Genomic DNA, 60,948 nt, shown 5'->3' with positions numbered 1-60,948 from the left:
GAATCCTGTAGATGGGAATGATGATGATAAATTATACAGTCAATTCCAACCGAAAATGAGTGTTGCGGTTGATAATCAAGGAAAAATGGGAGATTTGTTCAGATCAAAGGAGCAAAAGGATCTCGTACTCGAAATTCTTCAAGCGTGGGGTAATAAACCCTAGGAGTGTAGATTTTGATTTTCTGGATCGTGAATATGAACTTGAGGGAAAAGTTCAGTTATATTCAACTTGAAAAGTTCCGTCCGACTCTACGAGAGGCCTATCTGAATTAACCGTGCATATTTCTATTCAAATCTAAGCTTTTTGGATGCGAATAGATTCTCGTTCAGCATTAAAGACCAAGATTATGTTGTGGATATGAATATGTTGGAGATGTGTTAGAAGTCGAAAGAGGAAGATATCGCCCAATCAAAGTTTCCATTGCTCGGGCCACTCTTGAACCGGTGAAGGACAGGAGAAGATGAAAAGATCACCTACTTAAGGATGGGTGCATTCAACATCTTGCTTCACAAGATTGTGATTAATTGCCTCCGACCAAAATCAACTTCCAAGACTCGATGTTTCAAGTTCGAGAGGCCAAGCCGATGTATGTCATTCTCTTTGGAAAAAGGTTTTCTCCCTCATACCGTGATGTTTCACATGTATAGAGCAATGATGAAGGACAGAGGTCAACTCCCTTACCCAAGCCTTGTTACGAAGTTATTCGGACATCGAATATTCAGCCTCCACAAATCTTTTGTGTTCGACCATGCGATCATATGGTGGTAGGTCTGAAAATGGTGACCAAAATGCGTCCAAGGAACTGAGCAAGGAGTTGGAGAAATTCAAGGAGAAGACTCCCGCAAAATCTCATCAAATATCTTAACGGCTAAAAAGAAAAGGGAAGGAGCCCATGGTTGCTCCATCCAAGAGAAGAAGAGCTCTCCTTGTTGAGGATGAAGATGATGAGGAAGACATCACCATCTCGCATTGGCTTTGAAGAATTTAAGTCGTCCCGTTCCACGTAAAGAATCGAAGCAAATGACGAAAGAAGCGAGAGGAGAAGGAAGAAGAAGAAATAGAAGCTGAAAAAGAAACAGAGGAGGAAAGACTGAAGAAGAAAGAAGAGAAGAAGGAGAACCCAAGAACACTCTTCTTCACCGTAGGCATGGAAACGGGGGAGATCGGGGAGAAAAGAGTGAAGTCTTCATGTCCCGATGCAAGTGAAGGATGAGGATGTTTATGCATCTCAATTTCCAGAAGAAGAATCATGGATATTCTTTTGGAGATGCGAGGTCAGATTTATGCCTTGGGATGCGAAGTTCAAAGCTTGAAGAATGAAGGTCAAGCTTCTTCCCGTTCATTGAATGATAAAATGAAAGCTCTCTCTGTTCGTAATCAGGCCAATGCCAAGAGTGAGGAGATTGCACGGCTAAAGGAAGACTTTAAAAGACCGGGAAGGCATCGTTCGGTTTATGGAAGATTTCCAGCTTGTCCGCGTTCCCAAGCAATCTTAACTTCATCTCATCCTTTTTAATTATGACAAAAGGGGGAGAGATGCAAGATTTGATCAAAAACCTTTCATTCAACTTTTAATTGTTTGTTGGATTGTTTTGTGGTTTGAATCGCTTGACTTTGGTTTGTGTCTGGATGAGAACCGAACTAGACTTGGACTTGATTGCTTCTATTAACTAATATTGATATCTTATGGATGGCTTCATCATATACCGGACTAACCTATTTTCGTGGTTGAGATTCTAGTGTTATTCTCGTTAAGCCATTTACCTCTATAAGATATGCATATGTGTTTGAGAAATGTTTTGCGGGTCAAAGATATCCAAATCTGCAGGAAAGTTTTGTCACCATCAAAAAGGGGAGATTGTTGGAGAAATCTTCTTGAAGTGTTTTGAAGTTGACAAATCGTTTCTATCGATCTAGTCGAAGGCTTGCACTCGCTATTTAAAGTCTAAAGACCTTGGGACAGCGACTCAAGACTCAAAGTCTATCCTCATTGACAGTCACTAATCCGTTGAAGAAAGGTTATCCGTAACCTGGATGTTTCGTTGAGGATTTAACCTTGTCAACTCGGAGAAGATCTCATGGCTGGAGAAGACATAAATGGAGTCCTTTGATTGATCGAAGATTGATTCGATATTTGAAGATCCAGTGATTGCCTAAATATTATTGGAAGGTTCTGCTTATGGAAACCGAGATCCTGATTGTATGGGCGAACATGATTGATGGGCTATCAACACGTTCCTTTAATAGCTTGAACAATCTTCCTAATTGATTCCGTCCAACGGGTAGATTGGAGGAATTCATTTGGTAAGTGCCAACGGGTATGATGGCATAAAGGAGTATATAAGGAAGACTGTCTTAGTTGTTCAAGGTGTGCGCGATAGAAGAATTCCAAAGTCTGAAGCTCTTATTTGTTTAGACAAATCCTTTGAGCGAATACTTGTATACGAAAGAGAGAGTCTATATTTGTGAGAAATCTTGAGGAGGTGTGGTAGAACATCTACACCTTTGTGGAATCAAGGCAAAGCTGTGCTGTAACCTCTCTCTTGTTCATAGTGGAATCCAGCCAATAGGTCATGTCAAGTGAAGAAGAGTGGACGTGGAGGCTTGATATAAGCCGAACCACTATAAACCGCGTGTTAAATTTTCTCTTCTCTCAGTCTTACTTTGATTATTGTTTCCTCCAACTTGTCTAGTATTGTGCAATTAATTGAGAAAATTCTTTATATACCTATTCACCCCCCTCTAGGTACTCATACTAGCAAGGGAGAGGGCCTCACGCCACACGTAGGTGGAGAACCTCAGGCCAGCTAGGAGGCCACCAAGTACGATGTGAGCTTTAAGGAAGTCACATGTATGTGAGCCTCACGAAAGCCTCCAATAGTGAGAGCTTCGGAACAGGAAGTCACCAGGTGCAACAGTAACTTCTAACCGAGAGGCACCGCAGCCTCGGCAGCTGCAGTGTGAGCAAATTATCCCTCCATGATTGGAAATGAAAAATAGAATAGTTGTGTATGTGCATGTATCAGCTAGTTTGAATTGAAAGTTCGTACCTAAGGGAGATGGAGGACGGAATGGGATGACAGCTCGCTGGAGATCGCAACTAGAGCAGCACGAGAGAACTAAAGTCACAAAAAGCTGGTGGCAAATAACTGAGAGGAGAGAGAGTGAGGTGAATGAGGAGGGAATGAGGTGAAAGCCGATGCTTCAGATTAGCACAAAAAGGTCGTTCTCCAAGCCATATATATATATATATATATAACACCTTTGGCAGACGCAAAAGCATATTAGAATCGGAGATTTCATATCTTTCGTTATAAGGAAAAAGTAAGCCCTCGTGATTGAAGGTCAGTGTATCCTAGAGACTAAAGCTCAAAGCGGAGCAGGCACTTCCAAGTGTGTGTTTACAAACTGAGGAAAGATGGCAATTCTTTCCTAGTTCCTTTTGTAATAGACTCTTCTCATGAAGGCAATCACTTTTGACCTTTGGCAGATGTAAGAGCATATCAGAATCGGAGATTTCATATCTTCCGTTATAAGGAAAAAGTAAGCCCTCGTGGTTGAAGGTCAATGTATCTAAAGACTAAAGCTCAAAGCAAAGCAGGTGCACTTCCAAGTGTGTGTTTACAAACTGAGGAAAGATGGCAATTCTTTCCTAGTTCCTTTTGTAATAGACTCTTCTCATGAAGGCGATCACTTTTGACCTTTGGCAAACGCAAGAGCATATCAGAATCGTAGATTTCATATTTCCGTTATAAGGAAAAAGCTGCCCTGCCCTCGTGGTTGAAGGTTAATGTATCCTAGAGACTAAAGCTCAAAGCGGAGCAGGTGCACTTCAAAGTGTGTGTTTATAGACTGAGGAAAGATGGCAATTCTTTTCTAGTTCCTTTTGTAAAGACTCTTCTCATGAAGGCAATCACTTTTGACCTTTGGCAAACGTAAGAGCATATTAGAATCGGAGATTTCATATCTTTCGTTATAAGGAAAAAGTAAGCCCTCGTGGTTGAAGGTCAGTGTATCCTAGAGACTAAAGCTCAAAGCGGAACAGGTTCACTTCCAAGTGTGCGTTTACAGACTGAGCAAATATGGCAATTCTTTCCTAGTTCCTTTTGTAATAGTCTCTTCTCATGAAGGCGATCACTTTTGACCTTTGGCAGATGCGAGAGCAAATCAGAATCGGAAATTTCATATCTTCCGTTATAAGGAAAAAGCTACCCTGCCCTCGTGGTTGAAGGTCAGTGTATCCTAGAGACTAAAGCTCAAAGCGGAGCAGGTGCAATTCCAAGTGTGTGTTTACAAACTGAGCAAAGATGGCAATTCTTTCCTAGTTCCTAGCAATTCTTTCCTAGTTTCTTTTGTAATAGTATCTTCTCACGAAGGCAATCATTTTTTACCTTTGGCAGATGAAAGAGCATATCAGAATCGGAGATTTCATATCTTCCGTTATAAGGAAAAAGTAACATGCCCTGCCCTCGTGGTTGAAGGTCAGTGTATCCTCCCAAGAGGGTTACAAGGAACATTGATTACGAATCCTTCCAACAAGGTTACAAGGAACCTTTATTTGATTAGGTATCCTCCCAACCGGATAAAAGTAACGTGCCATCGTGATTGAAGGTCAATACATGCTCGCAAAGCTAGATTTGTTGGAGCTCGATACCACTGTTATTGTTGATATAATAAATAAACTAAAATTACATAACATCAGCAGTAGCACTAGCTATGTCTCAATGCTAGTGCTGATGTTCAATCGTTTTAGTATTTTTTTATTATTATTATTATATAGCAATAACAAGATTATGTATCCTCCCGACAAGCTAAAAGTAACATGCCCTGGCTCGCAAAGCTTGATGATGTATCCTCCACAGAATAAAAGTAACGTGCCCTCTCATGGTTGAAGGTCAACTACAATCCTTATCACATCTTTTCTTTTTGTTGGCATGTGAGGACACTATTTAAAAGAGTTATGATGAAACTACGACCCATAACGATCCAGGGATTAATCCCCTTATTGGACCATAGAGGGCCCCAATATCGACTAAACTATTGTCAAGAACTTCTCATTTTTTAATGTGAAAAAAGCATTTTATTTGGAGAAATTTGATTCTTCTGTTAGATTGTACTTTTATAAGCAAGTCTTTTTTTAAGTAGAAAAGTAGATTGAACATTTACCAAAAGAAAAATGTTTAATTTCTAATTGTAGGAGTGAAATAGGACCAACAAAATTTTTTAGATAATTAATTAATTCTCACAAGAGCCAAATATTCATACAGCAGCTCATTTATGCAGAATTATCCCGAATGCCATGTAGGCTTTGTACAAGAGGCATTCTTGAACAAATTCTGAAATCTGATCTCAATAAATCTTAATCCCTCGATTGTGCATCAGCAGATTTCAATCAGAAATCGACGTCCATGATGTCTCGACATTCTCATGAACATTTCCTTTCATGTAATCAAGAACCCCTCGGCTGTTGTTGATCTCCCCTCCAACAAAAATTTTGTTCCTGCTCTACCTTCAAATTGTCATTCTATACGCATCAATAAGGGTACGGGGGAATACCCGAGATGGCTTGGATCGATGCAGGCGTGGACGCAAGAAGAGTCGAGCTTGAGCATATATATGGTTCGGAAAAGAAGGCTCAATCGGACATGGGAAGATCAAGATGAAGGAAGGTCAGTAGGCCGAAGAAAGCTGTCAGATCGGGAAAACCATTTCTCATTCCAAGCTGCTTTTTCTCCAAAATAGACTAACTTCCAGATAATATTATGGTCCTCAACAGAGCCGTGCCTCGCGTCAATACACCCATATACATATACATTCCACAAAAATTTAACTATACATAAAAAGAGAGATTTTCGTTTCTTGCAGATTTAGGAACAACTCAAATCACACTAGCCACTACATCCTCGAAGCCTGGTCATCCCAAGCTCAGTTGGGTTAAACAAGGAGAACATACTCCTGTTACAGGGAGACGCCGGATGTCTTCTAATGTAAGATCAGCGCTTCTTGCTTTTGCTCTTCGTGATCCTTGATTTGGTTGATTCACCAGGAGGCTTCCAGATGATGTCGTCAAGATTGCCACAGAAACTCTGGTAGAACTGCAATGCAAATGAGTGACAAAAGTTATGAACCGAAGATCCGCAAAATAATCGACTCTTAATTCTTGTCCCCTCATGACCCACCCCCTTCTTATGCGCACAGAGCTGCTATCAAGAGCTAGTAGCTCTGGCTTGTGGCACTTCATTTTCCACGACTACATGGGCTCACTGTACCCCAATCAACCGACAGTTCTATGTCTAGCCTGCCCATACGATTGGTCAGCACGTCGGTATGGGCAAGCCCCTGATGAGGTCTATTTATGAAGAAGCTTCTCGAGCAGTGGAACAAAAGATTAGAATGAGGAATGGTACAGAAATGAACACTTGAAAATAACATGAACAGTACCTTAAGGTACTCATTGGCATCTCCAGCTGCTCTCTGAATATCAACCATGAAGAATGTTGGAGCAACCTCAAAAATCTGGAGACCGAAGGAGAGAGCAAAAACAATTAGTTGACAGATTTGTCATTGAAGAAAACAAAGTACCCAATGAGGCCTGAATGCTTACCTCCAAAATAACAGAGAAATGTGAGGTCTTGCTTGCTGATAGACCTTCCACTCTCATCTGGCCATCACCACAAAACGTAAGTTTTTTCCTTTTTTCAGGTCAGATCCATAAAACTAAGTTCTCTAACAACATACTTTAGGATGAAAATTACATTATGGAAAAAAAATTCAGAATTAAACCATTAAAAGCATGAATAAATGCTTTTTTTCCCTTTCACATAGTCAAATGATGAACAATCGGAATAAAACCAGAAACCAAAAACACAGGTATAGGAAATCTAAGGAAGATATGCATGCAATTGTGTGGATCCTTGCATAGCGTGCGTATGAGAGAGGACAAAGAACTGATGCTAACATAAAGGCAACATCATGCTATAGTCTATACCTTATAATTGCGAATATGTGTCTTGAAACCCATAGATTGTGCAACAACTTCCATACTCGATAAAACCACCTTTGCAGGCTTCTGCGACACAAAGCGAGTTTGATGCTTCACAGAGTCCTGTCGAAGATGGGATGAATCAAAGTTCTGCACATTTTACAAGAAGAGGGTGGTCTATGAAAGAGCATCGACAAGATTAAACTACAAGCAGTAACACATTATGCCAATAGAAAATTTTATTCAGCTAAATCTCGTACCTGACCCCTGTCAAAGAGGGCTGAAAGGTTTAACCCTTGAGATAAGATTATTAAGTCAAATGCATTAAGAATCAACGGACGCATGTCTTCATTCCCGCCTTCCTCATTAGGCTGCTGTTCCTACAGAACGGATAGAATTTTTTTTTTCATTCATTGTAAAAAGAGAAATGGAATGCCAACAGCAGAAATTATGGGAGCACAATAATGCAACACAAAGAATTAAGCACCACTGAGAGCTGACACGAGATGGCGATGTTCTACTAAGGTGGGAATGAAAAGTATGTAACTAGAGTCTCTCTGATTATGAGACCATAGGCTTCATTTCAGATAACATTGTGGAGTAATATCAGAAGTATGCAAAGCAGCAATAATAATTACTTCACAGATATCTATATATATCACTCCATATAATAATGTGAACATGAAGTCAAAGCTAAGTCAAGAGAACACAAAAGCATATCAAAGAATAGTTTTTTTTTTGGTGGAGCATATCAAAGAATAGTTGGTCACCAAGATTACATATAATATAAGTTCACGAACATATGGTCAATTGAAACATAATTTTAGATGCAACTGCATATCTTATATGAGCTGAAATAAACACAGTTAATGCTAAAAAAGATGTAATCCTTTGCCAAGCAAAAAGGGCTCGCTTCTTTTCCTCTGAGTCTAAGAGAAAAGAGAGAGAATGCATGGCTTATAACTTTCTGATCAATGTCACTTAGCACAAGCTAATTATTTCACTGAAATCATTGTTGTTAGAATTTTTAAAAAATAAATGACGCTATCATTTAACAACTTAAGTTTTTAAAATAGTTGGCAATGATCCCACAGAAACTCGCATGGTATCAAAGCCGGAGGTCCCAATTTCTAATCTTGCCAGGCTCCATTTGCCTCCCAATTAAATTTCAATGCTTAGCACCAAGCAAAAGACCAGACTAAATGTGAGGGGAAAATGTTATAATAGTTAAATAATAAATCACGCTTTCATCTAGCTTAAGCTTTTAGAATAGTTGGCAATAGTTCCACAAAATCTCACAACTATATAAGAAGCACTGAGAGCAAAGTTAATTCAAAAGTTCTCTTGACCGAAATTTGTCCTTAAAATACACAAAGAAATAAAACACTGCGAATTTGAAAGACTTACAGACCTCATCATCATCAAAGGCAGCATTTATATCTTCCAAGTTCACATCTTCGGATTCAATGACTTTGACAGGATTATAACCTTTCTTAAACCATTCATCATCTCTGATCTGCTCTATTGTAATTCGCTGAAAACAAAGAAAGAGACTTCTCAGAGACAAATGGATTAGCCAAACTCTTGTATGGTAATAATTAAATTTTTCATCAACATAATGAATAGCTGCCAAGAAGTAGGAAATAAGCCCTTATTAGCATCCTCCACAGGACAAGTTAGTAAGTGATTGCCAAAGTCAGGACACGGAAAATGTTTTCGATATTATGGAGAAAATAGGAAAAGGTATGATAGAATGTTTTCGCAAATCATGTAAATCTATATACAATCTTATTCATCACCCCATTGCCTTTTGGATGATTTAGACAACTGTGCATGCATTTCAAGTTTCCACTATCTTAACAGGATGTATATTACATCCCTTCTCAATTGAATACAGAGTTCCGACCACAAAGAACAAGAGCATCACCTTGCCAAGATGCTTAAACTATATTCACTCAAGTTGACTGCAAAATTCCTCCTCTGGTAGCATTATATAGTGACAAAAATGCCAAGTTATTCATGTAAATGTCCATTCTTTGCATGTAAACCATTTTAAGATTTTAATTACAATAACATAAATAAATGCATATTAACATGTGATATCAAAACCAAGTAAATAGTTTTGCTGCGACAGGACATAAGATGCTCGATTCAAGCAGACAAGAAGTCTGCATCCAAGAGTATTCTCAATACTTACAGTTTCAGGATTTGGATCTAAAATCCTCTTGATCAAGGACTTCGCTCCCACGGGAAACCATGATGGGCATGAAAAGTCAGCATTATCAATCTGCACAAGAAAACAAAAGTTCAGATTTACTTGACCAAAGGAGAAATATCATAAACAGAGTAAATGCACATCTGTATCTTTGATTAATAAGCTGAAGGACAAGGTACAAAAAATATGATACTTGATTCCTGATGTTACACCTAAAGTGACAATATAATCTAAATTAACAGTGCTGACCATAACCGAAAGAATGCATAGTTAGCGGAGAGAGACACAATATCAATAAGAATGACAATTTGAAAAGCCCAAGGTTCAAAAGTACCTAGTTATTGAATAGCGCTTTTGTTTCTTTATATTACTTGAGCTCCATTAATACAATAAATGTGGGTGATAGAATTGTGCCAACTGCTAAGAGTCCATTATTAGCCTACAACCCATATGTGGCCGAGCAAGTTTCATACAACCTTAAGTGAAAACAAATCAATACATGGATGCAGGGAAAAAGGTAAATAAAGCAGAAGAAAATCATGCCTTACTGTAAAGTGTGGTGAGGTCTAGTTCATCAAACGGGAGATATCCTGCTATCAAAACATAAAGGATCACCCCGCAGGACCAAACATCTGCCGGGGCACCATTGTAACCCTTGTGACTAAGTACCTTAAAAGCAGAAAAGAAGAATGTTATGGAAAATTGGAGCACAATGAAGTACATGAAATACAACCCCCTAACTCAAGAAGAATTAAGTTAAAATGGGATTAAGTCAATAATTACCTCTGGTGCTACATAATTAGGAGTCCCACATGTTGTCCGAAGTAAGCTAACCCCCTATAAATAGATGATTAAGAGGAAAGAGAATCATCATAATCCTTCTTCCTCATATATGATTTCATCAAACAAACATAACATTGATGATCAAAATAAATTTTACCTGTTCAGGCAATGCGCTAAGACCAAAATCAGAGATTTTCAAATTTCCTTGGGAGTCGAGTAATAGATTTTCAGGCTGTACAATGGTGGGAATAGAATCAGAGTTCCTTCAACTATCTAACAAATAGAGGCTTTTAACACAATAGGGAAGCATCACCTTTAAGTCTCTGTGATAGACTCCTTTGCTGTGGCAAAAATCTACCCCATCAATAAGTTGTTGAAAGTATCTTCTAGCCTCAGCTTCACTGAGACGTCCATGATGGACCTGCGCAGTTTTGACTCACACTTAACATAACTAATTGCAAAGAATTCCACACAAGCAAGGTTATACACTCCAAGCAACTGGACCATTGATCTTATAGGCTAGACTACTTACTATTTTGTCGAACAATTCTCCACCTGTAATGAACTCCAGGATTATGTAAATCTTAGTTCGGCTGGCAAGTACCTAGAAAGCAAGTTCACAAACCAGGAACGGAAAAAAAAAAAAAAAGCATCAGATGAGCTGTGTAGAGAAGCATCATGTAACTAAGATTCTCAGTTAGTTGAATATCATACCTCATGAAGACGAACTACGTAGGGATGCCGCACAAGTTTCATTATCGATATCTCCCTTTTAATCTGCACAGTAATGCAAAGAAAGAAAATTTCCTAAATACAGAGAACTACTCTAGGTAACCAAATATTCAAGCAATGCTCTAGGTAACCAAATATTCAAGCAATATAACTGCTTACACAAAATTATGTCTCTGTGGCCTTACACACCACACATCCAGAAAAGACTTTTGGTATGATACTGCTGAGAATCATGCGGGAATCAAACCACAGAATATTCACAAGGATGATAAGCAAAAATAATTGCATTATCTATCAAACAGGGGAAGGCACACTGGCTTTGCCACACTCCTTAAATCATTGAATTCTGCAGCATAAATGAATAAATGTAGGATTCATGTACTTTCAGAGAGAATATTGAAAAAGTAATCAGTGCCAGTTTTCACATCCTCAAGCTCCAATCGGTTAGGAAATTTCGAAGGACGCCGTAGTGATTACGCTAATGAAGATCTCTCTAGTGTTAGTTTTCCTCTTCTCTCCAAGTTGAGGAATTGTACAGAACGGAAACGCAGGCCTCTCATACGACCCAAAAAACAAACAAAAACCCAAATCCCCAAGCTGATTTATCTTGATAGAACACGCATACCAATTATCAAGAAAACAGCATTTGCACAATCGAACAGATTGATTATCTCTAACAAGCTGATACTTTCAAACTCGGTGCCTCATCTTCCCATCATTCAAGACCCAATTAAAGGAAACCCACAGAGAGATAGAGAGACCTGGTCCACCATCTTGTGCTTGATGATGGAGCTGCGATCGATCACTTTCATGGCGACGCTCTCCCCCGTCTCGGTGTTCTGCGCGAACTTCACCTTCGCAAACGTCCCTTCTCCAATTGTCCTCCCCACCTCGTACTTCCCCACCTTCCTCACCACCATCTTCTCTCTCTCCGGGAACAAACTTCCACTCCACTACATCAACCAATCACCATTGGTGCAGCAGCAGCTCCCCCTCTTTCCCAGTTGAAAAAAAAACAGAAAAAAACAAGCACTTCGATCCCAGGCCACAGCCCAAGAATTGAACTCCCGGGAGACGCGAACCCTTTGAATATTGCACGAAAAAGCAACAACCTTTGATTCCTCAGCCCACGCGCAGCCGGAGAAAAATCGAAACTTTACTTCGTCTTCCTGAAAAAGGAAGAAAGAGAGGACGAAAGGGCAGGCAGGAGATTCCTTGTGCTCGTTGCCAATCTCAAGATGGCAGAGGGAAAAAGCACGGATGGGGATTTTTCCGTGTTTATTCGTTCGCTTTAAAAGTAAGGGGCGGTGGTCGGATTTCAAGATTTGAAGGCCGGAGAAAGAAATGGAGGGATTAGGTGAGAAAGTGGGAGTTCGATTTTTTGAAAAAGTGTTTTCTTCGGAGAAACCAATAAATGAGGGAAAAGAAAGACCGAAAACGAAATATGAAAACATGTTTCGAGTGCTCGTTGACTCCAGTGGTCTTTTTGCCTGATGCCCGCGTCTGCCTACGTTATCCTACTAGTTTTGTTAATTAGTTCCTGCTTATCTTATCATGTGACTACTGTTCTTTTCGTTTCGTTTAACCCAGGAAAGTGGAAAATTTTATATCTGTATATTATATGCATTCACGAAATTATGTGGAAGGAGGACTAGGAACCTGAAGAAAAATAATATATTTAGTTCTTTTCCTTGAAAAACTGATATATTATAAGTGAGTTTTAGATCATTTCTATTTTTCTTTTCTTTTTCTATTTCTTTTCATTGTGTTTCTGATTATTTGCTTTCTCCTCCGTGACGTCCACTAGACCACTGCCCAGGCCTCCTCGCCGTTACTGTTGTGTAATCATACAATCCGCCTCTCGCATCGCCCACACCTCCCGCCGGCCGCCGCCCTCTGGTTTTTGCAGGAGGGGACAATGCAACGAGACTTTGGCAAAAATAACGTGGCATGACGGCGACGCGAGCACAATGAAAGCAGATGCAATTAATCGGTGCAGAGGATGTCACACCTCGTGATAATACTATCACCTAAACACTTGATTTGTAGTTCAAAATTGGAGCCATGTCGTTGTACCATAACCTAAAAAAAGCCTCATGTAAGTCAGTAGTTCTAAACTGTATTTGTAATGTAGCTTTACTCTCCTCATGTGTTCCTATATAATTTGATCGATTCATTCATATTCCCTTCATCATCCATCAAGTATGCTAGCAATTGTATCTAGTTCAAACTCTCTCGCCCCACCACAGCCTTGTCGGACTGAGTCGCTTCACTAATACTAGTATAAAAACCCCAAAAGATGAATTCAGTGGAGGAAATTCATAGCTAATTACTATTTTTTGTCCAAATTGTTGATTTCTTCAATTTGGCTTCTTTTATGACAAAAAATTCTGCTTTAAGAATCCGTTTGTTTTGCGGAAAATATCGCATTTTCGGAAAATATTTTCTAAGAAGTTATTTTTTGGAAAATGAATATATTTTCCGATGTTCCACTAAAACCTAAACTTTGAGTGGAAAAATTATTAAAAATTTGAATTTTAATATTTTTAATTGACCAAAAATTATTTTTATTTTTATTTTTTAAAAGAATTTTTAATTATTTGTATTTTAAAATATCGAAATTTTTATTTATTTTTTCTTTCTTTCTTTTTCTTTTTCTTTTCTTTTCCTTCCTCTTTCCTCCTTTTCCTCTACTGTCGTAGGCCTGACGATGGGTAGCTACAAAGCAACTAACCAAGACGCGATTGCTGATCCGGCGAGCTCGAGACTCGACCGATCTCGCCCAAGCTCGCTAGAGGTTCGCCAAGCTCTAGCAAGCCGCGAGCTTGCCGAATTTGGCAACTAAGCTCGTGCTCGCCTAGATCGGGAGCCCGAGCTCCGCCGCTAGATCCGACAAGCTCACGGCTCACGAGCCGGCAAACCATTGGCAAGCTCGGGATCTAGTGAGGCCCGAGCTTCGCCCAGCCGGGCGAGGCTCGAGCTCGGGCGAGCTCGGCCGCCAAATCGGGCTAGGCGAGCCTCGCCGGCCTAGGGCGAGGCTTGAGCTAGTTCACGGCCGATTGTTGGCCGCCACGTGGCCGGCGACTAGCCAAGGCTAAGGAAGAAAGATGAAAGGAAAGAAAGAAAAGAAAAACATTTAAAACTCGATTTTTTAAAAAAAAAAAAGAAAAAGAAAGCATATAAATAAAATGAAAATGTAATGGTGAAAAGAAGTAAGTGGAAAATGTTTTTCACTTTTGAAAAGTGAAAGACATTTTTCTCACCTTTAAAAGTTGTTTTTTCCAATGATAGAAAACATTTTTCTTAACTAATTCATTTTCTATGAAACGAATATTTGGAAAATCCGAAAACGTTTTCTTAAAAGTCATTTTCCGTGAAACGAACGGAGCCTAAATAGGTAAAACTCTACTTTTTGAAGAGAGGAAAAATGTTAGAAATGTTCTAAACTTATTGAATTTGTGCCAATTTAGTTTTAAATCTTTTAATAATGTTAATTTAGTCCTAAACTTTTGACTTAATCTTAATTCAGTCCTTCTTGCTAATATTGTCTAGATATTGCTAACATGGATGCCAAACAACCTACTAGTACTACCGATACTAACGTATATATTTTTAATGATATTTTTATATTTTGTGATTTTTTTAATTTTTTTCCCTTCTTCTTACTTTTGTCAATGGCCACCGGCCACTAATGTCAACATAAATGATTTGTTTTGACCATTTATATATATATATATATATTGGAGAAGTTTGGTTTTGGTTTTCTTTTCCTATTTTCGTCCACTAATGTCATCGTGAATGACTATTTCCGTACTTGTATTTTTTTTTTATTCTTAGATTTCTCCTCAGAAAATACTAATGAATTTGAAAATCACTCCGCTTGAAAATACACTTTCTTCTCATTAGATCTATATCACCTAATGTGTATGCATTTTAAATAATATGTCATGTGTACTAAGGCCCTGTTTGGTAACCATCCAAACGGGGCCAAATTCCGATTCTTTGTTTCCGGAATCGGTTTCGGCCTAGAATCGCGTTTGGTAAAATTTTTGTTCCGAAAGCATTGGGAATAGAATCAAGAACAAAAAAAAAGTTGATTCTTGTTCCGGGAACGAATTTGAGAATCAAAATCAAGAAATTTTCTTCTTCCCTTCAGCCAATCTCACGACCGCCGTCCACCACCGCCCGCCATCGTCCGCCGCCGCCGCCGGCCGCCCACCACCGTCCGCCAGCCACTGTCCGCCGGCCGATGAGGGCCGGCCTCGCCGAGGGCCGGCGACGCCGGTGAGGTCGCCGGCCGAAGAAGAAGAAGAAGAAGAAGATGAGAAAAAGAAAATAAAAAGGAAAAAAGTAAAAAAAAAAAATTATTTAAAAATTAAAAGAAATTGATTTGGAACAAAATTAATGAACACAAGACCAAACGCGATTCTATTTCAGAATCGGAAATTTTGGACGATTCCAAACGACTTAAAATGCTTAGAATCGGTTCCTATGAACATAATAAAAAAGAATCAGTTCTGATCAGAATCTACTCCCGGGAACAGAATCGTTACCAAACACGCCCTAAACGTTTCTAGAACAATAATATACATTTCACAACTGTCTTTTTGCACTTTCACAACTTTTATTTTATTTTTTCACTAACAAGCACTCATTGACTTTATCATGGAAAGTGATGTGAGAGCATGTAACCAGTTCAAGATAGGCTGAGGATGATGTATGCCTTAATTACAATAACAATGAACATAAAATGATGCAACAGATGGCAAATGTAAAAATAATAATAATAAAGCAGGAAATGGCCTAAAGGTAATGAAAGTTGCGTTCTCGACATATTCTGGGTATTAAGACAAGCAGTGTTAAAAGCGGCAAGAGGAGCAGACGCTAGACCTTTGATTACATCTGTCCATTAAAGGAGGATAGAAAAAGGAATTGAACAGCACCAATCTGGAAGGGAAACGTGGAGCTACACCTGTTCCTTCCACTATCATCTGTCTCGATTAGGCTTTGCTTCCACCACGGATTTCACTTGAGCTGCAATTTAATTGATTAATTAAGCGATCTTTTTAAAGTATTTATGAGTTGCCAGGTTGACTTATCTTTAGAATCGAGAAGAAAACGTGATAATCGGGACCACAGATTAGTGAAATAAGATGGAGTTCGATGGAGCAAGCACTTTGCCATCAAATTTCAAGTACGCTTATTCTCTCAGTTTTTTTCTTTTTAAGATAATGGACGATGAGGACTGTCGCTCAATAATTTCAACTTTCAACGAAAGTGACGAGCATAAGGAACATATGAGAATTTCTCACCAGAAATAGAACTATCACATGTTTTCTCTTTTCTTTTCTTTTTTAATGGGTAGCAGGATCACTGATGAAAACAATTGTTGTAATATTCAATCTCTTGTAATTATCTTGGAAGACGACAAATGAAACATGCATGCATTGGCGGAAGGTAGCCTCCACAAAAACATATTGACAAAGAATCAACAAGACAATTATGAGAGTAAATTGTGGCATCACATATATTATACTGTAGCAATCACACTGCATTATGAAATAGCATAGACTCTCACTGACATGGCCAAACTATACATCTAGATTTGTGTAGTCGCTTAAATGCACATGTATTTCAATTGGAAAAGCAATGGGGAAAGAGTCTCCTTTTTCTATATTCTCGTTATCATGCTTATTGCTATCACCTTAGAATGACAAGGCCATGCATTGTCATCTAAATTCATCACACAACGTAAGATGTTTTTCTACTTCTACTACCCAAAGATGTGTGCAACCCTTTTTAAATTTTGAAAATCTAGATATTCATAGTAGAGAGAAATGGCTTAATAGATATTTATAATTGAGCATACCGTCTAAAAGAAATGTAACCTTAACAATGTTTTTGAAATCTGCCCCTTTCTTTTAAACTCACACTACAATTCATAGTCCAAAACTCCAATGGGTGCAACGTTAATATAACATGTTTATAGGATGAGACATAGCTAACACGAATCGGTTTAATCGCACAACATTTTCATTTTTCTAACTCCTACACCGATCGTCATTTAGTCATTTTATCATTAGCTTCCATGATTTCATCGTTGGTATTTGGCTTATAGTGAGCACCAATATTAGCGTTGGAATGTGTAGCTCATCAAAATTTGCTTAGTTTTGACCTTTTTTCTTTTGGTATAAAAAAATTTAGGAGGATAAAAAGTTATCTCATATCAAGACCAGGCATATCACAGGCTTAGAAGGTCTTGTAGTAGATTTGCATATCGTCTATCAAAAGAGACGGCTGGCAGACAGATTAGAATTTAGACATAATATATAGAGTGTTCGACTGTTACCGGTTGAGCCAACCCACCTTGCCAAGAAAGTTCGTCCTTAATCATATCATTTATCATATTCCAGACTCGCTCTGTGCCCTTCATGACCAACCAATAAGATACTTTAGGAGGCCTAGTGGAAGGAAGGGACAGAGCTGAACCGCATCATTAGAGCAGCTTTACTTTTCATTAGCTGTCAAAAAATGATTTCTCAGCACGGAAGCCCAGGCTGGGGCTTGCGTGCGTTTGTTGCCAATCCTGATTTTGATTTGGCTCCACACTCTCGTCCTTTTTAATTCCATAAATGGACAAAGAAAAGCATTAAAAGCCGTTTCCGAAGGCCGTAAAAAAGGGCCCTAGTGGGGGCGTGCATAAAAAGTCGAGAGCTACGGCTTTTCGGTTCTTTCCCTTAATCTAAAGAAAGAATGCGAAGAGACCGCCCCCTTTCGGGGCGATACTGCCCACCGCAGGTCCGAGCCCACATTGGAATTATGCTCGGAAAAGGGGTGCTCTCATAGTACGAGACGAAAGTGCTCGTTGTTTGTCCACTCTTGATGCTAATCTCTTCTTCTGGGGTTTTCTTCCTTCCTTTCTCTTTCTTGGTAATCTTCTTTTTTCTTTTAGTGGGGGTCGACCGTTTGAACTTGAGGTGAATGGATCGACCAAAAGGCAGCATATAGAAAAAGTTTACACATGAGATGCCGAGGGCACGAGAGAGCCGTTCTTCAGTCTAATACGCGAGATTCGCTTATTCAAAAGTTTGCATCCAAATGAAAAAGTTAATGTTCTTAATTGAATCTAGAGAAAATTTTAAATAAGAAATTGAAGTATCCTCATTTTTTTTAAAAAAATAATTAAAAATATTATTTCAAATAAGAATATGGAGTAATTATGACTAGCTAAGAACATTTTTATCCAAAAAATCACAAAGACTAACTATCAATTTTGAATCAAACTTTACTATCATAATCTGTCCACAACGTGGACACAAGCCAAAATTAAAAGGAGCTAGGCTTCACTTATCAAATTGTATTGCTTTTTCTTCGCTCAAAGAGAAAAGGGATGAAAAGAAAAGCAGCAGCAGCAGCATCGATTCGTTGTCTCCTTCAGTTCAACCCGACCTCAAAAGCAACCTCAAATACAAGATGAACACATATCCAGCTTTTAATCTTAACCGAAGAAGCAAATGACAAGAACCGAACCACACACGTTTGGCGGTAAGAAAAACAACCGCCTATGCAGCGCCGGGTCCTGGATCTCCACCGACATTTTTTGTGCTACCTCATCAGAGGCTGCTCACCATGCAGCATCGGCCACGCCATGGCCAAGTCTTCTCTTTTCCTTCTTTTCCTTTTTCCTTTTATCTATGGCCAGCGATGGTCGCGGTGCCTCGCCCTCAGCTGAGGAGGCTGGCCTCACCCAAACCCAGGCAAGGCGGCCTCACCTGCGACTGTGATGGTCTTGGCATCGCAACCTTCACCCACGATCAGCACCACCAGTATCGCTGCTATACTCGGGCTGGTTGTTCTTACACATGGTTATGGTCACTAAGGCGTTGTTTTGGCCACTCTGCAGAAGATGATGGATGGGGAAGAGAAAGAAATTGATTGGTCAAAATATTTAGCAAGTTGGAGATATAAAGCCTTTGTTCGAAAGTCCGTTTACTTCAAATAAAGTCTACTTTGGATCATCTTTTGAAAAAATGTGGGCTATTTAGGCACTTATTTAGAATCCCTTGAATCTACCAGTCACTTGAAGTCACTTTAGTGCACAGGGATTTAGCAGTTACTTGTCGCACATGTTCATTTTCCGACCATTTTGCGGGTTTCTTGATTCCTATTCGAAGCACTGTCCTTTCTTAGATATGACAAACTTAAAGAGCAGCCCACGAAGTAATACCTGATCGATCATGAAAACTCGATCAATCGTAAAAATCGTCGATACGGGTCCTTAAGCCATCATGGCCACGAGACTGGATCCTTGGATCTTAAGCACTCGGCAACCTTGTTACAATGAAAGCCGCTCGAAATGCAGGGTCAACGTGTAATCGGACCCAAACCCACGATTCAGTCGATAGTGGGATATAATAGGCAAATCAAATCCGGAACATCTCATTCTTAAAAACGAACAACCGCCAGTCGCAATTGTCCTGCCTTTCGTGCATCACGTCAAATGCCTGGAATGCTAATGCAGAGCAGGATGAATTTCTTAAATTTACAGCGGCTAAAATTGAGGACAACAAGACCAACTGTTCCAGAATAGTTCAAGTGATGACATTGCTGGAACGTTCAACGAGAGTTAAGCCCTGTTCCTTTTCACGGCTTTAACGACATTGTGCTCCTCATCTCATTCAGCTTTTTGTAGGTGTCATTCAGCTGCACTAAAATCCCACGTTTAGACTACATAAAGATGTATAATACTCCGGCGCCAAACATGATCATCTTTTTACCCTTTCTCCACTTTATGCTCCAGTGTTTCATTTAGAAGGCCTCGATATATCTGAATATCTTTGGCAATCGTATCAACCCAATCAAACATCATCTTCAGGTCCGTAATCCATAAAATTATCTATGTCACTTTTCTATTTGGAAGGCTTTAGACATATCCGACGATCTTTGACAATGTTCCCAATGCCAGAAATCAAGTACCATGTGACCGCATCTGAGAAGACTGGAGGCCGAAACACTATATAGAAGATAGTGTCTACTTACAGGTTAAGTTCCGAGATTTCCGAACGTTTAGTCACTTCGTCCGTTGGTGAATTCTAACTAGCTATACTGCAGACGTTATAACTGCAGTTGAGTTTGCATGTTGAAGTTCAGGCCTGACCAGAAGAGAGCCTCAGTTTCTGCGCCTCAATTTCTTTTGGCCGCTAGAGAGGAATGCTCATCTATTATGGACGGACTGAGTCCTTAGCCAAGTGCAAGTAGGAGATATATAGTAAACCGATTCACCTATTTAATGAGCTGGAGTTGTACTACCATCTGCCCTCAAGTCCTAGCGATCAACCCATGATCCTAGTGAGCACGGCACAGGAAAAGAGTTGCGCCAATGAAAATAATCATCAAAGACGGCAAACTGGAAATTAGGGCTGCAATTCATATGTGCAAGAATTTTTTGAAAGAACGTAGTGAGCATATAGCCTAAAAGAAGGGGATTCATGTTTGTGAACATGCACCGCAACAGCAAAGTCCAGCGACCAATTCTAGGCATACTACCATCAGAAATCTGACACAATAATTTCCGCAGAAGCATCTATGTCAAGACCACCAAACCGTTTTTTTCAGATCAGGCACAACAGAGATTGAATGATGGATGCATGCACAAATAAAATGGTCCAAAAACCATCTTACGACTTACAACTAGTTGTGAGGGAAAGGGTGTTTCCAAGGGCCGTCATGACGGTTTATCCGTACAATTCAGTAATGTGTAAAAACAGAGTCTTCAAGCTTCACAGTCCTAGCTAGAAGACATAGCAGAAGCAAGCAAAACTACTTAGCATTTTATTTTTTTTCTTGGATGCTAGAAAAAATGTCAAACTACCATGAATGATATCACATGCTTCAGCCATTCAAAACCAGAAAGAGGAGTCTCAGAAATAAGAGGATCCAGTCAACCAAGATCAAAATCAAGCTTGCAGCATCTTGGGCATAATCAATCAGCCTTAGAAATATTCAGAAGCTTTATTAAACTTTCAATCCTCAAAAATCCAACTTGCAATTCATGTTTCATTGCCCGAATTGAGTTCAAAACTTCTTTGCTCATTTTTTATCGGAACCTCCGAACAGCTGCTATTGGTCATTTCAAGAACTCACATATCTCATGAATTACTCTTATCTAGCGGAAGATAATTACCAACAAAACAACTTGCCACATTAATCCTATTAATTGACAAAGCAAAAGCATGTACATGAACAAACAAGAACCCAACGCACACTACACAGTAAGAAACAGAAAAAGAACGAACAGGATGCACATTCTGGACAAAACCAACCGCATGTTCCCCCACAATCGAATTAAAAAATCAAGAAACTTTGACAAGCAAGACCATATTTCGACTTTTGAACTCACACCGCAGTCGTTTGTGGTATCTGACCAACAACTTTACCATCCTGAGTCAACGCGCCGCCACTTTGCATCCCGTTGACAGTCGACGCCGTCGCCGCCGCTTGATAAGCCGGGACCATCCCTCCGGCTGTCGTATAGTAAACCACCTGCTGGAAACCGGCGTCGGCCATCGTGACGGGCTGCTGCATCAGCTGAATCCCCTCACCATAAGCACCGACCTTGGCTTGCTGATGTGGGACCGCATTATAAAGCGCCTGTTCCCGGTAAAGCTCTGGCCCCATCCTCTGCACTCCATAGTAGCCCTGACCTATCGGTCCGGTGACCGGTTGAACGGCGGTGAGGTAGCCACCACCGCCCGGAGCGGGAATGTAGTACGCTGGTTGGCCCCCGTTCACCATTAATGGCAAACCTCCGCCCGTCACGGGCCGCTCCGGCAAGTACGGCGCCGCCGCCGCCGGTATTTGCACCGGCGCGCCCACCTGAGCCGCAGCCGGTGCCGGAGTCGCCAGTTTCTCTGGTTTTACCGGAGCAGCAAGGTACTCACCGGTGCCAACGCCAGGATTGACTCCGTCGCCACATGCATTTGTAACGGCCTCTTGTTGCTGATCGGAAATTTGCGCTCTCTCCAACGCCTGAATCTGTTGCTGAATTTCGGCCGCCGTCGCCGCCGGCGGAACCTGCTCCCCAGTGACGCGCCGATCCTCCAACCCATACTCGGCCACGACCGGCACATGCACAAAATCCTGCAAATTCACCGGCGGCAGAGGCGGCGCCACCGAGAAACCCTTGTCGAAGCCGAACAGATAATCCGGGTTCGCTGCCTCGAAATTCACCGCATGCGCCGAGTCCAACGCGTCCCCGAGCCAGTGGCGCTCCGACTTCGGGTCGCCGGAGCCCGAGCTCAGAGACCTGGAGCTCTGCGGCGCGAAGAGGAAGAGCCTCAGCCTCGCGGGCTTCGCGGAGGCGCAGCACAGCCGGTCGTGCTCGAGCAGCATGTGCTCCAGGTCCTCTTCGTTGACCACGGAGACGAGCGCGTCGAGGTCCTCCCCGGGGAGCTGGTACTTGAGGCAGAACTCGGGCGCGCCGGTGAGGGAGGCGAGCTTGGCGACGAGGGCGGGGAAGCGGACGGAGCGGTCGACGGAGAGGAGCTTGGTGTCGCCGCCGGCGTAGGCGAGGTGGTGGTCGTGGGGGCGGGGCTGGATCCTGCCGCCGTAGCTGCAGAGGAGCTTGACCTTGGCGGCGGCGGGGGGCTCGTCGAAGGAGAGGCCGGGGTCGAGGTCGATCTCGCGGGAGCGAGGGGAGGAGTCGAGGGAGCCCGGGCAGGAGGGGGCGGCGGCGCGTGGGCGTCCATGGCGGGATCTCCGATCGAGGGTCCTTGGTGGGGCGCGGCGGGGAGCGGCGGAAGTGGAGAAACTAGGGCGATGATGGAGGAAGAGGCATGGCGTTGAGTTTGCGGAGAGCGGGAGGAAAAGTGGATTTTATAATTTTTTTGTAATTATATACTTTTTTTAATTTCCTTTTTAAAATTTTATTTAGTGCGCTTTTTGGGGGAATTTTTTGGGGGTGGGGCCGGGAGCGGGCTGGCGCGGTGCTGTGCTGTGGGGAGCGGGAGCGAAGGTTCGGGTACTTCTTTTGAAGGCGAAGTGGGGTTTGACCGACGGGGTAGAAAAGTTCGGTGACAGTTGGAATCGGATCGTGTCGTCATCAATCATGGTCTCATTTTTTTAAGAAAAAGGATTGTTTCCCAAGAATCTACTCGAACTCTTTTGCTGAAGGCGAAAAGACCCAACTGCCCTCGTCCGAAGAAAGACCGGATCCGCCGGGAAACACCGGGCCCGGCCGACGTGGTCCTTCGTCCCCTCCCCCTCGCCGTCGTGCTCCGGAGTGGTCTTGCGGCGGGGGCGGAACAATGGAGGTGATGTGAGTTCTTGCCGTTTCTAGTCCACAAGGGTCTAGTGGGGAGGACGATGGAGAGAATGCTCTTTGCTTGGAGTGGGTGAATTTTGATAAATTTTTTGTGCTCTTTCTTTTAGTTTATCTAAATGCACCTTGGCCATCTTCTTTGACTTTGCTCCTATTCAATAATATGGGATGCATTGAAGTCAATAAAGCAATGCGAAGGGGAAAGAGAACTCGAAGGAATTTTGCGATTTTATAGAATCCTCCGAGATCTAGACCATCTAATTAAAGAAATTAACTGTCAACCGTCGAGTGAAAATGACTCAAATGCTACTCATTCTCAATTGTTGGATGGATCACGACAAAATTGCTAGTGCAATAAAGAATGAGTTTCATTTTTTTTTCATTTCTTCCTCTCTTATTTTTTGGGCTAAACAACTTATGAAGAAAGAGCCTAAACAAAGAATTCGACTCACACACTTTACAATTAATGCCTGAATGACTAACCTTATGTTGAAGGCCATAACTTAGTGGTCAAATTGAAAAGTTTTAGGACCAAATTAGCATCTATATAACAAATTTAGGATTTTTTTAGTAATTTTCATGTTGAAGGCCCATAACTATATTTGGTGGATCCGATTGAGTAGATAAAATTGAGAAATAAAGGTTAGGGAGGGACCAAGGGTGAAGGAGGAGAGGGAGAGCGATAAGATGATATAAGAGATAGATAAGAAGAAAATGAAGATTGCAATTGTTGAAGTGTCAATTTATCAAGTTTATAGATTATCGGTCTAAGTCATTGACACTCTTTCTAGTTTTTGTATGCTTATGGTATAGGTATATGACAATATGTATTCCTCATCTATGATATGGACTATGAGATGTGTGATCGAATGCCATTATGCACATTAAATATGTGGATTGATATTTGCACTCTATAAGAGTTACATGTCGTGTGTAATCAAGTGTTATACTATGAAAGTCACCTCTTCTTAAAATCAGGATGTTGAGCGACGCAAGTTCACCCCTTGAACCCTCAAAACACCCTCTAGAATGCTTGAAGTCGGCAATCTTAAAACGACCATTCCCTTTTCTTTAATGCAAGTAATGTTTGCAACAAGATAAGGATAAGTCATGCACCGTGGCATTGTGGAAGCATTGTCCAATCCATCTATTCAAAGCCGCAATTTAATACGTGGTCAGCGTGAGAAAGCATGGAGTTCACGGAATCATGGAGGATCCCCATCACTTGGGTACGACCCGATCGCATGGAGCGACATAACCGAAGGCACATGGACGCACATAACTTCTGAAATTCAAATCGCACCATCTCTCCTCACCTACGCGCATGTGGCTGCACAAGCCAACGTAGCAGATTGTCAAGTTGTGCCACAAGGATCGATGATAGGACATATAATATTCTATTCTCTCTCTCCCTCTCGAAAGGGGACATTAGTCTTATTGGTGTGGAAAAATTAACCTTGTAATCTTTGATATTTAAAACATGATTGATCTACTAAGTGTCAATCTCATGATAGGGGGAGGATCCATGTGGAGAGTTGGTGAGTTTTGTATCCAACTGGGGGTTAGTTAACACTTTAATATTCAAGTCAAATGTCGTTACTTATATCATTACATTCCTTGGCCAACTTCATTAACTTAATATGGAGATAGAGCAGGAACCTTTCTTTAATAATGTATTAAGGACAATACCTTTATTTTCCAAGAAATATAGGACTCATCCGTATAGTATGTAAAGCTCAACTTGTGACGCATTTACTCTAAAAGCTCTTCTACATATTATTTTGCGACAACAATTGTACAAAGCCCGGAAAATTATATAAAAAAAAATCATAAACCTATTGCAATTATTTCAATTCAATCTTAAACATTTTTTTTGCCAATTGAGTTATAAATCTTCTGCACGTATGCCAATTCAGTCCATTCAACTAATTTTAACCAATCATTGTTGACGTCACATGATCGATACTAACATAAATAATTTTTAATAATACTTTTCAATTTATTTATTTTCTTTGTCTTTTTCTTTCCTTCTTCCCTTCCTTCATCCTCTAGCCGGTTCGGCCAAAGGCTAGGGCCAACGGGGGGTTGGCCTCACCAAGGCTAGTTGAGGCATGCCCTCACATAGCGATGGCAAGGTCGGCCTTCCCAACCCTAGCCTTTGGTCAATCTTGACCGACAACCAGCTGGAGGAAAGCTGGAGGAAGAAGAAGGTAAAAAGAAATAAGAAAATTCAAAACAATATTATAACATAATTAAAAAGTATCCATGTCAACCCTAATCGATCATAACTGTTTAATGGGTATAGTGGCACAAAAAAAGAAGAAGGTTTAAACTGAATTGATACAATTTTAATAGATTTATAACTTTTTTTGTAATTCCCTCATACAAAGCTTCATTAGTAACACATTCAATCTAGACAATGTTCTTGACATTATTTTAGAAAATCACGATTAAGTCAGATTCATTAACATATGTAAGATTGGTTGATGACAAAATGAAAATCAAGATTTGACTGCATATCACCAATCATTTAATGGGGATAATTGTTTGAGAAGCTCTAAACCTGTTTGAGAAGTTCTAAACTATTGCATGGTGATCAATTTAGTTCTAAACTTTTTAATTTGATCAATTTAGCCAAGACATTTTCATGATTTTTAAATTTAGTACTTCCAGCTAATGTTTATTAGAAACTGTTGATGTAAATGTCAGCCATCTCATGTGACATAATCGGCATTGATGTTGATAATTTTTTAATTTTTTTCCATTCCTTTGCTTTCCTTTTTCTTTTTTTTTTTGGATTGATGTTCACATCAACAATTTTCGGCTAATAATCTACATTATTAAATCGTCAAAAGATTTATATTAAGCGGTCAAATTGAAAAATTTATGATTGAATTAGTTGTAATACAATAAGCCAAGACTTTTTAGATAAATTTTTCCTATTTAATATTATAGTGATCAAAGATAAAGAAAAAACGTGACACCGTGATTGAGTGAACAAGATTTAAAAAAAAAAATCATGGTGTTGGAAGTCAAAAATCACTTGAAAGCGTGGATGAGCAATGTTTTTTTTTTTTTTTTTTTTATAATTGAGAATCTATTGGAACATGCCCTTGTCGACTTATGCCAATTCAAGATCGGAAGCTGGCCTAGTAATCCGCCACTAGGGCCCCCACTTAAATCGCTAGCGACGTGAGGATTCGATCTCTCTACCGCATCGAAACAAGGAAGAATGAATATCAACGCGGCTGCCCATGGATGGGTGCGGATGAGCAATGTTCATCATATCGTTTGCGTAAATTTTGACTATACAATTAGAAAGAACGAATGCTATTACAAAAATGGAATAATTCGTTTTCGATCCAAACCGGTGTTTCCGCGAGGCGGTATCGCTCGCAGGAAACGGGTGTTGTGCTGGCACTCCACGTGCGAACGCGACGCCGCTGCACGCGAAGCCCCTTCAACCGCCCGAGACGGCGCGCCGTATGGCGATTGACAGTGCACGCGCACGTGCTAACGTCGGCATTTTACTGTCACCCTATTTTGCCAAACCCCCACGAAACGACAACGTCAAGCCGGACAAAACGAACGGGAGAAGCGAGGGGGCAGAAAAGCGTTCGCTTTGACTTCGAAACCCCCGATTTAAAATTCCCCTCTCATGCGAAGCTTGGCACATCGTGAGAATTGAAGGTGCACGAGAAGGACCATGTGCTGTTTCGCCAATCATTCGGAAGTCACTGCATCCATGTCCCGGCATGACTTGAAATGCATCGAGCAAATCCTCTGGCATTTGCTAGTAGGGGTAAGCATGGCCGTAGAATAAAATCTAAAACTTAAAAACTGGCTTGTGGGATCTATTCAATTCCTAGTTTCAAGGTATATAGAGTAGTTTTTAAGTTTAAAAAATTGAAAACCTATCTTGATAAGTAGGTTCCAAATTTTATATTTGTGGAATCTAGAACTTGGAATTTAGAATATGGAACAAATTTTTGTGTTTTTTTTTTTTTTATTTTATATAAAATTTGTGTCTATGTCTCCCAAGTAATTCAGTGATATTCGTGGCATTTGATAGTATGAGTTTTTATTTTATGATTGAGATTTTTACTTCATTAATATTTCATATTTTTTTTCCGTGATTAAGCCAATGAATTGTAGTAACAAGTGGTGGTCATTAAAGGTTCAATTAATAACATAGGTAAAATGTGGATAGATCCTGTAAGTGACCCCAAAACTAGTGATGGGGTAGGTTCTAAATTTTAGGATATGTATGGTAGGTTCTAAATTTGAAACTTGTTCCAATAAATATAAGTTCCACATTTCAGGTTAAATCTATATGGAACTCGGAACTGACGGAACTTGAAACTACTCACTCCCATTTGCTTAGCTGGACAATGCAGTGCTTTGTATGGTTTTTTGGGTTGGATGCGATCGATGATGAACTTGGAAATAAACTGGCCCTCATTTTGTCCCTCCCCTAGACAATGCGTAAACTTGGTTGGGTGTCTTCTACGAATCCTCCACCGAAGAAGAAGCTATAAAAATGTTAGGACGATCTTGGAAAGTGGAAAGGGGGACGGTCCTGGAGAGGTGGGGAAGATCGGTTTAAGCTGCTTAGGACGCACGAGTCAACGAGAGCAAGCGAACTAGCGGGTTGCAAACGAGGGTTACGGAAAGGATATGACGTGCGCTGCTAATCTCGTGGCCTTTTTTTTTTTTTTTTTTTCCTGGTATTTGTCTTGGAAGGAAGGAAGGAATCGTTCTCCTTTTGGGGAGGATCGCGGTGTAATGTTTGACCGGTCTTTGCTCCCTATGTCTACATTTCTGCTTCAAGTCATGTTTGACTTTTCTTTTTAAATTATTTAATTGGCATTTTGCGTATCGAGTCGAGGGCAAAGAAGTTCGACAGCACAAATTAAGTGACCTCATCCCCGACGGTCTACATGTATCATCACACTTTTGCCTCCGTTTGTTTCACTGGGGAGTAAATGATCCTAAAAATATTTTTTTTGAAAACAATAACTTGTATAGCTTATAAAAATTAATTGAAGAGATATTTTCGTTAGATATAAATTGTTATTAATAAATTATTTTATGCAATTCGAGCGATTATTATTTGGAAAATACTTTTCAAATCATTTACTTTTTGCGAAATAAATTTAGTCTTTGTGTATAAAGCGCAACGGTTGTCCGCTTATATTATGACGCTTTGGGTATCAAGGGCAAAAGTTTATCAATACAGATTAACTTCATCGTCCTCTCCACGTGTATCAATACTTGCATTTTCGGACCGGGTGGACTTCAATTTGGGTTCATTCATTGCAAAAATCACATTACGATATGATTTTGCAAGCATGAAAGCTCCATATTGACGGGGGCTTCTCGGTTAGGGCTCGGACTTGATCACGTGTCTGGTGACCCGCGCGCACGCTCAAACCCTCCCGTGTTGAAATGGGCCTGAAGAACATAAATGGACGGGTTTGGATAATGCCCGAATCATTTGGGCCCGAGCTAGCTTGGGCCATGCCCGCAACAAGATTTTGCTACCCGAAAGTCTTGGCAAAAACAGCCCAACCTAGGGCCTCGTTCAAGTCTGCTCAACGATCACGTCTTTTTAAAACACAACTTTGTCGTAACTTTTTTATCCATCTCTACTCATGTCAGACTATTGACAAGCAATTTGTGGATATCAAACACATCTCTCCAAAAAGATAATTTTCATGCTGGCGACCTTCGGAGTTTAATGCGTATTTGGAGAAAACAGAATTAGAAGGAAACCCCGCGATTAAGGACAGCAATTCCATTGAAGACCTTCGATCAACAGGGAAAGATGACTGACTTTGTTGCCGTCAAGGTGAATAATTACAGATGAAACATAGTCTGGTTTTATACTTAGTCAAACAATAGGTTAACATATCAATTAAAAGCAGTCAATTAAGTTCTAGGCTAGGCATTATGTAAACCCACGTATCTATGGCAAAGATATTTCTTGGTCAATTACTATGTTGCATGTACCGCAATAGTACACACTAAAGCTAAAAGCAGGTATAAACATGTGCAAGGAAAAGAACCAGATGAAGCGAAGTTCAACTTCAGTTGCGCTAAGATAAATGATACAGCGTCCTTTTATAGTTATAATGAACTGGCACCTAATTTCACTGGCTTCATATTCCCTGATTTTCAAAAGGATGGAGTTTGAAGCTACCTAGCAGAATTTACGAGTTCAGAGTCAATGGCGTGGTGCTGCAACTGCTTCCCCACCAAACATAGTATGTGTCAAGCTGCACACACCTCAATCATTAATTGAATCAAGAGTATGGGAGACTAATTAGACCATTCGGTGCATTGAATGGTAAGCGTCCTCCACAGACCTTCCTTAGTGCTTGTCCTAGGCAACATCACTTGGAAGATCAAGTCCATTAGGAATTTTCCCTGGATAGTTGGGTCTTTGAGGCATCTGAGTAGGTCATCCCGCAACCAGCGAACAGAATCAAGGAGGGACCTGGGTATATGTTTCAAGAAATATCTAATAGTATGCTTTGAGCATATCATGCTTACCCTTTATCCACGATGACAACTGAACGGAGTTCACAGTTTGCAAACCTGCAACAACAGATAAAATATGTTCAGTCCGGGACATAAAAGTCCCACCTTCCTAAAAACAAAGTGCCACATCATATCAACTCCATTGCATGTGCAGTTTACCAACCAGGTTCATTGGTCACAACTATATCATCATTTTCATCAGCCTAATCTGCTAGAAGTACCACCACTAGAACTGGTACTGGTTGTTGCTACACAGGTTATAGGTTTGGAAAGTTCCAATAAGAAAAAAAGAGAAAGCTATGTTATGGCATTTTAGTGAAGCGATAAATATCTGTGTAAAGCCTAATGATACCATGTACACGGACAATCCGATGCATTTTTATCTAAATCTTTTCTTCATCAATTCCTATTAACTCAATTATCTGTCTTGGATTATAAATCAATACATCACTTAATGCGAACATGAAGCAAGACCAAAAGAACTGAAGGTGGTACTTTGTTGACAATCAGCATAGGTGGAAAAACTAATTGTGCAGAACTTCATTACCACAACCAAAGATAATATGTAGAGAAGATAGAGATCCAGCTTCCCTATTGACTGATGGGCATCACCCATCTACAATCAACTTTTTTCTGCTTAACAAACAGTTGTGGTATGATATCAAGCAACGCAATCTACAGTGGATAATCAGTGGTCACCACTAATGTGTAAACAGGTAGGAAAATTTAGCATATTATGAAACCTTCAGAGTGCTTTTTCAGGAACAATCTTAATTTCATGTCATTCACTCATTAGAAATATATTCAGAAGGAAGACTATGAGGGACCTAATGTAAATAATTTCTCAAAACAATAACATAGAAACAAGTCGGTCAGAACACTAACATTTCTGCACTCCCAATCATAATTAGATTAATTAAACCATTGACTCGAACCAATCAACCAAATATGAACTAGGAGACACTCACTGCTTGCATGGTTCGTTTGTGATCAATAAATGACAATCATTTCCAAAGGCCTCGAGGGTATGCAACAAGAATGCACTGTGGGTAACAATTGCAATCTCCTTCTCTTCTCGTGTCCACAACCTGAAGATAAATCAAAACCTTGAGATGCAGAATCGAATGGCTCATTTCAGAATTTTTCCTTTTACATAGCTTTTCAGCTATTTTCTTCCAAGATCATACAAGTTGCAAGTTCATTTTGCATTGTAGTTTATATTCTAAAGCACTTAGCAGGAAGTTATGAAGTACCAACTCAAGAACTTCATTCCTCGATCAGCAATTTCCTCATCCTTTTCTCTAACATCAGGCATCCACAAGACGTCATCTTCATTCTCAATCTAAAGAAAAGTGAATCAAAGTTAAATTACTGAGATTAGCTAATGTTGAGACTTCCAAAGCAAATGCCCAATAAATTTTTTTAAGAATTGAAGCACTTGCCAATGAAAAATCAATTGCAGGAAAGAGCGGCCGATACTCGCTAATGCTTTGTCTTTTGTCACAAGGATTAACTCCCTATGGACCAAAACGTAAATTTTTAGCAACATGGAGCATTGCAAGGAATGTTCAATACCAATACAAGATGACCCACAAAACACCAGGAAAGAGAGAAATTCAACAATTACTAGTAGCAAAAATGTCTTCATCTTTGTCTTGCGATAACCTTTAGATGGAGGTTAATTATAAGAGAGATCATTCAGCTTGGGGTACTACCACTATACTTTGCAAAGTCATGCAATTATCTCCGTTTCTAGTTGGTCCCATTTTCAATAGAACAAAATATATTATGCTAATATGCAAACTCAATTTGACAGAACATCTGACTTATTACATACATGACATGACAAGCTAGATAGGACACTTTTCAACAAGATAGCATGATCCATGGTACAAGATCTGTGACCAATCTTATGGATTTTGGTGCTTGAGTGAAAATCAGTACGCCGTGTGAGGTTATCATCATGCCACATCATGTTAGGTCATCTACTTGTGCTAACACATCCATTTTCATCGAAATTGAAATGAAATACAAAGAGAGCAGTAGCAATCAAATGATTTTCTATAATGATAGCCATAATGTAAACTGAATTTCAGCTGCACAAATGAAAATTGGCAAAACTTGAATGATGTATCGTGGTATCCACTGTCCTAACTGCTAAAAGGAGAAACTTGTGCAACATGAAGAAACTGATCCAACTTCCAACTACAAATATGTAATGTTTGGTCATCCTTAACAAGATACGAAGTCCTTGGGTTGAGAACTAAATTTAAACTGAAGCAAGATCAGTCAATTTGCTAAAGAACAATAAGCACTCTTCCTAATAAAGCATGAACTTCCTTCATACCTAGTAAGATAACTACAAGAAAGCATCCCTTAATCCCAAATCAAGGAGAAACAAATACTCTGAAGTATGACCCTTATACAGCCAGTGGTATGGACAGCTGTACTCCCGCATGATATCCTCTCCAAAGTTCACAAATATATCACACCGGCCAAGGACAAAGGCAAATTCTTTTTCTCATGTCTCGCAATTCTCGTCCAATACAGATACTTGTGCATATTAGGAGTCAATAAAGTAAAGATTGTAAGCTCTGAATAGAATGCAATATAATCTGTAAAGTGCATGGAGCCCATTCCAAATTCAACTGCAACCATTTAAAAAATGGCTAGAACAAGAAGAGATAAAAACTGCCAACATTTTCCACAGACAAAAGTTACTATGGTGGAATGTCCACACAAAATGCTTCCACCGATTCTGAAAAACAAATCAATATTCAGGATTATGTGAATGAATTTTTATTCCAATAGCATTCACTTACCAAACGTTCTCGACAAAGTTCTATGGCAATAAATGGTGGGCAATTCAGACTTGGAATAGCAGGATGATCGCTATTCCCTGCATTATCAACCATCAAAGGAGGTGCACCTATTCCATCTGTACAGCCTTCCCCACTGAAAACTCCAACAGCTGTTTGCATAGCTCTGCAAGTGATCACATAAATAGTGTAAAAACAACACTTAACAAACTTCAAGTCCAAATTTTGTACCACAGCATGCCCCTCATGCAAAGGCTAGTAGAATGACAAGTTAACAACTTAAAGTACGCGGGCCAGAAACACGTGGACAAAAGAATGATTAAAACCCACAACATATAAGGAACAAAAACTCATCCAGATATTTGTTGAACTGAGTATGCATCCATTTAATACTAAGTTTAAGCTATTAACAAATGACGTGGTTTATTTTAATTATCTTGACAAATGGATTATATACATTGCCCATTGGCACATTCTCCATCAAATGAGAAAAGATACACCGTCCTAAATTTATCTCACTTAACATGTTCTCTTATGCTGTAAATGAAGTTGTCTCATTGCAAGTTCAAATGCAATCATTCATGACAGAGGACCTCATGTCTCAGGCGCCTCTAGCAACCAGTTTCTAGGACTTCATATCAAAGCTCTATGAACTTATGAAGGCTTAAATGAGTAAAGCAGCTATGTGTAGCAAAACAATTTCCATCCTTAACAATCAAAGTCGGCAATTGATAATCAATCAAATTGAAGACAATGCAATCTGTAATAACACAAGAAAAGATAAGGCAACAAACAAATTTGAAGCAAATCACAGTACCTCAACAGAGGGGATGTAATTACAAGATCAATCTTCTTGGAAAGTCCACATGCTTGGACATGCCTGCGCAAGTTACTCACCTATCACCGCATCAAAGAGATAATTAGAAAGTAAACCAGTCCAATCAAACTGCATTAAAAGAAGAAGAAGAAGAAGAAGAAGTACCTGGAACTTTTTTTAATAGATCTCCTGTAGTTCAAAAAATTATATACATAAATGTAGACTTCTAGGCATTATAACAAGAAAAAGAACAGCAAGGCCTTCTCAGTTTCACACTAACTCCAATTGGCCGGGTCATTGTTGCCCTATCTATTATATTAAAATTCTATCCAAGACTGCCTGGTTTGTAATCAAGTTCTTATAACAAGAATAGTCAGCTGTCAAATCCACGGGAGAAACTCCATTCCTAAAGAGAAAACCAATAAAATGCAATCTTGAAAGAGAAATTCCACCCGGAACATATATGTATAATTTGAACACAGCCAGACCATGAGAAAAAGTGACCACCTGCTGCCAGCCGAGAGGGGTGACTTGAGCATCAAAGAAATCATATGACTTAAGGGGGTCGTTGTTCTTTTCTCTTGCCACATTATGAATTCCCTGTGCATGCCTAACCTGTATGTATTGTCAAGTCAGAACCAAAATTCTCAACGCCTATGAATCTGCCTTTGCACACGCACGGAGAAACCCAAAACAGGGCAACGCCGCGTACCAGGTGGAGTGTCTTGCGACGGTGTAATGGATATGGCCCTGTCGCTGCAGCATCCATCTCTGTGACCAAAGAAAAAACAGAGCATCCACAGAGTCAGTTCCACTGGACGAAAGCGACGATCATGCCAATTTCAGCTGTAGGTAACGAATAAGCAGCATCATCGATGAACAGACGAGTACTTCACAATCGCATCCCGGATCATAGCATCACCGTCACACCAAAAAAGAGGACAAATATTCCGAAATCTCAAGAAAGCCGAAACGTGATTTGTCTAGAGCAAGCAAATTCACTACCTAAATCCAAACTCAAACACACCAACCCGCAACCGAACCGCGGAATCCGAGCGACGAAAACTCGTCGCAAGATCAAGAGTTCTCAGTACGAAACGGATCGAATCGCACGCGCGATCCATCGCCAATCAATGAAACGGCAACCGCAGAAACACGAAACACGAGAAGGAACCGAAACGACAAGGTTCGCAGCCGAAACGGATTACCGGAAGAACGAGGCGGGAGAGAAGAGCGGATAACGGCGGCGAGGAGGAGGTCGAGACGACGGCGGCGGTGGCTCCGGAGAGGTCGCGACGAGGGAGAACGGCTACGTACGGAGGCGACGCGACGACGACGTCGAGGAGGAGGAGGGGGCGTTGCTTGTAGACCCGCCAGGCGGCGCACGACAGCGAATCACCATGGCCGTGGCCTTTGAGTGCGCCGTGGTGCGTACTCAACCACCCCAAAACCCACCCCCGCCGCCCAGCCCCGCGCCGATTCGGTGCACCTCGAAAATGATAAACTGAATATCCCGTCTCTTTTTTCTCTCAACTCATTATTGAGGAAGAAAAGGAAAAATCAAACTCGAAGTACATGAAAATCCCAGTCGACAGGCGGCGCGTTGGCTTTTCTCCCCTTCCTCCTTCCGATGTCGTGCTGTCGTGAGTCAGGAGTACCCGAATCCCGTCATCCAGAGGGCCACGTGGCGGCGTCCCGTCGAGCCGCGGCGCGGGGCCACGTCTCAGGGATTCGAAAGTCTCACGTGGCCGGAGACTTTTCGACGGGCCCGGGGGGGGAGAGGAATATCCAGCAGATCGGATCGGCGCCAGTGATCCTCTCCCGTCCCTAGCTTTTCCCGATGCGGATGCTTCGTTCGCGCCGTTCCCGACGGGATATGCCGGGTACCATGCTTACGCTAATGTCCTCCCGATGGGTCACTGGAGCCACTCCAAAAAAAGAAATAGGTTGGATACTCATCAATGGTACGGTAATGCTTGCGCCTGCAATCCAACAGGAATCGCGGGTTCTAAAGTTCGGATGAATATATTATGTATTCATTATTGGGATTGGTTGAGTTGCGGACCTTGATGTGATTGGTCGAGTTCCATCAAAAGTTATTTTGAGTATATTTGATTCGGCCTTTATGAAATGCCTTTCGTGCATTATATATATATATATATATTTTTTTTTTTTGAGTACATTTGATTCGGCCTTTATAGGATGCCTTTCGTGCATTATTTTATATATATATATATATATATATATATATATATTTTTTTGGATAGGAGGAACTAACTTGCAGCTGATAACTGCGCCGTAAACTCCCGGTGACAAGGTTTTGAACCCCTCACCTCTGGGCTGAGGATCAGCAGGGCCTCATCTAGCGAAGTTATCACGGCTGGTGGTATGTGCATTATTATATTGTTCTCTTATTAGACTATAAATTTTTGTATCCTAAGTTACATTAGAAGTTATTTTGAGTACATTTGATTCGAGCCTTGTGGAATGCCTTCCGTGCATTATTATATTGTTCTCTTATTCAACTAGAATTTTTGTATCATTCAAAATTCCATTGGAAGTTACTTTTTATCATTAAAAAATGGGCCAACGAAAGTTATGGACAGGGCCATAATAAAGGCCCAACGAAAAAAGGCCCTACCTTCAAACTAGATCTCTTTCCCACCTTTAGGTCGTTTTGAGTTAATATGTTTTGAAGCAAAAATGATGTATCCTCAGACATTTCACTAAATGAAAGGAACCCATATTTCCAACCAAAAATAATAATAATAATCAAAGTCTAAGACATCGCTTTCCAATGAATTTAGCCGCAACAAGAAGTTAGCTTAACGTTTCCCCACAAGGAAAGTCCCTGCGTAGGAGCAACGGTATTAGCATTCCTTCTCCACTTATTAGCTCTCCTTCTCCACTTATTAGCTCATTGCCAAAGGTGAAGAGAAAAGTAATTTTTTGATATTGAAAACCAGTTAATAGGAGAAAGACTATCCCAACCTACCTTTTCCTTCTGGAGGGAAAAAGACATAGATTGAGGGTTATTATCTAAAAGGCGAGCTTACGGCCTTTGTTTTAGACGCGAGTTCTCCCAAACTCATATCTGGTGCGATGTTGGATATTCAAATTGACTTTATAAGAATTTTCTAATGAAGAGTCACCATTAATCTATTGGGGTAAACTGGAAACTAAGTGAGACATGAAGGCGTACCTCACTTCCTACGTAATTAGAGATCTAGGGCCAAAGATTTGGTTACACTAATTGATTAACTAGTGTCTTTTCGGAACCTAATTTTATTTATTTGAAAAGATATTTGTTAGGTAGTTTGAACTGACCTTAAACATATCTACTAATATGTGAGGTAATCATGTGAATACACAATCATTAAAGTAATAATTAACAACCAAGGAAGAATTAAATAAATTGTAAGGAAAAACGAGCATTTAAAGCTAATAAATAAGAAAGATATCGTTCGACAATCAATATTTTGAAAGTGCAAAAGAATTGATATTTCTTCTTAAAAAAAGGAAGCAAGGAAACCTATCACAAAGCCATAAGAATTTGTTCAGTTTTAAACACGATTTTTTATCAAATGATTCGCACACACATTTTTTTTTTTTCATGCTAAACTAGTTTTAAATTATGAAGTACTGACATTTTTTAGGAGCCTTCGTGTTGTGTTAGACATTTTGACACATGTTTAATACTCTTCGACACTTAGTCAACACGTATCGGAAAATCCGACATTTGGTCAAATTTCCCGACCCTCTTCAACACTAGAGTTCGGAATTCCAACAAGTGAGTTTGGAATTCCGACACATAAAGGGTCAATTTTAGAAATTTTCAATAAATGAAATATAAATATATAAAAATGATAATAAAAATAATAGCGAAGGAAAGAAAAAAAAACTAATATTTTCTTATCTTCCGATAAGTAATTTTATTTATTGTGCATTTTCTAATGCAGCGGAGATGGCACGTGGTGGAACCCAACATGTCGACTTATCCAGGATGTGATAAGTTGTGGTGCCTATATGTCGTTCGTGGTCTATGTTTCTCAGTTATTTACTGTTTTCATTTTGTTATTTTACATATATTTTTTCGTTAACATATGCAAATATTTCTTTGTGGTCCATTATTTACACTTTTTTTTTTTTTTTTTTTTTTTGCGTTCATGGTCCATGTTTCTCAAATATTTGTTGTGGTCCAAATATTTTAATATGTTGTTATAGCAACTTGTGTTTATCTATGTACATATTTAAGTTGGTGTGATTATATTAAATTTATATAGGCTCCGAAAACATATTAGCATTTTTTTTTTCCTTCCATTGCGAAAGATGAGGAATGTGAAGAAGTGAATTATGCCACGTCTGTAGGTGCGCTAAGGGTGTTGGAGAAGATGGATTTGCCATTACTGATCTTGATGAGTTATATAGAAGAAATACACTTTGTATAGAAGGTAGTTCAAAGCAAAAGGATACGGACATTGGAGACATCAACTTATATATAGATACATTATATGATAATGTAGATTTTCTGAAAAAGGGTAGTCAATTTAAGTATACACATCCCGAGTTCAATGCTATGGTGGATATGGAGAATCCTACCTTCAAGTTGGGGATGCTCTTTAGCAATACTGAGGAATTTAGAGAAGCAGTTAAAAATTATGCCCATAAAAAATGGGAGATTGGTGAAGTTTGCTAAGAATACACCAAATAGGTTGAGGGCAATGTGTTCTAACGGTTGTGATTGGCTCATATATGCTTCCAAAGTGCAAAGGGAGAATACTTTACAAATCAAAACCTTCAACCCTATACATACAAGTAATATAGCTCTACATGTTCCTCAAGTAAGCTTTAAATGGCTAGCAAACAAGTATTGTGAACAGCTAAGAAATAATCCAATGTGACCAAGTGCTTCGATGAAGAAGACAATGGAGCCTAAGAATATTCTGAAGCTCTCTAGGGCAATGGCCTATAGAAGTTATTGTCAAGCACTTCTTGATTCCAACCCAAGATCCACTTGTGTCATCAAGAGTGAGCAATGTGAAGACAAATTCAAGTTTAGAGGAGTCTATATATGTCTAGATGCATTAAGGAGGGGCTTTTGAGAAGGATGTACGTGCTTTGTAGGTTTTGATAGTCGTCATTTATTGTCAAGCTACAAAGGAATACTTCTAACAATTGTGGGCCTAGATGGAAATGATTAAATGTATCTATTTGCATGGGTAGTCGTGGGACAAGAAACATACAAGATATGGCATTGGTTTATTGGTATGACGGCAAAAGATTTGGGGATCACAAAACTTGCAAATTCAAAGTACTGGACTTTCTTGTGTGATAAGCAAAAGGAATTGGTGCAACCACTAGCAAATTTGATGCATGGAGTAGAATATAGATTTTATTTGAGGCATCTTTATGAGAATTTCAGGTTGCATCACAAAGGATTGGAACTTAAACTTTTGATTTGGAAAGCTGCCATGGCAACAGGGGTATGTGATTTAACTTGGTAATGGAAGAGCTTAAGGCATTTAATGAAAAAGCTTATGATCGATTGTCCTACAGGCGACCGGTACAATGGAGCAAGTCACACTTCAGAACAAGCTCAATATGCAACACTTCCTTGAATAATTTGTGTGAAAGTTTCAACAAAAGCATTATTGACGCAAGAAACAAGCTTATCATCACATTTCTTGAAGCTATATGTCGCGACTAATTTTTTGGGTGAACCACCTAAAATTTGGCTAATGGATTGTTAAGCCTAGATTTAACTCGAGCTCATTCCAAGCCCATACCAATTCGCGACTTATATTCAAGTTTTTTTAACATGCAAGTGGATTTTATTTAAGAGTCGCCACTAAATGGTTTACGGTAGGTCGATTAGACACCTAAGTAAAGTAGCAGGAGATTTACTTTACTCCTACGAACCAGAGACTTTGGGTACGGGGACTTGGTTACTTTTATTGGAAAGAGATGTCAATCACATAGACACACGCATGAAGTGTGAGACTCGATTTTTATCTAGACGGCTTAGCAAAATGGAGTTAAAAGGGTGGGATGACTTAGTTGCAGCCTCGCATAGTCCTCCTAACTCCAGCTTAGTCAAGAAGGATACCCCAATGCAATGCAGCCTTGCGGGCAGAGGTAAACATTCTTGATACCAAGAAAAACTTTCGGGATTGAGTTGGGCAACCTCTACTACGCGGCCTCGCGGTCAAAGTCGTATCCAACTCAATACCATCCTAAGTGTTGCCTACTACGCGGCCTCGCGGTCAAAGTCTTATCCAACTCAATACCATCCTAAGTGTTCTAGTGCGGCCCAAGTCCGACGGCAAGTTATGTGTGCAAAAGTGTAGTGTAAATGCAAGACATGCACAACATTTTATATCAAGCAACACTTCAACATGAAAATAAATTATACATTTCTACATCTCCCTGCAAAACAAAGGTTAGCAATCACTACTCCCCTTATACCTCCCAATTTGTAAGAACATGTAACACCTTAGAAATATTAGGGACATATTTGGTATCCTCGTTGCCAAACAAAAACATTTTTAAAAGAAAAAAAGAAAAATTGGCCTAAGTCTACTAAGTGTTTTAACCTAAGTCCCCAGCGGAATCGTCAAGCTGTCGCGACCAATTTTTCGGGTGAACCACCTAAAATTTGGCTAATGAATTGTTAAGCCTAAACTTAACTCGCGCTCCTCCAAGCCCATACCAATTCGCGACTTATATTCAGTTTTTTTAACATGCAAGTGGATTTTATCTAGGAGTCGCCACTAATCGGTTTACGGTAGGTCGATTAGACATCTAAGTAAAGTAACGGGAGATTTACTTTACTCCTATGAACTAGAGATTTTGGGTACGGGGACTTAGTTACATTAGATTTCTCTAATGCCCTTTCGGTACCATTTCTTTTTATTTTCAAAAATGATTTTGCAAGCAGTTTGAATTTATTTTAAATCTATTCCCTAAGGTGATCATACAGGTGCGCAAACCACCAATTTAACACCCAAGAAAACAATCAATAAATTACGGAACTTACCCCTTAGTAACGAAAACATTTGCATGGTTAGATTAAAATTCACATCATCAACCCTAGATATGATTTCTAATTAACACGCAATTTATTTTTTGTTTGTCTTCACTTATTTAATGAGAGTTATGCAATGCAATGCAATATGACCTAGTGACAAGTAATTTCTAGCTAAATGGACCTAACCATGATAACTAAATAACATGCATTTCATGAACCTAATTTTATATGGCATGCATATGACATTTTTTATTTTCCTAAAAAAAAAAATGCAATTTATCCTAAAGGTGGAAACTAATTTATCCTAAAACATTTTTTGTATTTTTCATGAAATTCGAAATTAGAAAAATGCGAAAATTATCCACGTAAATTAAAATATCATCTAATTTGTATCGGGAATGAAGTTAAGTCAAATCCTAATTCAAACTAGGATGTTACCCTAACTTAGAAATCCCTAACGAAAATGCAATCTATCTAAAAGGTTATTAAAACTTATAATAAACTAAAACTATTATTTAGAATTAAACTATATGTAATTTTACCCTAATATGTAATGACGTGCAGAGAATGCCCTAATTATAGGTTTTTTTTTTTTTTTTCTTTATAAATTCGAAATTAAAATTATTAAATAATTAAACATGTAATTTAAATTAATGAAATGACAATCTAACGTCCTAAATTTATTTTTTTATTTTTATTACTATTTAAATTTTGACAATCCATGATAAATAAAATGCTTAATCTAAATATGCAAATAACCTTAAAGCATGTAATATTCTAACCCAAACATATTTCAAGATAATGAAAGCAATTAAGACAAGACAAACCATTCAAAATCACCCAAAAGTATAATACATTATTCAAATCCATGGATAATATCTCGCTAACAAAATCAATAAATTGATCTTAAGCCTAGATCAAAATATCAATTTTATTCCCGCTTGATTAATTATTTCATCTAAAGCCTTATAGATGAAATAAAAAACCCAAGCGCGGTTGTGAATCGGGTAATATGTTGAAATTTCCAATCATATATCAATGACTAATTATACTAAAAAGAACAAATAAAGTAAAATAACAAAAATAATGAAAATAAAATAAGATAAATAAATAAGAAAAAAACTACCTAAATTGATTTTTTTTTTCTTTTTGTTTTTTGTTTTTTCCAAGCAAAGATGATGGTTGGTCCGGTGAGGGGATTCGCCGGCAACAGACTCCGGCGAGGGGATCAACGGCAAGCAGCACGTCCGGCTAGAGCAGTAAGGGTAGCTACCGGTGAGGGACTCCGGCGAAGCAGGGCAACGGTGAGGGGCGTCGCGGGGGAAGCTGCGGCATCGGAGAAGGGGGGGTCGCGGACGTCGGGCGCTGGTGCAGACGCGGGTGAGGCGAGCAGCGGCGGCGTGGGAGCGAGGCTGGCTGTCGGGCGCCGGGCCGAGGCGAACAGCGGTGGTGCGGGCTCCGGTGGCGTCACGTCGCGGCGGGGACAGCGGCGCGGCGTCGCGGGCGGCACGGAGAGTTTGGCGAGCGGCGTCGCGAGCGGAGCAGGGGCTTCGTATCTCCTGGCGTCGGTCACGGGCTTCGTATCTCCTGGCGTCGGTCACGAGCAGGGCGGAGAGCAACAATGGGTTGTCGGGTCATTGGATCTGTGGCGTCGGGTCACCGATCGGAGGTCGCGATGGCCGGATCTGGCGGAGCAAGGCGTCGTGGTGGAGAGATGAGCGCAGTCGGTCGGAGATCCGACAAGTTGCAGGGGGCGGCTCATGAAGGAGACGCGGCGAGGCGTCGGGTTGCGAACGCCGGCGACGGGGCTGGCCTGGGCGCTCTCGGACGGAGGCCCGCGAGAGGTTACAGGCGGAGCGCGACGGAGCAGGGGGCGACAGCTCGACGCGGGCTCACAGGTGGAGGTTCGGAGCGGCGGTCCGGTGTCACAGGTACGGCCGAGTCGCGGCGGCGGCGGCGGCGGGCGAGACGGCGATGGTGCGGGCAGCCGGCGCCGGCGCCGGGAGGGACACCCCCCCAAGGAAGATGAACAGTCGCGTGGGGGCTTCTTTTTTTTTTTTTTACTTTTCTTCTTTTTCTCTCTCTTTTGCTCGAATTTTCTCGCGAAAATTTCTCTCTGAATTTTTGCTCTCTTTTTCTCCGGATAATCCCTCCCCTTTTCTTGAAAAATGCAGCACTCTTTTATAGTAGTTCCATATGACTGCATTTTTATGGCATTTCCAAGTTTCCATCTCTTGCCACATTAAATCAAATCTGTAAATTAGAGTGTGATTTCGCAATCAGCTCAATCTTTCTCAAATTTCTTCCATTTTGTAAAATTCTTACCCCTTATTCACTTGATTTTTAAATTGCTTCTGCATTTAACAAAATCCGAATATCCATCAGAATTTCAATTTTCAATGCATAATCAATCAAATCAATTTCCTCCAATTTTTCATTTTTTTCCTTTTATTTATTCAAATGCAATTTTTATTTTCCTTATTTCCCTAGATTTGCTAAAATCAGGTGTCAACACTATAATAGTGCAACTCATGGAAATGATTCATAAGCAAAGAGATGAGTTGGCTAACTACAATGGTGTGATTTGTCCTAAGATCCAAGAGATATTGGATCTTCAAAGAAAAAAAAAATTCAGCATTATGGATTCCTGCATGAAATGGCAAGGATGAGTTTGAATTGAGTGAACCATATGGAGAAAAGAGAGTAGTTAGTATAAGACACAGAACTTGTAGCTATAGAAGAAAGGACATTAGTGAATCCCTTGTTATCATGTTGTAACGGCTCTTTTATATTTGAGAGAACAACTTGAAAAATGGGTTCACACATATTTCAGTATAGAAATATATAAGCAGACTTATAGTTATGTTGTGCATGCTGTAGATTTTAAGGACACATGGCCCGTTAGAGAGCATTTACTCCGATCAAATGTGCCCAAGCAAGTTGACAGAAAGAAGAAACAAAGAACAAAGTCAGTGAATAAAGTTGCTGATGACAATTTAAAGACAAGGAAGAAAAAAGCTCTGCAAGAGCCTACGAGAGCAAAGTTGGAGAGACAAAAATATGACAATCACTTGTGGGAAATGTGGTGGGTTAGGCCATAACAAATATTATTGTAAGAATCCATCAGTAATATCAATGACAACATCAATAGTAGCAATAGCAACATCATCAACCTTGGCAATTTCTACATCTGCTCCATCCTCATAAGATATGGTAGAAAGCACTCCCTTAACCACAACATCACAAACTAAGACAGCTCAACTGCTTGTGTCATTCTTCAACAACATTTCAAGCTCAACAGCATCTATGGGAAGAGAGAAGATGCAAGTATCCATCTATGCTTAATTTTGTCGTAAAAGAGTTCTTACTTGTGCTTGGCTTTGTTTTGACTAATTATTTATTTTTTGACTCAACTGTAGGTAAAAAAGAGGGGAATGTGAAGACCTACTAAACAAGAAGGTGGTTGAAGATGAGCAATTTGTTTTAGATATACAAGACCAACAAGACCAACACCCCAAACTCTTTTTCTCTTTTACTGTTGATTGATATGAATGGGTTTATTTGAGTCTGTTTTTGAAGCATTTCGATGTATAGGTTTGCTATATGGGGAAGATTTATTATGTCGAAATGTTTGATGTTTCTCTTTTCCATCAAACAAGTAAGTTTGCATGGGGTTCTGTTTCTTTTTTTGGCATAATAAGGGTTATAAAGATGCAAAGCGAATAGTTGAAGTCGTGAAAGGTCAAGGTGCGTCTGTACTTGGGGCTGCTGAATTTTGTTAGGGAAGTCAGTGACTTTGTCTTGAACCATTCTTTAAAAGATCTCTTTTCAATGCCAAGAATCTCTTAAAATAACTGCAAGAACCTACCTATGCACATTTTCATTGTTATGCACTTGAAGTATATTGCATATGGCCTGCATAAGGAAGAAAAAGCATCTCCTGATGGCTTGGAAAGTTGGAACATACATTTGTATGAGTATACAAAATGGCAATTTTCTCTGCTCTTTGTAACTTCAGTGATATAAAAATTTACACATCCCACAACACACGAAAGATGTGATGCTTTATTTACAGGCTTTTTGCAGGATCATTCTTGTGGTGGTAACTTTAGTGCAAGTGATTTGTTTCAGGAAGGTTAGTTTTCCTGTTGCGTAACAATATTCTTTATGAGTAATTACTTACATGCCATTTGAAATTTTATAGCACCACTATCATTTTGCTCACTTTCGTCTTTCCAGAGCAAGGGATGAGATTTGAAGGTTTACCACCGAGTCGATCAACTCCTAGTGAGAGGATTCCGATTTTTCCCTTTTCAGTGATTTGGTGTAAAGAAGGAATGCTGGCTAGATGTACTTGTATTCACGTACTTTTGATATTATATAATAAGTATTTCTTATGTATGTGAAGCATGTATGAGAGTATAGAATCGTTCTATAATTGAGACTGATACTTCGGTAAATGATGATGGCTGATGTGCTTACGAGCAAGCAAGATATATATATATTTTGAATATCTTTTCCTCACCTGGATTCTGGATTTAACATATATTCAAGATTGTATTCTCTTGCGAAGAATATCCCAGGTCTTCAAAAAGCAGTCTAGTACTTGAAAATGAATTTCCCAATCTGGCGATATTGCGCATTTTGTTTCACAAGGTTTACTAAAACACGGGTTCCATTAAATCCAAATAGAAAAAAGACCGCACAGGTGAAATACGTGAAGTATTCGTTACTTAGCAGAAACAAATGGAAGTCATTTTGAACTTAGCACTAATGAAAGGAATTTAGAGGATCGTCAAGAAATCATCTTTAAATACTTGAATTTATTAAACTTTAATATTTGCATTACAAAAAAAGACAACAACACATGAATTTACAACTTCAATATGTGTGCACCTCATTATACTCAATAGAAAGCTCCACTGATCACGGTCCACAAACGACAACTAATCACACCCCTCCCCCATCTTCCTAAAGATAATACAATATCAAAACACCTAATAATATATTCTCTCCTTTTACTTTGTTGAAGGTAGGCTTCAAATGATCTTGTTCTTCACAAGAGCCTAAAAATGATTCGGTGGAATGGATAAATGCTCCTGATTTGGTCTGCAAATGTTTGATGGATCTCCATTTCTACCTATAACGAAACCAACTTGAACAAAGAAACAACACAAAAGACATACACCAAAGTTAATATCTTTGATAATCATTTCACATAATTTTGGAAAAGATGCACGTTTGCTTGTTTAAATATATTGTGCTCAACAAATGATCAGTAACTCGTGGCAACACAATCTCATTTCGACACATACGTCAATGTATTCAGATGCCGTGGTCCTGCACTAATCACCTATAGATATGTATACACCCTCGACGCCTTCTCCAAGTTTCTGTCAAACAAAAGAAGAGAGAGAGATGTGTCGGTCACAAAATTCAAAACATGTACAAGTTCAGGCACTGGCTGTTAGTAAAATATTTCACCACTTATCTTTTGAACCTATAAAGAGTCTTCAGTTTTCAACAAAAAATCACTCACCAAGGACTTTCCTAAGATTCAAATCATTAGAGTGTTAAATCCAGCTTCACCGACATCCAACTCTAGTCACCGGATCACCATCCCTCAGCTACTGCCCGCAGCCAACAGTTGTACACACAACCGTAGTATCACGAAAGCCAACAGATCATAAAGTGGAATGCAACCAATAAGCTAGTGCAAACGAGTATTTTGTTTAGGCATTCCATCAAGCACGTGGTGTGTGGTGTACTTTATACACAAGTTTAAACCAACAACTCATTTCAATCCATCACAATCAAAGCAAATATGCATTTAAATCATCAACTCAGCCTTAATCATATGAGATTTTAAACCAATACTACCTGAAGAATCAGTGAATGTGAGATAATCGAAGCGCGTACGTTTTGGAGGTCAGCAACGAGGATCGAAAGCTTGTGATGAGGCGAGATGAAGCAGCGATTGGAGAAGAGAACATGGGTCGGAGAGCCAGGAGGAATTTTTTTCTTTGAGTTTCTTTCAAAATCCTTGAACTTTGTGAACACTTTCTCACTAACCTCAGTTGAATCACAGAAGCAAAATAAAAGACACAACGAAATGATTTTGATTTGGGAGGGCGAAGGTTCATTAACCTCGTCATCGCAGCCGCCGCCCGATTCACGCCACCGTTGGTCGCGCACTGCCAAGGCCCGCCGATGCTTACTCTATCGTTCAGGTGTTTCTGGGTTGGAGAACAGAAGGAAAGAACGTTTTTATTCTTTTAGCTTTATTGCTGAAAATCGCTGGAGAACGGAAGAAAAGAACGTGCAGCAAAAGGAGAAGAGATTTTTAGTTTTGGGTTTTGGACTTTTCTATTAGTTTAAAAAAATTTTGGACAAAAATGTCCTTTGTCGAGTCGCCGGAAATATCACATTCTCGCCGGCCGGCGAACAGAAATTCTTATTTCACACACTTTAAGACCTTCTTTGAAAATAAGGTTCACTCTGGATTTTTTTTTTTTTTTGAGAAAATAAGAATGCTTTAAGCGCTTATTTGGAAATTTTTTTTATTGATCCATTTTTCTTATTCGTCCCCTTCTTCTCGACACCTCCACCTCCGCAGGTCTTCTCCCGGAGTGAAGCAATACCATCCGAAGCGTCCCCATCTTCTGAATATGTTATCGCCGGCACTCTCACCACCGAGCAACCAACCGTCGTCCACTCGGAACGCCACTCGGAACGCCACTCGTCGCCGACCTCTCGCGACCTCTAGATTTGTCGGCGGCTAGCATCATCCGCCTTTCTCGGCCAATCCACGAAAACGGTTGAAAGAAAACGGTGGAAAGGCGGCGAAATGACTAAACGATCGACGCTCGGGATTGCCGACCACAATAAAATCGCCTCGACAGTACGGATCTAACACATGGACACTCCGTTTTGGCCAAATCGGAAAGCACGAAAATAGATCTAACTGAGGCATTATGTCGAGCGGGTGGTGTGTGACGTCGAACGAAGGGTTTCTGGCTCGACCGAGGCTCCCTCTCTCTCTCTCTCGCTCTCTGTTCAGTCTCAGCTCTCGCTCTCTCGCCTTTACTCTCCCGCGTTTCTCTCGCTTGTTTTTTAAAAATAAAAAATAGCTCTTTTAATTAATTTTATTTTTTTTTTTTAATTAAAAAAGGCTCTATATCTATTAATGCAAATGCTCTTAATGCCTATATGCCATGCAATTTAATGAAATTTTTTTTTGCCAAGGTTTAAAATTTAATCATTAATTTTTTTGTAATTAATAAATGTTTAAACGGATCATCAAAATTTAAGTGTTAACAAATATGAGAAATAATGCGGAGGAGATAATGGAGAGATTCATGTATTTACATGAGCTTTCTTATTTATAAGTTTTATTAAAAGACTATCTAAAATAACATGAGAATGAAATATTAATCATAACCAATCGGGGATATGCACAGTCAAAAGAAACATATAAACAATCCCGAGAGATGTGGAGAATCAAATAACGTATTCTAAATATCTATAACAGAACGCATTATGATGACACACGTATATATGCAATGCAAAAGGAGTCCCATTTTTTTTCGAGATTGGGATATACATTGGCATTTCATCAACGCCGTCAATCACAAATAGGCAGACGAATTAAGCGAAAGAGAGAATGCATGAATTTCGTGCATTCAACAGTATCTATACACCAGAAGGAAGGTGACTAGTTAAGGTAAAGAAATGTATATTCAGGCTCCCTTTTTTTCAATTCACAATAACAATTATAATTTATGAGACATATAAACAATAGAGAAAGATATACACAATAAAAGGAGATACAAGGAATTTTCTAAATATCTAAAACAGGCCCGTCAAAATTCATCGGGAGACTTCGAAGCTATCAAATGGAGTGTGGAGAAAAGGTCCAAAGAACAAGCTACTCGATTATAGGCTAGAGAGACAGCAAATTGAGATTTCCCAATCACGACCGACATCTGGTATTTGACTACGATCTTGGCTGTGGTGATGAATCACGCATTGGTGGGAGGGAGCTTTCCCAAATCATAACTGAAGAAGAGCACAGCAGAATAAAACACAGTCAAATCGAATGGGATGACTTGAAATTAAATCGGGTTCGCATTGAAACTTAACTTGATGTATTTCCGTTTTCGCCCTATCATTTGTCTAATGAAACTTAATTCTAGTTCAATGTTTTGGATTTCCATTTGGTTTGGTCGAATTTCTTATTCTTGTAGACATGAATATTTGTGCATACATCGTAATTATTAGTCATATATAGATGTAGTGCTACATTTTGATGCACAATTTAAACAAAAATAAGTAGGTAAGAAATGAATGATAATATCAATCAGATCAATGAGTCTTGCTGGCTTGGCTTATAGTCCATAAGATTTCACACTGGAGCCTGCTTCAATTTAGGTAAACTATAAATTTGGATCGATGAAGTGCTTCATCACCATTGCTAACTTTTTCAAATTTCTTATATTAAGTCTCATTTTGGCCTTAGGTATTGCCTTATTTCAACTGAAGGCACATGGACGCACATAACTTCTGAAATTCAAATCGCACCATCTCTCCTCACCTACGCGCATGTGGCTGCACAAGACATGGTAGCAGATTGTCAAGTTGTGCCACAAGGATCGATGATAGGACATACAATATTCTACTCTTTCTCCCTCTCGAAACGGGACATAGGTCTTATTGGTGTGGAAAAATTAACCTTGTAATATTTGGTATTTAAAACATGATTGATCTATTAAGTGTCGATCTCATGATAGGGGGAGAATCCATGTGGAGAGTTGGTGAGTTTTGTGTCTAACTGGGGGTTAGTTAACACTTTAATATTCAAGTCAAATGTCGTTACTTATATCATTACATTCCTTGGCCAACTTCATTAACTTAATTTGGAGATAGAGAAGGAATCTTTCTTTAATACTGTATTCAAGACATTACCTTTATTTTTCCAAGAAATATAGGACTCATCTGTATGGTATGTAAAGCTCAACTTGTGACACATTTACTCTAAAAGCTCTTCCACATATTATTTTGCTACAACAATTGTATAAAGCCAGGAAAATTATCAAAAAAAGTCTTAAATGGATTGTAATTATGTCAATTTAGTTTTAAATCTTTTTTTTTTTTTTTTTTTGCCAATTGAGTTATAAATCTTTTGCATTTATATCAATTTAGTTCATTCGACTAGTTTTGATCAATCATTACTGACGTGGCACAACCGATACTAACATGGATAATTTTTAATAATACTTTTCAATTTATTTATTTTCTCTGTCTTTTTCTTTCCTTCTTCCCTTCTTTCTTCCTCTAGCTGGTCTAGCCAAAGGCTAGGGCCAACGGGGGTTGGCCTCACCATGGTTGGTTGAGGCAAGCCCTCACATAGCAACGACAAGGTCGGCTTTCCCAACCCTACCCTTTGGTAGGTCTCAACCGACAACTAGCTAGAGGAAGAAGAAGGTAAAAAGAAAAAAGAAAAGAAAAAAATCAAAACAATATTAAAACATAATTAAAAATTATCCATATCAACCCTGATCGACCATAATTGTTGGATGGGTAAAATTGGCACAAAAAAAGAAGGTTTAAAGTTGAATTGACACAATTGCAATAGGTTTATAAATTTTTTTTTTGTAATTCCCTTGTACAAAGCTTCATTGGTAACACATTCAATCTAGACGATTTTCTTGATGTTCTTTTAGAATAATCATGATTAAGTCAGATGCATTAACATATGTAGGACAGGCTAATGACAAAATGAAAATCAAGATTTGATTGCATATCACCAATCATTTAATGGAGATGATTGTTTGAGAAGTTCTAAACTTATTACATGGTGGTCAATTTAGTTCTAAATTTTTTAATTTTGATCAATTTAGCCAAGACCTTTTGATGATTTTAAATGTAGTACTTCCATCTAATTTTTGTTAGAAACCGCTGACGTAAATGTTAGCCGTCCTACCTAGCATAATTGGTACTGACGTTGACAACTTTTCAATTTTTTTTTTTTTTTTTTTTCCAATTCCTTTGCTTTCCTTTTTCGTTTTTTTGTTTTCTTATTTTCTTCGATCAACGTCCACATCAGCAATTTTCAGCTAATGAACTACATTATTAAATCGTCAAAAGATTGATGATTAAAGTGACTAAATTGAAAAGTTTACGACTGAATTAGTCACTGTATAAGTTTAGACTTTTTAGATAAATTTTCCTATTTAATATTGTAGTGATTAAAGATAAAGAAAAAACGTGACACCATGATTGGGTGAACAATATATATATATTAAAATCGTTTTCCTGGTGTTGGAAGTTAAAAATCACTTGCAAGCGTGGATAAGCAACTTTCGTCATATCGTTTGCGTAAATTTTGACTATATAATTAAAAAGAACGAATGCTATTACAAAAATTGAATAATTCTTGCTTTCGATCCAAACCGGTGTTTTCGCGAGGTGGTATCGCTCGCAGGAAATGGGCGTTGCGCTGGCGCTCCACGTGCGAACGCGCCGCTGCATGCGACGCTCCTTCGACCGCCCGAGACGGAGCGCCGTCGGGCGATTGACAGTGCACGCGCACGTGGTAACGTCGGCATTTTACTGTCACCCTATTCTTCCAAACCCCCACGAAACGACAATGTCAAGCTGGACAAAAAGAAAGGAGAAGCGAGGGGCAGAATGCGTTTGGGAGTGGCTTTGCCAAGCCACTTTGGCCATCCAAAGCCCTTTGGGCTAAAAAATGGTGTTTGGGAACTTATTTTGTAAACATACTTGGCAAAAAGTGAGCCTTTGGAAGGCTGAAAGTCCAAGGCTGCCATGGGACCTCGGCGACGTCAGTAATGATTGGTCGGTTGCCGTCAAGGGGAATAGTTATAGATGAAACATAGGATGAGGCCGATGTGGTCACGGCGACCATCAGCGGCTAGTCGCGTGACCTCGGCGACCCCCCGCGAGTCGCATCACCGTGATCGCTACAACCCCTAGTGACTACCCGGACTTGGGTCGTAGCAAGGTCGCGCGACTATTGCAACTCTCGACGACACTGCGACTCCGGTAGACCTGGGTCACCGGAGGTCGCAGTGTCCCAAATTTGGTCGCACGATCTGGGTTGCAGCGACTAGATCGCGAGCCCCAGCCACCTTCCAAATGGAGGTCGCGGCGCGGTGGGTTGCACACCGTTTGGCGAGGGTCGCCGCCATAGGGATCGGGCGATCTGGTCGCGATTGGGTCATGATCTAGGTTGTTGCGACCCTTGCGAAAGGTTGCGTGACTGCCGCGCCGCGACCTCCATGCGGAGGTTGCCGGGGCTACTCGATCTAGTTGCGGTGACCCTTGCCGAATTGCTTGCCCCTCACCGGCAGTAACCGGCCAACTCTTTTTTTTTTTTTCCTTTTTTTAATGACAAAAGTTTTTTGTATAGTTAATTTGTCCAAACACTATTTTGCTCAAAAATATTTCACAATTAACTTTCACAAATATAATTTACCAAACACAATTTGCATTTTGAAAAACTCCTTTAAGTCAAGGGCCTTTACTTTTTTCAAGGATTTTCCCCAAAAATATTCCCAAACGCACCCAAAGCATTCCCTTCGACTTCGACGGCCCGACATAAAATTCCCATCTCATGCGAAGCTTGGCACATCGTGGGGATTGGAGGAGCACAAGCAGGATCACGTGCTGTTTCGCCAATCATTTGGCAATCACTGCACCCATGTCCCGGCATGAGCTGAAATGCATCTCGCAGATCCTCTCGCCTTTGTTTGCAGGGTTGAGCATGATTCTAAAATAAAATAACCCACTTGTGAGAGCCGATCCAATTTCCGGTTTTAAAGTATACAAGGTAGCTTTTAGGTTCCAAAAATAGGAAACCTGTTTCGATAAGTAAGTTTCAGATTTTAGGTTTGTAGAACTTGGAATTTAGAATTTAGAATCTAGAATAAATTTGTGTTTTTATTTGTCTATGTCTTCGGGTGATTTTGCAATATTCCATGGCCTTTAATGAATCACTAGTCCGAGTTCCACGTTTCAGGTGGAACAAAAAAAAATTTGGAATCGCTCATCCCTATTTGCTTAGTTAAATAATGCGGTGCTTTGTATGGTTTTTTGGATCGGACATGATGATGATGAACTTGGAAATAAGCCAACCATTGTTTTGTCCCTCCCCTAGGCATTGCGTAAACGTGGTTGGATGTCTTCTACGTGTTCTGCACCTAAGAAGAAGCCATGAAAATGTCAGGATGATCCTGGAAAGTGTAAACGGGGACGGTCCTGGAGAGTGGGGGAAGATCGGTTTAAGCTGCTTAGGATGCACGAGTCAACAAGAGCAAGCGAACTAGCGGGTTGCGAACGAGGGTTACGAAAAGGATACGACGTGCGCTGCTAATCTTGTGGCCTTTTTTCTGGTAATTGTCTTGTAAGGGAAGGAAGGAAGGAATCGTTCTCCCTTTGGGGAGGATCGCGGTGTACTGTTTGACCGGTCTTTGCTCCTTATGTCTACATTTCTGCCTTAAGCTATGTTTGACTTTTCTATTTTTATTATTTAATTGGCATTTTGTGTATCGAGTCGAGGGCAAAGAAGTTAATCAGCACAAATTAAGTGACCTCATTCCCCACGGTTCATCAGCCTCCGTTTGTTTGGCTGGGGAGTAAATGATCCGAAAAAATATTTTTTCAAAAACGATAGCTTATATCGCTTATAAAAATTAATTGAAGAGATATTTTCATTAGATATAAATTGGTATTAATAAATCATTTTAAGCAATTCAAGCAATTATTTGTTGGCAAATATTTTTTAAAACATTTATTTTTACGAAATAAATAAAGTCTTTGTGTATCAAGCGCAACGGTTTGTCCACTTATATTACGACAGTTTGGGTATCAAGGGCAAAAGTTTATCAATACACATTAACTTCATCGTCCTCTCCACGTTATCAATACTTGCATTTTTGGACCAGGTGGACTTCAATTTGGGTTCATTCATTGTAAAAATCACATTATGATATAGTTTTGCAAGCATGAAAGCTCCATATTAACGGGGGCTTCTCGGTTAGGGCTCAGACTTGATCACGGGTCTGCTGACCTGCGGACACGCTCAAACCCTATCGGATTGAAATGGGCCCGAGGAACATATATGGACGGGTTTGGATAATTTCCAAATCAATTGGGCCCGAGCTAGCTCGGGCCATGCCCGCAACAAGATTTTGCCACCGAAAGTATTGGCAAAAACAGCCCAACCTAGGCCCTCGTTCAAGTCTGCTCAACGATAACATCTTTTTAAAACGCAACTTTGTCGTAATTTTTTTATTCATCTCTACTCATGTCAGACTATTGACAAGTAATTTATGAATATCAAACACATCTCTCCAAAAAGATAATTTTAACTTTTTTATTCATCTCTACTCATGTCAGACTATTGACAAGCAATTTGTGGATATCAAACACATCTCTCCAAAAAGATAATTTTCATGTTGGTGACCTTCGGAGTTTAATGCGTATTTGGAGAAAACAGAATTGGAAGGAAACTCCGTGATTGAGGACAGCAATTCCATTGAAGACATTCGATCAACAGGGAAAGATGACCGACTTTGTTGCCGTCAAGGGGAATAGTTACAGATGAAACATAGGATGTGTTTGTTTGACTGAAAGTGTTTTACCGGAAAGTGTTTTCCGGATTTTCAGCCATTTAGATCTCTAAAACAGATTTGGTCAACGGAAATGGCTTTCTGGTCAACACAAATATCATGCGTTATTTTAGGAAAATGAATTCCTCCCCCTCAAATGATGAAAACACTTTCCCTTTTCATCTTTTTTCTTTTGACCTTTCACTTTTCCTCTCCTTACGCCGCTCTCTCCCTTCGCTTCTTTCGCTCGTCTTTCTTCTTCAGCTCTTCTTCAATGATGCGCATCTTCTTCGCCATTGAAGGTCCAGATCTTCTTCTTCATCATTGAAGGTCTGGCTCTTCTTCAATGACGCTCAACACGGTTCCAGGTTCTCTCTCCTCTCCGATTTGAGAATAATCTTAGAATTTTTTTGATCGATGTTTTACATCATTGAGTTAATGTTGATTCTCTGCGTTTCAGTTGTTTGATTCACATTTCTGTTCATCTTCTTCAAGCAATTGAAGTGAAACGCCCCTCAAAGCCTCTCTCTCAATCCTCTGCGTATTCCAGAAGCTTCTGCCCCGTTGATCGGCGCCGGAATCCGCCACTCACCTTGCCACATCCAGTGCTCTTCGGATCGTGATGTTCTTGCGCGCTTGAGCTTTGAATCCGTGTGCTCCATCAATGGACTCAAGTTTATTGACTAACAAATTTCAGGTGGCTTTCGGCAGCCGCTTCTAATTGCTATCTTGCTTTCAAATCGAATGTTGAGCACGGAAGGACTGAGAGACATGGCCACAGGATGCTTTGCAAAACAATTTGGAGACATCGACCTACCTTCTTTTGGCGATTCGGACTTCTCAACTGAACTAGATGATGGTAATGAACTACGAAAGGAATAGAAGATCCTTCAAGATTTAATAGAAAGCGAAGTCGTGCCACTAACAAGGATGATAGGTTTGCAATGCTCTCAGAACAAATTGGAGAGGTTGCTAATGCAATAAAAAAGATGAGTCAAAATCAATTGGATGTTGCTGAGCTCTACAAAGAAGTGATGGAGATTGAAGGTTTTGATGAAGCTACCCTTGCACATGCCTTTGATTATCTAGTGGACAAGGAGAGAGTTGCAAAAGCATTCATTGTCAAGAGTGTTAAGCTGAAGAAGTTATGGCTTGAAGATTTCTTAAATAGAAGAGAAAGTGGATATTGACAAGCATTTGACTTTCAATGTTTGTTCTTGATATTGTCTGAACATTAGACTCGTTCTTTTGTTACTTGTAGTAGCTATTCAAGTAGCTAAGCATCAGACTTTGAATGTTTGTTCTTGATATTGTCTGAACATTGGACCTTTGGTAACTAGGCTCCGAAAGTCGCCCAGCTCAATGACCTACTCTTTTTCTCTGCTCAGAGTCTCCTTCAGTTTTGCCTTTTCCAGGTGAAAGCACGCCTCGTGACCGAGAATTTCTTATGTTGTCTTTAAGAAGTGTGTTCTCTAGTCTTTCTGCTGATTTGGTGTGGCTGTGATTGCTGATTGATGCCTCTGGCTTATCGCTTTCTGGGTGTTGAGAAGCAATTTGATGGTTGATGTCGATCAATGGGAGAGTTTCAATTTCACTGCCTATTTTCTTATGGGGTTCTTAGAAAGAGAAATCTTAGACGAGACCCACGTTTTTTGGGCGTCCCAAATCCCAGAATTCAGCCTTGATTTCGTGAATAAAAAGGGTTTAGAATTCGTTCTTCGCTGTTGGGTTTTGGATGAGAATGATGGGTAAGTATCTGCTCTACGAAGAAACTAGTGAGAGAGTCGATTTACTTTGTGGAAGAATAGCCATCTTCACATTTCTAGATGCAATGGTCAAGGCGCCTCCTTGATAAGTTGTTTGCCATCCAGATCTTGTTATTTCGCTGACCCGTCCTTTTGATTGATTGCTGAAATAATCGCTAATCGCATGTTTGTTGCGATTAATGAGATCGTTTTGACTTGTTCTTGTAACCGGAAATCATGTCCATTTTCAGGAAAAAAAAAACGTGTATGAATTCAGGTTTCCTTTTCATTTTGCAGGTTCAAATTCTAGATTTATTAAACTGATTGAGAAAAATCCGTTTATAAAGTAACATAGACTCAACAAATTAATTTGGAAGTAAGAGCTACACTATTGTCAATTGTTAGGTCAAATGTCATTCAATAATTTTTCAAATGCGATCCAAACACCAAAAAATACTTTCAGTCACGTATCATCAAACAAAGGAAAACTAACAATTTTCCTGGAAAATGGTTTCCCGGAAAACATTTTCCAAAAACATTACATTTTCCGTGAACCAAACACACCCATAGACTGGTTTTATACTTAGTCGAACAATAGGATAACATATCAATTAAAAGCAGTCAATTAAGTTCTAGGCTAAGCATTATGTAAACCCACGGATCTATGACAAAGATATTTCTTGGTCAATTACTATGTTGCATGTACCGCAATAGCAAGCACTAAAGCTAAAAGCAGGAATAAACATGTGCAAGGAAAAGAACCAGATGAAGCGAAGTTCAACCTCAGTTGCGCTAAGATACACGATACGGCGTCCTTTAATAGTTATAATGAATTGGCACCTAATTTCACTGGCTTCATATTCCCTGATTTTCAAAAGGATGGACTTTGAAGCTGCCTAGCAAAGCTTACAAGTTCAGAGTCAATGGCGTGGTGCTGCAACGGCTTCCCCATCCAAAATAGTACACCTCAATTATTAATTGAAACAAGAGTATGGGAGACTAATTAGACCATTCGGTGCCTTGAATGGTTGGCATCCTCCATAGACCTTCCTTTAGTGCTTGTCCTTGGCAACGTCACTTGGAAGATCAAGTCCATCAGGAATTTTCCCTGGATAGTCAGTCTTTGAGGCATCTGATCCGGTCATCCTGCAACCCGCGAACAGAATCAAGGAGGGACCTGTGTATATGTTTCAAGAAATATCTAATAGTATGCTTTGAGCATATCATGCTTACCCTCTGTCCACGATGACAACTGAACGGAGTTCACAGTTTGCAAATCTGCAACCACAGATAAAATATGATCAGTCCGCGAAATAAAAGCTCCCACCTTCCTAAAAACAAAGTGCTGCATGATATCAACTCCATTGCATGTGCAGTTTACCAACCAGGTGCATTTGTCACAACTATATCATCATTTTCATCAGCCTAATCTGCTAGAAGTACCACCATCAGAACTGGTAGTGGTTGTTGCTACACAGGTTAGAGGTTTGGAAAGTTCCAATAAGAATAAAAGAGAAGGCTATGTTATGGCATTTTAGTGAAGCAATAAATATCTGTGTAGAGCCTAATGATACCATGTACACGGACAACTCCGATGCATATTTATCAAAATCTTTTCTTCATCAATTCCTATTAACTCAACTATCTGTCTTGGATTGTAAATCAATACATCCCTATTGACTGATGGGCATCACCCATCTAGAATCAAGTTTTTTCTGCATAACAAACGGTTGTGGTATGATATCAAGCAACGCAATCTACAGTGGAAAATCAGTGATCACTGCTAATGTGTATACAGGTAGGAAAATTTAGCATATGATAAAACCTTAGGAGTGCTTTTTCAGGAACAATCTCAATTTCACGTCAATCACTCCCTAGAAATATATTCAGAAGGAAGACACTATGAAGGACCTAATGAAAATAATTTCTCAAAACGATAATGTAGAAACAAGTCGGTCAGAACACTAACATTTCTGCACTCCCAATCGTAATTAGATTAATTAAACCATTGACTAGATCCAATCAACCAAATATAAACTGGGAGACACTCACTCCTTGCGTATTTCGTTCTTGATCAATAAATTACAATCATTTCCAAAGTCGCTGAGGGTGTGCAACAAGAATGCACTGTGGGTAACGATTGCAATCTTCTTCTCTTCCCGTGTCCACAACCTGAAGATAAATCAAAACCTTGAGATGCAGAATCAAATGGGTCATTTTAGATTTTTACTTTTTACATAGCTTTCAGCTATTTTCTTCCAAAATGATACAAGTTGCAAGTCTATTTTGCATTGTAGTTTATATTCTAATGCACTTAGCAGGAAGTTATGAAGTACCAGCTCAAGAACTTCCTTCCTCGATCAGTAATTTCCGCATTCTTTTCTCTAACATCAGGCTTCCACAAGACGTCATCTTCATTCTCAATCTAAAGAAAGGTGAATATCAAAGTTAAATTACTGAGATTAGCTAATGTTGAGACTTCCAAAGCAAATGCCCAATAAAACATTTTAAGAAATGAAGCACTTGCCAATGAAAAGTCAATTGCAGGAAAGAGCGGCTGATACTCGCTAATGCTTCGTCTTTTGTCACAAGGATTAACTCCCTATGGACCAAAATGTAAATTTTTAGCAACATGGAGCATTGCAAAGAATGTAACAATACAAGAGGATCCACAAAACACCAGGAAGAGAGAAATTCAACAATTACTAGTAGCAAAAATGTCTCATCGTTGTCTTGCGATAACCTCTAAATTGAGGTTAATTATATGAGATATCATTTAGCTTGGGGTATTACCACTATACTTTGCAAAGTCATGCCATTATCACAGCTCTCTTTCCAGGTGGTCCCACTTTCCATAGAACAAGATACATTATGATAATAGGCAAACTCAATTTGACAGAACATCTGACTTATTAAATACATGACATGACCAGCTAGATAGGACATTTTTCTACAAGGTAGCATGATCCATGGTATAAGATCTATGTACCTCGTATTCCCTTTTTGTTGGGAAGACAAAGAAAAGTAGGAAATTTGGGGGTCTCGCGATAGTAAAGGTAAACACCATATCAGGACATTAGTTCTGGTTACCGCCAGGTAGGCAAATATACTAGCCTTCCGTGCTTGGAATGAGTGAGGGTGGATGAAAGGCCCACTGCAGTGCAAGCATGCCTGACAGCTCAGTCATTGAACCGACAAGCTAGATTGGACATTTTTCAACAAGATAGCATGATCCATGGTACAAGATCTATGACCAATCTTATGGATTTTGGTGCTTGAGCGAAAATCAGTACGCCGTGTCAGGTTCCCATCGTGCCACATCATGTTAGGTCATCCACTTGTGCTAACACGTCCATTTTCATCAAAATTGAAATGAAATACAAAGAAAGCGGTGGCAATCAAGTGATTTCTATGGTGATAGCCATAATATAAACTGAATTGCGGCTGCACAATTGAAAATCGGCAAAAATTGAATGATGCATCGTGTTATCCACGGTTCTAACTGCTAAAAGGAGGAACCTGTGCAACATGAAGAAACTGATCCAACTTCAACTACAAATATGTAACGTTTGGTCATCCTTAACAAGATAAGAAGTCCTTGGATTGAGAACTAAATTTAAACTAAAGCAAGATCAGTCAATTTGCTAAAGAACGATAAGAACTCTTCCTAATAAAGCACGAGCTTCCTTCTTACCTAGCGAGGTAACTACAAGAAACCATCCCTTAATCTCAAATCAAGGAGAAACAAATACTCTGAAGTATGACCCTTACAAAGAGAGTGGTACAGACAGCTTTATTTCCACATGATATCCTCTTTAAAGTTCACAAATTTATCATACCGGCCAAGGACAAAGGCAAATTCTTTTTCTTATGTCTCGCAATTCTTGTCCAGTGCAGATACTTGCGCATATTAGGAGTCAATAAAGTAAAGATTGTAAGCAGTGAAGAGAATGAAATATAATCTGTAAAGTGCATGGACCTCATTCAAAATTTAATTGCAACCACTTAAAAAATGGGTACAGCAAGAAGAAATAAAAACTACCAACATTTTCCACAGACATAAGTCGGGAGAAGTATTAAAAAAGTCATAAATCTTTTACATTTGTACCAATTTAGTCATAAACATTTTTACTTTGTACCGATTCAATCATTTCCGATCAATTTTAGCCGGATTTTGTTATTTGGACGTCGGTCGGTGACATAAATAACTTTTAATAATATTTTTTTATTTTTTTATTTTTATTTTTATCTTTATTTCCTTTTTCTTTTTCTTTTTTTTTTTTTCCTTCTCCTCCTTCTTCCTCCGATCGGTTGTTGAACCTCGGCGACCGACCAGAGGCGACAGCCGGCGAGGTTGACCTCATCGGCCACTGGACCTTGACAGCCACTGGTGAGCCTCGCCGGCCACCTCGCCAATGGCTGCGAGGGTGGCCTCAACCTCGCCACTGTCACCCTCTAGCCGTCATCGAGGTCCGTCGACCAGCCGGAGGAAGGAGGAGAGAAGAAAAAAAGAAAAAGAAAAAGAATAAAAATATTCAAAAATATTAAAATATTATTAAAAGTTGTCCACGTCACCGCCGATCGGACCATGTCAGACAGCCGGCGCCTAGTTAGTAAAATCCTACTAAAATTAGCCAGAAATGACTAAATCGGTACTAGATAAAAATGTTTAGGACTAAATTGATACCGAAAAAAGGTTTAGGATTTTTTTAACACTTCTTCCGTGGAATGTCCACACAAAATGCTTCCAGTGATTCTGAAAAAAAAAAAATATATTCTGGATTTTGTGAATGATTTTTTAATTCCAATAGTATTCACTTACTAAACGTTCTCGACAACGTTCCGCGGCAATGAATGGTGGGCAATTGAGACTTGAAATGGCAGGATGATCGCTATTCCCTGCATTTGCAACCATCAAAGGAGGTGCACCTATTCCATCTGTATGGCCTTCCCCACCGAAAACTCCAACAGCTGTTTGCATAGCTCTGCAAGTGATCACATAAATAGTGTAAAAACAACACTTCAACAAACTTCAAGTCCAAATTTTGTACCACAGCATGCCCCTAATGCAAAGGCTAGTAGAATGACAAGTTAACAACTTAAAGTATGCGGACCAGAAACATGTGGACAAAGGAATGATTAAAACCCACGACATATAAAGAACAAAACTCATTCGGATATATGTTGAACTGAGTATGCATCCATATAATACTAAGTTTAAGCTATTAAGAAATGACATGGTTTATTTTAATTATCTTGATGAATGGATTATATACATTAACCATTGGCCCATTCTCCATCAAATGAGAAAGGATGCACCGTCCTAAATTTATC

The 60,948-nt window shown here is 39.6% G+C and overlaps 4 protein-coding genes and 1 long non-coding RNA gene across 12 annotated transcripts in view; all 5 read right to left on the bottom strand.

Moving 5' to 3' along the window:
- Positions 1-5,695: 5,695 nt before the first annotated feature.
- On the bottom strand, positions 5,696-12,132 carry LOC104448049 (CBL-interacting serine/threonine-protein kinase 8). 5 transcript variants are annotated; one of them, XM_039315902.1, is made up of 14 exons: positions 11,475-12,132; positions 10,696-10,758; positions 10,514-10,585; positions 10,295-10,402; positions 10,139-10,213; positions 9,982-10,035; positions 9,742-9,867; positions 9,181-9,270; positions 8,395-8,517; positions 7,244-7,357; positions 6,990-7,106; positions 6,606-6,662; positions 6,443-6,517; positions 5,696-6,096 (listed from the first exon to the last, which is right to left on the bottom strand). In XM_039315902.1, exons 1-14 carry the CDS (start codon positions 11,631-11,633, stop codon positions 5,995-5,997), a joined length of 1,335 nt encoding a protein of 444 aa, XP_039171836.1. In that variant the 5' UTR covers positions 11,634-12,132; the 3' UTR covers positions 5,696-5,994. The 5 variants fall into 5 exon arrangements, with proteins under 5 accessions (XP_039171836.1, XP_010060129.1, XP_010060128.1 ...); XM_010061827.3 differs by having other exon boundaries at positions 7,244-7,363; positions 11,475-12,130; XM_010061826.3 differs by having other exon boundaries at positions 6,990-7,133; positions 11,475-12,130.
- An 8,976-nt stretch (positions 12,133-21,108) lies between these two features.
- LOC104451228 lies at positions 21,109-23,532 on the bottom strand. The gene is made up of 2 exons (XM_010065942.2): positions 23,516-23,532; positions 21,109-22,522 (listed from the first exon to the last, which is right to left on the bottom strand). The coding sequence occupies exons 1-2, from the start codon at positions 23,530-23,532 to the stop codon at positions 21,109-21,111; spliced, it is 1,431 nt and encodes a 476-aa protein (XP_010064244.2).
- Positions 23,533-29,001: 5,469 nt separating this feature from the next.
- LOC104448051 (phosphoglycerate mutase-like protein 1) lies at positions 29,002-34,687 on the bottom strand. Of its 3 annotated transcripts, XM_039315979.1 has the most exons (11): positions 34,420-34,687; positions 33,924-33,982; positions 33,719-33,826; positions 33,212-33,291; positions 32,398-32,560; positions 31,018-31,092; positions 30,829-30,917; positions 30,544-30,663; positions 29,588-29,632; positions 29,401-29,486; positions 29,002-29,310 (listed from the first exon to the last, which is right to left on the bottom strand). In XM_039315979.1, exons 2-11 carry the CDS (start codon positions 33,978-33,980, stop codon positions 29,306-29,308), a joined length of 828 nt encoding a protein of 275 aa, XP_039171913.1. In that variant the 5' UTR covers positions 33,981-33,982; positions 34,420-34,687; the 3' UTR covers positions 29,002-29,305. The 3 variants fall into 3 exon arrangements, with proteins under 3 accessions (XP_039171913.1, XP_010060131.2, XP_010060132.2); XM_010061829.3 differs by having other exon boundaries at positions 29,002-29,486; positions 34,420-34,686; XM_010061830.3 differs by lacking the exon at positions 31,018-31,092 and having other exon boundaries at positions 29,002-29,486.
- Positions 34,688-45,044: 10,357 nt separating this feature from the next.
- On the bottom strand, positions 45,045-46,649 carry LOC104429401. Its single transcript, XR_005552058.1, has 2 exons — positions 45,554-46,649; positions 45,045-45,393 (listed from the first exon to the last, which is right to left on the bottom strand). It is a non-coding gene; the product is annotated as an uncharacterized LOC104429401 (long non-coding RNA).
- Positions 46,650-56,380: 9,731 nt separating this feature from the next.
- The window catches only part of LOC104429402 (phosphoglycerate mutase-like protein 1), a 6,319-nt gene continuing 1,751 nt past the window's right edge, over positions 56,381-60,948 (bottom strand). For both annotated transcript variants that reach the window (XM_010042270.3, XM_010042269.3), the window contains exons 5-10: positions 60,437-60,599; positions 58,142-58,216; positions 57,951-58,039; positions 57,667-57,786; positions 56,848-56,892; positions 56,381-56,760 (exon numbers count right to left, since the gene is read on the bottom strand). In XM_010042270.3, coding sequence (XP_010040572.1) covers positions 56,667-56,760; positions 56,848-56,892; positions 57,667-57,786; positions 57,951-58,039; positions 58,142-58,216; positions 60,437-60,599 — 586 coding nt within the window. In that variant the 3' untranslated portion in view covers positions 56,381-56,666. The remainder of the gene's footprint in view (positions 56,761-56,847; positions 56,893-57,666; positions 57,787-57,950; positions 58,040-58,141; positions 58,217-60,436; positions 60,600-60,948) is intronic.

This window comes from Eucalyptus grandis, chromosome 6 (assembly GCF_016545825.1).
Source record: "Eucalyptus grandis isolate ANBG69807.140 chromosome 6, ASM1654582v1, whole genome shotgun sequence".
Classification (NCBI taxonomy): Eukaryota; Viridiplantae; Streptophyta; class Magnoliopsida; order Myrtales; family Myrtaceae; genus Eucalyptus; species Eucalyptus grandis.
Note: the sequence above shows the minus strand (reverse complement) of the source record. Positions and strands in the feature narration are given on the sequence as shown.

What these genes read in the sequence shown, in the direction of transcription:
- LOC104448051 (XM_010061829.3), bottom strand. Translation starts at nt 33,980, where the DNA reads ATGGATGCTGCAGCGACAGGGCCATATCCATTACACCGTCGCAAGACA. An exon ending in ACAAACGAACCATGCAAGCA is followed by an intron (nt 29,633 to 30,543) that starts GTGAGTGTCTCC and finishes CTGTTGTTGCAG; the next exon opens with GTTTGCAAACTGTGAACTCC. An exon ending in GTTGTCATCGTGGATAAAGG is followed by an intron (nt 29,487 to 29,587) that starts GTAAGCATGATA and finishes TGACCTACTCAG; the next exon opens with ATGCCTCAAAGACCCAACTA.
- LOC104448049 (XM_010061825.3), bottom strand. Translation starts at nt 11,633, where the DNA reads ATGGTGGTGAGGAAGGTGGGGAAGTACGAGGTGGGGAGGACAATTGGA. An exon ending in GAGAATTGTTCGACAAAATA is followed by an intron (nt 10,403 to 10,513) that starts GTAAGTAGTCTA and finishes AAAACTGCGCAG; the next exon opens with GTCCATCATGGACGTCTCAG. An exon ending in ATTTCTCTGTTATTTTGGAG is followed by an intron (nt 6,518 to 6,605) that starts GTAAGCATTCAG and finishes TTCGGTCTCCAG; the next exon opens with ATTTTTGAGGTTGCTCCAAC.